Here is a 60948-nt window from a genome sequence, read left to right as displayed (position 1 = left end):
GGACATATTTTGGTTTGAAAACAAATCAAGGCAGTTACGACTTCAAGAGTCATGTGGTCTGTAAATACTGCAAATCAAGTACTCGACAATACTACACATATATACTTGTTACTACAGTATCACAGTATATTGTATCGTTACATGTATCATATCGTCATATTCTTGACAACACACTCCTCCAATTGTAGACTAGGTTAAAAGGAGCTGGACAAACAAGTAGTAAGGCAAGTGATGGGAAAGAGGAGGCAGAGACTCCTGCATGAGAACAATGGGCAAAGACTTGGAAGTTTTTGAACCAAAGGGTTGAACTACCTTTTCCAAGATGGCGGCACACTGAAGCTCCAGGCTCAATGGCAAACGGCAGCATAATTATGGATTATTTGGCAATTTGACATGTATCACGATACGAGTGCCACTTAAAAGCTAATGGAGTCGAATGTATCCTCTCGTCCTCAGTCATCACAAGGATTTCATTGTTGGTTTAGCTGTGGAGGACGTAATGACTGTTGGCATCTAGTGTCTGAAAGTTGAATTGATTTAAAGTTATGATTATTCATTCAAAAATTCAAATGTTTTTTTTATTTTATACAAAATGTATGATATTAAAGCCAAAAAATAAAGGTTATTTTATTTATTAATACAGTAGGTGAATATTGACACAGTATTGTGAAAAAATATAGTGATATTTAAGTGTATTGACTTCTTTTTTAGGATCCTTTTTTTTTTTATTAAAAAAATATATATATTCTGCTATGTCACCACAAGAAAAATGTGTTTTATGTTTACAAAATTAGCAGCAAAAGTTGTAGGATTCTAAAGTACTTCTCACCTCAACTGACCCATTTAAAGAGTTTGTATCTGAACTCAATCTGTCACCGGCTCTGCTGAGGAAACCACGGTGCAGTTCAGCAACGGAGATTAAAGCCAAAGTCAAAGACACATTAAAGCCAAAAAGAAGTATTGCACGAACAGACAAAAGACAGTCTTGAGCCTGTTCTGTAAACGTGAACTTCTTCACAACAAACGCTGCGGTAAAAACAACTGTGGCGCCCTCTGGTGTCTCCTTCTTGTATTGCGAGGAGCAAGTATACCCGTGTTAGTAGTTATTGTCGAGAAGGTCATATATATATCGTTCCACCAGGACAGGAGGAGGTACATGCAGTATTATGAAAGTAAATTAAACACAAATGAATCCTGAAGACTTCATGTGTTTATTATACCGCGTGTGTTTCTAACATTGCGTGCGACAGTCTAAAGGTTCCACGGGACGACCCGGAACATATACCTGTATGGCATCAACTGAAGCGAGTAACATGATGGATGAGGTGCCAGAGGGGAGGTGCATCATGGGTATTTACAGAGAAGACTTCAGGTCATGTGACTAAAGAGGAGGCACTGAGACAGACGGCGAGGCACGGGGGGGACGGATTCACTCGTGGGGGGCTACAAATGTGTTTTAGCAGCGTCGCTTCCTTCAAACTCATGTCCGACTCTGTCAGAAGTCGTCAAAGATTTCATTGCACTTTTTTTTTCTTTAGTCCATTAAACAAGTGGTGAAGGATTCTACACCTTTGACGTGTTCTTGTCCTCGTAAGACACGGATTAGTTTAAAAAGAAAAGGAGGGGGACGCTCTGATCACGTGACCAAAAAAAAAAAAAATTGGCTTGAAAAATGGCTTTTCCCTTTTTTGTTGTACCCAGGAGATCAGCCTGGTCTGATTGGATCACCCTGAAAGACGAGTCGGTGAGGGGGGGCGGACTCAGATTACGGTGGTCCGGGGATGGATGAATCACGACGTGTCCTCGGGAAAGGCGACTCTTTGGCGTGCGGTCCTCGGCCGACTCCGCGTCTGGATGGAGGCGGGGCGCTCGGGCTTGGTCTCGGGCGGCGGCGGCGGCGAGGCTTGGGCGCGATGAGCGGACGTCGCTTCGCCCACGAGCTCGCGGAGGAACTTGAACCTGGACAGGAAGAGCTGCCAGACCACATACCACCCTACAAGAGGCCAGATAGAGAACCAGGTTACACCACTGTCGCTTTAAATCAATCTTTGAAAACATAATATGTCCAATCATCAGCTTTAGAAGCTGCATCCTCTCGTCCTCAGTCATCATTAGGATTTCGCAGTATTTTATTGTTACTTTAGCTGCAGAGAATGTAGTAACTGCTGCCATCTAGCAGCTGGAAGTTTAATTGCAACAAAAAAATAATAAATAGCATGAATTAGGGCTGCACGATATTGTTAATATGTACGATATTCATCTTGAAGTGCGATATCGGTATTAATGCGATATTTATACAAAAACAAGACATAGAAGTACAAATTGACAACTTTACAGAACGTGCATCGCACATGTTTTCGATATGATATCGCGATATCAATATTTTTCCGATATATCGTGCAGCCTTAGCATGAATATGTTAAGTTAAGTTAAATATAAATAAAAACAATGGATGGTTTTATTTTGGACCAGTTCACTGTAAATAAGTAAGTAAGTAAGTTGTATTTATATAGTGCTTTTCCAGACCAGGGTCACAAAGCGCTTAAACAATCAAAACAATATTCAATAAAGTATATACTTTAAAGATCAAGATAAAACTGATAACACAACAGGAGATCAAGGAAAAGCCTGAACAAATAAAAACATCTTAAGATGTTTCTTGAAAGAGTCAGTAGACTGTATCCTCTCATCCTCAGTCATCGCTGCAAACTCGCAGGATTTCCTTCTTCCTTCAGCTGCGTTGTAATTACTGCGGCCATCTAGAGTTACTTTTTAATTGAGGCACAAAAGCACTGTAAATATTTAGAGATAGATATTTAAACAAACTTTATTGAAGTATGAACTATTGTAGAACAATCAATACATAATGAAACGATAGCCCCCAAAAATGTATCGATATTTATTCAAATATCAATACGGAGACGCGAAGAAAGTGTTTTGATATTAAAGGGTATAGATATTTTCTTAAACCCCCTAGAAAACATCATTAATGTATCAAACAAATGACATTTTCACTGAAAGCGAAGTGAGGACAAGATGCATTCTTAACCTGATAAAAATATTTGAAACCAACCAAACAGTAACTTGTTTTTAACCATCTCGGTCCATTTGTGATTCTTACTTGCGTTGCGCAATGGCTCTTGTGTAACATAAAAGCCACATTTAGGTCATTTTCTACGCAGAAAGATCACAGATGAGCTTCTTGTAAGACCATGAAACGACACACTTGCAAAACCACCTGCTTTTCACCGACCTATATTATAATTATTGTCATTTTCTACATATATATATATATATATATATATTTGGTGTGGCCTCCGACATTAGAATAGTCCCACACATAACCTCACTTTTTCTCCTCTCAGACAGTATTTACAGTGACAAACTGATCATTTATTGTATCTTTTTAAATGTACTCATGGTTCCAACCAACCCATGATTGTGCTAGTTAAGTTAATTAAATAATATTACTAAAGTATTCTTTTAATTTAGTTGTACATTTATTTTAAGAGTGGGGACCTAAGGCTTCGTAATATGGCCAGTTTCCTTAATAATTCAATCTGTTCGGAAATTCTCCCCGTGTTGTGTGGGTTTACTCCGAGCACTCCGGTTTCCTCCCACAGTCCAAAAAACATACAGAGGTTGATTGGGAACTTGAGGGAATTGTCCATAGAAATAAGAGTGTTGCTCTCCAATAATGAAAGTAGCTCAATTGCATTACAATGTACTTTAATGTGTCTTTAGTTCTAGTTGATGCATAAGCTATAGACTGTTGCTATGGGTTACCTTCAGAGAAAACGTACAACATGTTCTCTGTTGCTGAAAAAACAATGTTAATACTCAATATGTATTGTTAGCATTTCAATAGCACTTTATCGCAATAACACGAAGCTGGACTCACTGGTGACAGTTGCAGGGAGGAGATCAATCGACAAACTACGGTGCTCGAATGCTCCTCCCATGATGCAACACTAATAGACTCAGGGACTCATTCATTCCTCGTGCTATTAGATTGTTTAATTCTGAGTTTAGGGGCAGGAGTGAAGTGAAAAGATGATTCTATTCCATGTTGATCTGTGTATCCTTTGCCTTTGTTGTTTTTCTTTGATCTATGTTCTTTACATTTAGATAGTTTCATCTTGTACTTTCTTTTTATTGAACTTTGTTCTTGTTTTATGAATCCATCATCTGTGTTGTGTGTGCTGGAAAAACAATAAAGTTGATCTAATCAAATGTAATAGACCTAAAAACTTAAGTCACATCCTGTGACTTTTGTTCTTGTGATTGTAGTTCAGATAAAGTCAAAGGGATTTCCATGTATCAAAGGTTATAGAGACTCTCGCTCTTTACTGACTGCGTCTTCATTAGATGTTTCACATGCTGTCATGAATCTGATCATTACATTAGATTAACTTTATTAATCCTTCGGGAAAATACATTTCCAGTTCACAGAAAGTAACAGAAGGTACAGCAAGTTTCATAAAAGCAGCTAGTTTTGTAAACACGACATTGGATTTTCTTTGTGGTGGCATAAAATAACATGTAAATAAAAATGAATACAAATATTATCACACCATATTATTATATCATATTTGTGCACTACTTTTATTGCTAACTGTACTCATACTGTTATACTGGTAGTATAGAGAATATTGTACTTTGTGTATACTTTTGTAAACTTAACTTGGCTTGAAGTGTATACCTAGTACATTGGTAGTATAGATAATAATGTAGTTTGAGTATTATTACATTTACTTTTGTAAACTTAAGTACACATTCAGGATGTATATCTAGTGCATTGGTAGTATAGGGAATACTGTACTTTATGAGTATACTTTAAGTTTACTATTGTGAACCAAACTTCAAAAAAGAAGAGTTTACTTTAAGGTTGCTTTCGTGTACTATGAAATGAGATCAGTACACCTAAAAGTATATTTCTGTGAACTTAAAATGTACAAAAAAAGAGCATCAAATTAGTATACGTTTGCTACACTGTAAGTACATACATTTAGGAGTACTCCCTACACTTAAAGTCAAGTATACTTGATAAAGTGAACTTCAAGTATAGTAGTTTTTGATAAAGAATTAAACAATTGATCATTTCATTTAAATAAATCTACCTTGAGCAACTGGATTTAGCAAATTAAAGCCAACATTTACCATAATACAGTACATTTTAATGCTTGTAAAGAAGCAACATTTGTAGTGTTTTCTTGGGAACATAAGGACTCACCCAACATCATGGACAACACCATCAGGACCAGCACACACGCCACCATGGCCACCAGCGCCAGCCCGGTCATCACCACGTTCTGCCACATGTCCCCCGGGAACAGCACGACACCGCCGGGCATCTACAGAAACACCGTTAGCTCGTTAGCTCGTTAGCCGCGGCGGAGGGAGCGCATCGCAAAGTTTCAAGCTAGCTTGTTGTGCTAGCTGGCTAACGAGTTAGCTTCTCGCGGGAGCGACAGAAACCCGGCGGTACTGGACTGTGGACTGTGGTCACGGCTCGGTCCAGTCCCTCTGGTCGGTGCCGCGAGTGTCCGTCACATGTACTTTCACGCACGGATACAGACGAAAGCGTCACAACAGTAACCACACCGAGGAGCGTTAGCAATAACAACTGAAGTGCGCATGCGCGTTGCTTTGAACTCTGGGAACACGTGAACTGGACGTGAACTCCTATGACCCTGGATTCACGTTGTTTTTTTTTTATGGAAAATGTTTAATTAAAAAAATAAATAAACTGTGCCAATAAAATATTGATAAGTTAAGCCAAAATATTGTGGAAACATTTTTGAAAAATCAAGTTTTAAAATTATTTAAAATCATGTCTTTATTTATCTTTTTTCTTGTTCTTATTTTATTTTTATTTTTTATTTTTTATGAAAAATTGCTGTATTGCTGTGGCTAATTGGAAAAAACAATTTCCTGAAGGTGACCTCCTGAGGGATCAATAAAGTTCTAGCTTACCTTACCTTACCTTAAATAAACATAACTATGCAAATGACATATTTATAAACATTTCAAATTGAAGAAAACCATATATTTATATGTACAGAACTAAAGAAAATAGAATAATAAATAAAACATGAAATAAACCCAACTATGCCTATTCAATATTAATACAGTTTCCAATACAGTTTTTAAAAGAAGGGTGTAAAATAAGTATTTTTAATATGATCTCGATATTTACTCAAATTATTTTGAGGATTAAATAGTCACCAAAAAGACAATAAAACAGGTAAAAGTTACTTAACACAGAATTTAGTGAATTTTTACTTATTGTAATTCATACAATAATATATATAAAAAAGAGCCATATTATATACTCAGACAGTTTTGAGAGGCCGTCAAGCCAAGAGACGTAAAAGGAAACAAGATGAATAAATACATCAATTAAAAACAACAACTAACTATGCCAATTACATAGGAATACACCTTTCAGTACAGTTTCAAGTAAAAAAAATAATATTTTTTTCTAAATATGATCTCAATGTTTACTCAAATTAATTAATTAATCCTATGCAATATTTAAAACGTTATTTATTTATTCTGTTTATACTATATTACACTTTTTTAACTCATTAATATTTATATTTATACTTGTATAAATAAATTCACTCTGCTGTGTTTTTTAATGGTTGCCAAGCAACGAAATTTCGTTGCCAGTTTCACTGCTGTGTGTTCTGTGTAATGACATTAAAAGAAAGTCTAAAGTCTAAAGTCGAATTATTTTTTGGACCAGTAAATCTTTTTTTTAAAAAGACGAAAATGGGCAATGGTTCCTAAATTTAAGCAACTTCTGTTAATTGTCTTTCGTACAAAATAAAAACGAAAAGGCGTGAACTATCCGAATAAAATATTTGGAACCTTTAATTTCAGTTACAAGCAAAAAAATGACTTTGGGAAAAAAAGTAGGTAAAAGTTCATAATGTAGAATTTAAGCAAATGGTATTCATGTATTTAATAAAAATAATAAATGCAAAATAAAAAGGGGAGCACATTATATATTTTTGGGCTGTTGTGAAAGTGATCAACAAATTTAATTAGAAGTTATGATATAGAGAAGATTGTATTCTGGTAAAAAAAAAAAAACGTGAAAAATAAATTGGATATCCATATTTCCTTAGTTATATGAAATATTCAGAGCCCCTTAGCCATATAAATGAATACATTCATATCCATTCAAACACACACATATATATATATACAATATATATACACACAGTATATACTTTTTTGTCTATCTCAAGCTGGAATTTCTTTTATATTACGTCATTCTGACACTCTTAGCATTCCATAGAACTGAGGTATTCAAAATGGAATGCAGTTCTAATCTACTCATCGACAGGGGGCGACATTTCAAAAAAGAATCCTCACAAAAACAAGGTAAACAAGGTAAAAGACAAATGACTTGTTGACCTTCTTTCTTCCTCCACATGACTGCGTTGCTCCAAATATCTTCCTGAAATCAAACAACAAGTGATTGACAGCTGCCACGTTCTACAAACACGATTAAAAACCATCCAAATGTAAAGCAAACGCTGAGACGTTGGTGTCATTATTTGCACTTCGTCAGGTGATGCAAGAAACCCTGGAGCTATGAAGCTTCTCTTTAGTAAAACCAGACCTTCAGAGGCGTCACAGCCAGACCTCAGAAAAACAGTCAAACTCCGACCATCCTCCTGAGGTGGAAGAGATCTGTTGGGCATGTTCAACAAGACAGCACATGATTCACTCTCTGAGGTGTGTGTGTGTGTGTGTGTGTGTGTCTCAAGAACAATGCCAAGAGCTGCTTTGAATATTGAGTCCTGACACCTTTGCATAGAACGAGTGAAGTCGAGCGTGTCGTCTTTCTCGCTCTTTTCTTTTTTTCTTCGGTGTGAAAGTATCGCTTCACTTAGAGCACAATATTTGTTCAGATCTATGGGAAATGAAAGCAATACTGATGAATACTTTTGAAGTTACAAATGCAGTCGAGCGAAAACTTCTTTATGAATTCAAACCGCAATTTGTTTAAATATATGAATTAAAAAATAACTATATATTTCAACTATAGAAAAGGTTTGAGAATATATCTTTAAACATGAACATTAAAATTGATATTTAATATAATTTACTTCGTTGTCGTAAATACCAATACACGTTCTGTAAAATCGTGTTCACACCGAGAACCCAATGGTCGTAGCTTTGGTTTTTAAAAGTGTGAAAACATCGACGCACAACTCAAAACTATGGGAAATTAATTCAATAATGATGAATACTTTTGAAGTTACAAATGCAGTCAAGCTTCCTATGTTGTCATAAGAGGCCACCTGACAATGCTAGATGTTGGTACTAAGTTTTGGGTAAGACCTATAGAAGGAACTATATATTTTAATCATCCATATTCTGACTAAAAGAAACAATATTTTCAACTATAGAAAAGGTATGAGAATATATCTTTAAACAAGGCCTAATATCGTAAGGCATGAATTGACTTCCAGAGTTCCAATAAGAGTCGTGAAAAAAAACGTCCAATACGTCGGTTAAAGCGTCTTCACACCAACAACCCAATGGTCATAGCTTTGGTTTTTAAAAGTGTGAAAACATCGACGCACAACTCAAAACACTATCTTCGTTTGCCCTTCATACCTTCGACTTCCACTTCAGCCCCCACTACCCAAGGTTCATGACCACAGGTCAAAGAAGGATGGGTCGGTTTAGGAAAAAGTAGTTTGGCTCGACTTCTTCTTCTTCTTGCCAGTCTGTCTAACTGAGCCTGAGAAACCTGGGTGTTGTATTTGACCAAAACATGTCTCTAGTGCAACACTGCAGAAAAAGGGACTAAAACATGTTTCCTTCAACTGAGAAAAATCTCTTAATTGAGGAAAATGGTGTCACAACACGATCTGGAGCTTATAATCCATGTGTTTGTGTCTTTATGTGTAGACTATTGTTTAAACAAATATGAGCCTCAAGAACCAGAAAAACCAACACAGGGGAAAATCCCGAATGTACGAAAACCAGGAAGGAAGTCAATTTACCAACTTTATTGTCTTCATCCAGGGGAACGTTGACGGGGGAGAACACAGGAAGTTAACGGGCAAAATAAAACTAAATATAAAAGGTGGTAAATGCCAAAACTTATGACGTCATACGTACATCTTGTCATACGACATAATGTAAGATTCATTTACGTGGCCATCCAGCCATTAGCGGAAGTTTATAAAAAATAACCATAAAACAAACTTTCAAAGGATTCCCAATGAAATACAATTCTAATCTTAATTCAATCATTTCTTTGGGTGGTAAACGGAAGAACTATATAACCAGTGTTGTCTTGTATCAAACACAATGTTGAACTTTGAAGTTGGGATTCCCTGGTCAGAAGCAGAAAATTGAAAGATATATTTAGTTTATTTCACCTCCTTCATTCAGCAGCTCACTAGAAAAAATAAACCAAACAAATGGTCTTGAAACAAACGTTATTAATAACACGAAATCAACAGGAATTTATATATTTTATTTATTATGCTGTGAACATATAATTTAATACATTTATTTTCATTTCATCACTTACGCTAGTAAAATGGATTTTCAATTTTTTTGCAGAAAAAGAAAAAGGATCTAGTCGACACAGCTGGTCCAGTTCAAAACCACAGGAAATTAAGAGATTTCAAGTCAGTGAATTATGGATTAAATTAAACTGTTTCGTGGTCCAGAAAAATAATGATCTGTAACAGTTTTTAAACACCCCTTTCATTTGAGAGATTGTCCTGGACGGGGAGAACTTCGCCACCTTTTGTTTCGTAAAGGTTACCGACCGCCATGTCTTTGTAACAACAACAAACATGGCAAACATAATTTGGTTGGAATTTTGAACAATTTGGGCCGCCGCAAATATTAAAAAAAGTAAAAATAGCTGACAAAAAGGAACCAAAAAATCTCAAAATTGAAACTAAAAACGGGAAGAAAGAACCCGAGTGACATCCTGATGGTTACAGGACTAAACACCATTTAGGACGCGTAGAACTACCATGATGATCATTTAGAAATGAAAGCTCACAAAAAATATTTTGTAATTATTCTCCACTTTTATCTCCGAAAAAAAAGAAAGCTCTTTATTTTAGAGCATAATCCTCCCTTCTTTTTTTTTACGTTTATTTCCTGAAACACTGAAAAAACGGAAATAAATCTAAACAAGTGACTTTAGTACAAGTTATTTTATGATTTATGATTAAATAAACTAAACAATTAAATACAAAATATAGCTTATTCGTCAATACATATTTGCACTTACACAGCCTTACTTACAGCATTAAATCCATTTTTAGTTCTCACATGAAGGTCATCTTTTTTCAAGTTTTCTTAGTGATTTTTTCCCCTTTTTTTTCCAACTTTTGACAATAATTAAAATGGCCCCTTAGGAGATACAGTTACCCTGATTGAAATGATTTCATTGTTGCACAAACCGTGGCCGGTTAATAAAGAGTAAGAATCTTAAGAAGTTCGTAACATCCCAAATATGATGCATCGACATTATTGACCTGACAGTCCCAACGTGTCACCTGACAGTAAAAGGTGACCCATATGTGGGTCAGACGTTTCTTAAAAAGGTTGCGCATTGCATCATCTGCATACAACCTTTTTATCCGGTCTGCTGAGGAACGTATGAAGATCCGAAAAGCATCTTCTTTGATCGACGGGTGGATACCACAATACACAAACACACGAAACCCGTGTGAAGAACGCAGAGTAGGTCAGAAAAGCCCTCTCATCGGGGGCGGTTCTGATTCTGCAGGTTGACGATCTCTGCTGCCAACTTCTGAGGGTCGTTCATCTGGGGGAACATGTCCATGGCGGCGTCCACCAGGTGAGCGCTGAAGATCGCCAGGAGGTTCTTCCTGACGACCGTTCGATTGTCTGCGCCGGGGCCGGACGGCGCTACCTGCGGAGGGTCCCAGGGGGAACGTTCGTGCGGGACCGCCAGGACCGGACGGACGGCGTAAGGATCCGAATGGTACGCGGGTTGGTGGTAGTGGTGATGGCTGTGCGGGAAGCTTGCCGGGTGGCTGTAAGGAGGCATGTTAATCTGATAGGCGTCGTAGGGTGGGTATCGAGGCATCATATCCGACCCATAGCCGGCGCTGTGGTGCTGTGGGTGGGCGGGTGACGGCATGTGGCTCGAACAGCAGTTGCATGGCCCGCTTCTCATCTGGTAATACTGGTGCTGTAAAGCCGGATGGCGGCAGCCCGGCGGCCCCCCGTACTGCTGCTCGCAGTGACCCCAGGAGGAATCCACGGACAGCCCGTCTATCGAACCCAAACCGGAGTCCAGAGGCTCGTGCGACCTGCTGGGCTGAGGCGTCGCACCGTCGTGATGAGGCTTCTCTTTTCTAGACGACGCCCTTTTGCTCGGGAAGTGTTTGGACTTCTCGTTCTTATGCTCCTTCTTCGACGGCTCGTGGCCCAGTGTCAGCTTCTTCGCCATGTCCTCCACCAGGGACAGGCTTTGTCCCGGGGCCAGACTACCCTGAGACAGGGAGGAGAACTTGGCGTTTTCCCGGAGAGCGTCGGCCAGCAGGCGGTTGGACTGTTTGCCTCTCTCGGGATGGGAGAATTTACACTTGATGCCGTAGGTGCATTTCTTACCTGCAAACCAAAAAAAGGGTGTCACGATGCAAAGAAGATTGAGGTGAACGGTTTATCTATCTCTTACCATAAGGACAGAGCTGTTTTTTGTGGGATTTTGGGAACCTTCGAAGGAAATTCTCCAGCGTGGGTCCGTGGCGACCCAGCGGATCATCTGGAGGCATGAACCTGCGTTCGGGAACATTTGTATGTTAGCGAAAGTCAATTTGAAGCGACTCCTCTTGAAGCTCACTTGTTGTTCACGAAAGAGTACATCAGCAGCCGCTCGTCGATGAACCTCTTCCACTCGGGCTTCTCCCGCTGAAGGTCGCGGTACATGTCGTTGGACACGACGATGCCGTCCAGCTCGTACGCCAGCTGCACGATGAAGCAGTCGTCGTTGCAGACCACGCGCTTGCCGGCGACGTGGCGCGACGGAGTGAACACCAGAAGCTTCTTGCTCTCCAGTTCCAGCAGGATGTGCTGATCTGTGAGGCGACAAGGTCGGTTAGATAGAAGTAGAAGCCACGACTCAGCTTCTTTTTCGAACACTGATTTGATGAAGCAGTGGTTGGGTTCGGTGCGACTTGTGAAAGTAGGCCACCACATACTCTCATCTTCTGGCTCTTTTTAGTATGTGACAAAACCAAGGAAAACCCCAACTTTTGGGTGTCACACTGTGGCTTGTAAGCAAGATCAAAAAAAGGGTTTTTCCAGATGCTGATAAAGTAGGTTAACATCCACATAACAATCTGCTTGTACCATTATGAGGAAACTATTTTTCATATTTTCCGCACTATAAGGCGCAATTAAAAGCATTTATATTCCTCAAAAAACCACAGTGCGCCTCATAATCCGGAGTGCCTTATAGACGAACATTATCTGGTGGGTGACTTATTTACAAACACTTTTATGAATCTGCGACGACTGAGCCGACATGCCGTGTGCGGAATTACGTCATTGCGTCATCACGGGGTGGGACAAATATGGAGTAAGATTGGTGGACAAATATGGAGTAAGATTACTGCCACCGTTTTGATCGAATGTGTCTTGGTTGTTTTACACACGCCAAATCACTCTGCTGTGCCTTCAACCAGTCATAGACGTGCGTTCAACATGTTATACATGCGCTCTCTAGCCGTCATACACGCGCTCAACTTCACTGCTGCGCACTCAACATCTGTCTGCTCACAACACCAGTCTCACGCGCTGCTGCTTGAAGCCTTTTAAACATAATTTGAACATCTTTACCATGGGAGTCAGGGTTGTCAGAACGCTTAATAAAGTTTTACTTAATCTGACAGTTTTGTTGACGTTCCCTTTAGCACAGCTTTATCTAGTGCATGCATAAAGCAACCCCAGTCAAACGTTTGACTGTATCTTTTATTCTATGCGCCTTTTAATCCGGTGCAACCTATTTATGAAAACACTTCTAAAATAGGCCATTCATTGAAGGTGAATCAGGAATATATCTTGCTCGGGAAAAGGTCTGTGACCCACAGAAAGAAGCTTCAACATCCACTTTTGGCTATAGACCCACTGCTGAAGATAATGTTCCCCATGATGTTTGGATTAATAAGAGGCAGAACCTGATTAAATCCAGCAGAGATTTTAATCCAGAAGGCAAAGGTAAGTTCTTGACCTAAGAGTTTCCTTCTTACCCGTGATGGGGACGTCAGGCCTCGGCTGCTCCTTCCTCCACGACGGCACGAACACAGTTATTTCCGTGTGCCCGCGGTCCAGGAAGAAGTTAACTGCCAACTGGATCCCCAAGCAAGAGAAAACCTGTTTGTTGCCATGGCTGAAAAAAATAAGGAAACGATCCGTTACACAAGTGTCTGATTAATGAGGTGTGAGTTTCTGTAGAACTGATTCTGAGAACATTTTAAAATGTGTTGCGATACGTTTATTAAAAACGCACCCTTTGAATTCCTTTCCATCCACGTCAGTTGCGGTACATCATATCTATTTCCCATCTTGTGCTTAAGACTGGGATCTTCATAGGTCAGAAAACACTAACCATCCAGGAAATCCGCATAAAAATGATGCCAGAGGCCAAATTAGGCCCCCGGGTTTCGTGTTTGTTGTGTCGTTTGAAGTGTCAGGGGCTTTTAGAATCTTTGATACATGTGCTCTGATTGTAGCTCGTACACTGATAAATATATATTTTTTAAAAACTACAAACCACAGAACCCTTTGTTGAATAAGACACTTTACTCAAAGTATAGAAGTATTTATACGAGGATACATAGTATCCGTGTCAGATATTGAATTGCTGAATATAACATTCGTCTTCTGGCACTATTATACCAACATTTTTATATTGAATTTAAAAGGCTAAGAAATGAGTAAAATAGCATTTTGAAAATATATTTTTAAATTATTGGAGTTAAAATATCCAACTATGTGTAAAAAAAAAAACAACCATTAATTCATTTTGAAATTGTTCGATTTTTTAAATTAAATTATTTAAAAACTTTAAGTGGTAATATTTTGATATTATCTGTTGTCACTATTATACCAACATTTTTACACTGAATTTAAAAGACTAAGAATTGAAGAATATCGAATTTTGAAAATTTTCTTTTCAATTACTAGAGTTATAATATCAAAAATAAAAATAAAACATTCATTCACTTTGAAAATGTTGGATTTTTTTTTACTAAATCATTTAAAAACTTTAAATGTAACTTTCAATTATTTTAAAAGATGAAGCAAGTATTATATTGATATTATCTGGTGTAACTATTATACTAACATTGTGTATTCAATTTAAAAGGCTATCATTTTAAAATATTTAATTTAAAAATATATCTTTAAATTCTCAGAATAAGAACATCAAACTTTATATGTAAAGATAGCATTAATTCTTAAGACTTTTAATTTTTTTTCTTCTTTTTAAGCAAATTTAACCTTAAATATAAACATGATTCAACTAAATTACCATGAAAAAATATTCTATAAAAGACGAATGTAGTGTTGTTCTGGATTAGCAAGCATATTTTGAACAAACTATTTGGCATTAGGTAGTCGTCTGATATATAGAATGATGCTAGAATAAAATTTGAACAAGAAAGCACTTCAAGAAACTATTTCTCGTCAGGCCAGTTCCTGTCATCGCTCCGGGCGACGGCCTTCCGGGGAACTCTGAGGCATTCAACTAGCTCCAGGATTTGCATACTAGAGTCGTGTGCTAGCAGTGGCGTGTCGGTCTGGGTGGAGCTGAAGTCATTACATGTTCTGAACGTACACAGATGACCTGCAGCATGTCAAGGGTTGGCAGGTGGGAGGAGGCGCGGACCACAGAGTGACGTTTCAGCAAAAATATTTGTTCAGACTTGACTTTACATGCAAATATTATGGATATGATTTTCAAATTTCCGAATATTCAGTTATGTTTTAATCAAAATTCACTTCAGGCGCCTTAAATTCATGATTTTGTTTGGTCTCAAGCAAACCTGACATTCAGCCCTTACTACGGGTGTTAAACTGTGGCCTTTGCAAAGGACCAAATTCAGGCAGTAAGTTAAACAAAAACAAAAAAGCAATAGGAAAGCAATGATGTCACCTGTTATTAGTGTCAACCTCAATCACACAAGGGGCCAAAAGCATTAAGCCCTACAGGTCAAAGGCCAAACAAACAAGTGTAAATATCTTGGATATTGTGTCTTTATTCCTGGTGGCTTGATATATTTTTTCTTTATATCTGTGTACAACGTATTGGAACTTGTATTGAAAGTCTCAGGTTCTGTAGACAAAGTTTGGGGGAAGATCCACACGAAATCAAAAGCAAAAAAAAAACAGAGTTGGGAGAGGGTGAGGCTGAAACAAGATCCTTTTTAATAAGGTTTTGGTCGTCCGGACTAAGATGCAAAACCAGTGGGTTCAAATCTGTGCACTGACGGAACAAAATTTCCAAAAGTTGCCCTTTTAAGTGGCTGAAAATGTTAAATTTGAAACAAACAAGGCCCATTTGTAATTCCCTTGTCCTGGTCCAGTCTGGGTTTTTTAGTTCTGTTGGTCTTAGTATTAACTCTTTCTTTTATTGATCATTCCCGTTTATGATCTCTTATGTTCATTAAAAAACCATAAACACTTTTCCACCCTCAACGGCTGCCATCTTAGTGACATAGATGACGCTAAACGGAAGTTACGTCACTGACGACACATCTTCGGAGCAGATACCGACGTAAATTTCTCGAGAAAACACTAATTTCACCACAAACCAACACAACAACAGTAATAACACAATGAAACACAACTTAATAATTCAATTCTATCGAAGAAAAGCGCTGTCGAGTGACGGTGATAGAGTACTAAAGGCTGGTTGCAATCGCCGTTATAAAGTAGTAGAAGAAGAAGCTGTCGAGTCATTTCCTGTAAGTGTGTAGCAACAATGCTTGTTTTGAGACAGTACTACCCTGTTGAAATTTGAGCAATGCACAAGTGTACTGTCTTACAGTGTACTGTAAATCTTCCATAATGATCACTTTTAAAATAGCAAGATAGACGTAGAATTTTAGTTTTGTAGCAAACAAGAAGCCGACACCAAACAGGACAGTTTGTAGAAAGGCATCATGGGAGTTCACTGTTGGGTGGCACAATAAGAAAGGTGGTCGTTGTCGCCTCCCAGAGTTTTGCGATTAGTTTATCGGGTGTTATTCTACTATTAAATATGTAGTATCTTGTGCAAAAAAAAAAAAAAGATCTAGTTGACGACTGATCTTCTTACCTCATGGCGACGTTGCTGCCGTCGATGACCACGGGCCTCAAGACATTTTCATCCTCACCGCCCTCCTCGCTGCTTTGGGAAGTGACCGGCACCCGGATCACGGGCTCCGCAGCAGGGGCCTCGCCCCTCGGCACCAGGATCGACAGCGTGGTGACGGGCCCCTGGTTGGCGTCCAGTCCGGCTCTGACCTTGACCAGCTCCCCCAGAAGTTTATCGGTGCTCGAATTGGGGCCGAACTTTTTCTGTACGGCGAAGACTTGAGCGGTGGAATAACCGAGCTTGTGGAAAAAGTCCATTTGAGCGTCGAGGAAGTTTCCCGCATCGTCCAGGCGAGGCAAGGCGGTACTTAGATCCATGTCAGTGGAGGAAGTTAAGAGATGGTTCTCGCAGCACGGCTCCAACACTGGACTTCACTCCACAGATCCACACTCGAAGAGAAAGTAGCACAAGCGTTCATTCTTTATTGGCCTGTAAAAATGAACATAACAATGGTTAGGGATGTGTATTGTAAAGAATATCACAATACAATATATATTACGATATTGTGGAAACTAGGGGGGGTCAACATTTACATTTTTTTCTAAATCTGTAGTAAAGGGTTTAGCACTAGTGTAACCATTTACACGCAGTTGGCTATATAACCACTATGGTTCTTCTGTCTCAATTCAAACACCTCCTAATCCCATTACAGCAAAGCCCTTCTAGTAGTTATCAGACGAAAAACTTTATTCTTGTAGACCTACTTTAAATAGCCGCTAAAATTATGAATAATAATCTTCTTTATTGCTGTGTCTAATTGGAAAACCAATTTCCCAGGAAAGAGACCTCCTGAGGGATCAATAAAGTTCTACCTTACCTTAAATTAGAGTCAACTAGAATACGAGACTCCATCACTTTGTTAACTGCAATTTTCGGACCATAAGGAGCATTTAAAATACTGCCTAACGTACATGGCATTAGTATTAATTCTTCTTTATAATAATTATTTCATAAAAGTTTATTAGTCGTAAACTGTCAAAATCTCCAAACATTATTGACACCATAGTCCACCGTCTAGGTCCAGTTCAGTTCAGTTCAGTTCTGCATCACATGACCCAAATGAACACGACTCATTGATCAAAAGCAGCTCTGTATACATTGTAGAATAATTAACGCGCAAACGGTTACTTATCTTTCGAAACTTTGATTATTTTATATCCCAGTTACCGTTTACTGTCATGTAAACGGTGACACCCCTAGTAGGAACAAGGATATATTTGTAGTATTTTCGAGTACTTGACTCTGGTGTTGCAGATTTTACAGACCACATGACTCTTGACGAAGTCATAACTGCTTTCATTCGTTTTGAAACCAAAATATGTCCAAACATCAGCTTTAAAAGCTGCTGGGGTCGACTGTATCCTCTCGTCCTCAGTCATCACTGGGATTTCATTGTTCGTACCTTACTAGGGAGGATAAGTGCTGTTATCTAGCGGTTGGAAATGTAGTGGCAAAACAAAAAAATGAACAAACACTGAATATTTGCATGTTCACGCTGAAAGTTGACTGAGGGCTGTTTTTAAAGTACAAATACAATGTTTAATTTACATTTGCATCAATATTCTGCTAACTTTCTACACATATGTCAACATTTATTTATAATAATCCTTGCAGTTCAGTTCAGTTAAGTTCTTTATTGTCATATTATACTTACTGATTTATCTTTGAAAATATACTTGAGTCACGATACTTAAGTTACCATAAGTAAAAAACACAAAATACAGTCTTATTATGTTTTTTTATTTGTTTTTATTTTTTTATTATGTTTTAAGTTTTCTTATTAAAGAATCTGGACGGAGACAGAGTGAAAAGATCATTTTCTCTAACTATTTTACTTTTATTGAAGCATTTGAAAATTAAAAATCCCTTTGCATTCGTTATCCGTAATACAGATACATTTGGTAGTATTTCTGTAGTTATAAGAAGAAAGATCTTTTAACAGTACATGAAAAAAAAAAAAAATCTTCTTGATATGATCTTTATTTTTTAGACAAAAAAATTGTATGAGAATGCAAACTAATCATATATGTCTAACATTTTTTCAAAAACATTTTTTGGTTTCAAAACGATATTTTTATGGCATTATATCCTGATCACAAAATGTAGTAAAAAAAAAAAAAAGACCAATAGAACCCTAAATGTAAAGTACTAGGATTTTGAGTATATTATTAAATATCCCTTGTGCATTATTAATAATAAAATAATAAAAGCACTTTTCTCGTTAAAACGTCAAGAGCTTCTCGTTAAATTACAATGAATTACAGTAAAATCCATGTGTATATCAGTATGTTAATGTTTCACGTTAAATCACAAGTTTTTTTTATCTAATTTTGTGTAAAAAATATTGTCAGATTTGCAACCTTTACTCCTCGCCACAGCCCATTTGAACGCGATTTCCATTCAATGAATATAATTGTATTCAATATTATCCCATTCATTTAATTTTTCATTGTATTTTCACAAGAACAGAAGAAGAAATTTACCATTTTTATTTGTTTACATTGTTGGCAATCGCGTTTTATATACCAAACATGTTTTATTAAAGTTTATATAAAATATTTTGTTGATTTATTTTTGTTTGAGTTTTATATGCAGACAAAACATAACAGGGTTTATATAAAAAGTCTTATTGTTACACGAAAAAAAGGACAGTTTAAAGTTACTTAAGCTAGCATCTGTCAAAGTGTAGTTTGTTCCGAAAAACTACAATACTATGACTTTTGTGCTGATTCAGCTGTTTTAAAAAAAACTTTTTTTTTTTTGCCTGACAAACGACTTAACAGCGAAATATATATAAAAAGTTTAAAGACTCACATGTTCTCTCGTCAGATCCCACCAGAGCGGAGAGACTTTCTAGCGAGTGTGTCTTCAAGGCAGTGACAGCAGCGCGTCTTGAAGAAGTTTCAAGGAAAAGTGGAGCCAGGGACACGGAAGTGAGCTGCGGTGACGTCATCGCGTACCGGAAACACGGGTAATAACAGGTAAGAATGCACCGAATTCGTTGGAATTGAATTAATTATTACATTTAAATTGTTTCTTCGTGATTTGAACAATGTAATAGTATTTATAAATAATCATTGCGATGATAATGATAACGCGGAAACACGTTTCAGGATTTATCGGGAAGCGTCATGTAAGTTTACAAAGTTTATTATTATTATTTTGACTATAATTTCTATAATTTTGAAAAGATAACATGACAGCTTCTTCGTAAAAAAAATTAATAAAATAAAGTCCCAAAAGTACAACGAATTCTATTTCAATTGTATGTTCTGATTAGGTTCAATCTAAAACTTTAAATAATAATACATTAGATTATTTACATGAAAATACAAATTAACCTCTTCCATTAATATGACATTCAATTACAATCTTTAAAATAAAATAAATAATTATATAAATTAGCAAAAAGATTTTTCTTTATTATTCCCACCGAAATTTGAGTGAAAAACATACAATACAATAAGAAAGTGCACAACAACAAAAATTGAATAAAACTCTACTTAAATAGGAATACAATAGAAATATAATTCCAAATTTAAAGACTTATTAAACACTCATTTGAAGAATTAATGATAAAAAGGTTAAACAAATGTTTAAAAAAAATCCAAAATGAATTACAACATTATCAACTATAGCAGGGATCACTAACATTTTTCAAGTTTAAATTACGCATTATTTGAATGGACATGCCTTAAAGTGTAGGCAGATAAAGATAAATAAATAAAATCTTATAAAGCTAACATTATGTGAATGAAAAATGCATCTCCCTGTGAATCAGCAGTAGGTGCAATGATTCTAGTTACTATGAAAAAAGATGGTCCGATATGGAGTTTATGTTTTACTCATTTTTACCAGTTGACATACTTTTTTAAGGAGTAAACTTGACAGAAACAAGTGTTCTGATTGGTCAAGAGTCACATTAGTAGTTCAGAGAATTTTTTATTTATTTGTGTTGGACAGTAATAATCAACAGAACAGACAATATATAAATTATTTAAAAAATCTGTGTAAATAAATGCTAAAGGATTCATTATTTTAAGAAATCATTTTTATTTTTGGTGTTTTTAAGTCATTATCCACTATGACAGCTGCTCACCTGCAATGTATTTTGAGAGAAACTACACTACTCTCCAAAGTATTATACAACTCTTTTTTCAAGATCAAGCAAGCTTTTGCCCTTCTGCTCCACGGGAGGAGAATTTGCATTTTACACCAGACTTCAACATTCATTTGCATAGATTACTTAAGAAAAATTGAGAACAATTTAATTAGCTTTATCCGTGTGGGAAAATCTGATTACATAAAGAAGGATATTTGCATACTAACTCTGAATGCTGTGTAAACATGTGACTGCAATATTGAACTGTTCAAAACCGCAGCGTGATCTTCAGGAATATGAGCTCAGGTGTGGAGCCAGAGAGCTACATTGTAATTTAAATGTGTGCGTGAAAGTGTATTCAAGATTGTATGTTTAGGTTTAGTGACACACAACTATGTTAAGCATCTCAGGGCACCTGTTTGGGACCATCAACATTTTGAATGAAATCTCTATCATTTGCAAACAAAGAGCGGCCCCTATTGAGCTATAAAACAAGGATGACCCATCACTATAGTTCACAATACTACCCATTTTGTAGTGATATTTTGATTTGGCTTCATGATACAGTGTCTTTATTTTGAAAGACCACTAGATGTCACTCTCTGATTTATTTTCTTTGGCTCTGATCTACTAATTCAATGAAAACTGGGATCATTTTCAAACAGAACCACATCTACTGGTCTTTTAAAATGAAGACACTGTATCATGATAGCTCATCAGCCGTTTCATGAAGCCTCACCAACACATCAATACATATATTTTCAGAGTAGGTTTTGTCCACTCAAAAAAAAAGAACCTCTTTGGCAGAAAAGGTAGTTTTTCCTGGTGTCATTTTGAGCAAGAAAAGAAAGACAAATTGATGGACAATGAGCAGTTTACTCACAACTTGACAGCTTCACAATTCAAAAATGAGATTTAAACTAAACATGTAAAAAGTAGCTAAAAGAAATGAATGCACCAAGGAAAATAAAACTCTGGGTAAAATAAAATGGTAGTAGAATGTGCATCGCTCAAAAGCGCATGGGCGACATGGTCGTGGATCCACATCCGGGGCTCAACACAGCGTTGCCAGACGACTCTGCAAACAAATGAAATGAATTATTACAAGATAAATAAACGGTTGCTATTGACTGGTTGTCAAAAAGGTTGGTACCTTGAGCGCTCGAATACTCCTCATAGCAGTTTCATCCAAACCTGAAAGGTCGCCCGACTGAATTTGACTGGCCAGCAACTGGATTCTCTAAAAAATACATTAAAAAGGTTAAACTCCAATAAACAAAGTGTTTTTTTTATAAATCTCTGTGACTTAACTGGTTCTCATTCAGATACTTGCCTAAAATACTCACTTCTAATCTTAACTTTTCAATCCCACCAAACAAAAACCTGAGCTATTTCAACCCCTCAATCTCTTAGTCTCCGTTTTGGGCCAATGAACAAAGAGATTCATTTTTAGAATTAACACGACTATTTTTGGAAAGATTCTGGCGATATGACACGTATCACAATACAAGGGCGACAATACGATATACGGTAGTAACAAGGATATATTTGTAGTATTGTCGAGTACTTGACTCAGAATTTACAGACCAAACGACTCTTGACGAAGTTGTAACTGCTTTCATTTGTTTTGAAACATCAGCTTTAAAAGAGATTCGACTGTATCCTCTTGTCCTCAGTCATCACCGGGCTTTCATAGTTCCTCAAGTTGCGGAGGGCGTAATGACTGCTCCGTTAACGGCAACACAAAAATGTACAAACGCTGTGAATATATGCCTGTCAATTGTAAAATGGCAATAAAGAAACCCAAATAAAAATCAACAATACAATACTGTATTTTATTTAATTGATATTTTGTCCCTACCCCCCAACTATGATGCGCAGATACAGTTCAAACACCTAGTTCCAGAGAACCTGATCTGATCCCGGACTAACCTCGCCGTTCCCTATCGGGACGTTGATGACGACGTCCTCGTTGGCCGACTCGATGGGAGAGCCGTTCACGGAGATGCTGTAGACTCTCTCCTTGTGGCGAGGGACGCGGAAACCAGGGGTTTTCATGAGCCTGATGAGGAGACCAGGTTAGAACTCAAGAGTCAGCCTTGTTGCGTTTGCATACGATGGGAGAAAAAAGGGAGTTTACCTGGAGTCAAAACGAGGTGTGAAAAGTGGGGTAGGGCCCATCATGGAGGAGTCCATCAGGTTAGAGGAGTGCGAAGACAGAAGATTACTTCTCGGGCTGAATCGAGAGAAATTATAAAAGATAAATGTTCAGATGGGGGGGAATTAAACAACATTCATCGACAGTTTAATTTGTGCAAATAGCAGGTTCAATCATAGGTAAATATTATTTTTAAACACAGTATAAACAATATAAACGAGGAACAACCCACAGCATAGACTGTACAGTGAAGACACTTAGAACATTATGTATACAATTTTTCCTCTTGACCACCTGAATACATCTTTAATCATCTTGAAGTAATAATCTTTAAAAAATAAAAGCCTCTATGTATACGTGGGATAGAGAAAAGCTCTTACGTGCGCAAGGAAGAATTCCTCTTGTTGGCACTCGAGGCTTTGGTCTTTCTTGAGGTCGGAGGTCGTCCTCGTTTTTTCTTTGGATTGATAAGAATAAAAAACGTCAGACTTCCCACTTTTTTTTGTTACGATTCTTGTTCGTACCTGAGTGGCCGGAGCGGTGTTCTCGTCAACACCTTTGGATTCCGTTTGCTTCTTTCTGGTTGCTGTTTGAAGAGAAAAGGGTTTTAAAAAAAATTAATAATAATTTATGAAATATGGTGTTAACGAAAAATCGTAAGTAACATAGCAGAGAAATACAGTTAAAGTGCGCACTTCTCTTGTTTGTCCTTAGTAGGTTGTGATCTTCTGCGACGACACTCTCGACGATGGCAGCCTTCTCTTCTTTGTCCTTCTGTTGTGCCAAAAAACCATGTTATCGATCATGAGGAAAAGAACAGACTCCTTGAATGATGGGAGAAACTTACCTTTGATTCGGGCTCATCTGGAATCTTCGGCAACGTCTGATCTGCAGAAAATAAGGTTTTAGTTTATGTTACAAATACACTGAATCAATTTGATCAGAAAAACTTTTTTAACACCTGTACAATTCTAACCTGGTCCCTTACTCTCCGGCCCCAGTCTCACTTTTCTATTAAACTCTGTCATACAGAGCCTGGTTCTGCTTTAGGTTTCTTCCCGTTAAAAGGAAGTTTTTCTCTCCATTGAACCACATTTTGATTAGCTAGGACCCGTTTTTTATTTTGAAAGCAGTTTCATTTAAACTGTAAAACATCGAGTTAAACTCCGTCATGATTTTTTTGAAATTATGTTCAAGCAATTCTGGAAAGTTACCATTGAAGAGCAAATAAGTAAGTAATTTGTATTTATAGAGCGCTTTTCTAGACCAGGGTCACAAAGCGCTTAAACAATCAAAAAGAATACTCGAAAAATATATACTAAAAAGGTCAAGATAACACAGAGAAAAACAAAGGTGTCCCAGAAAATCAGGGAAAAGCCTGCAAGAATAAGAAAGTCTTAAGATGTTTCTTGAAAGACCATGAAGTTAAGTAAGTAAGTGAAGATTCTTTGTAAAGCGCGTTTCTAGACCAGGGTCACAAAGCGCTTTAACAATCAAAAACAATACACAGTTAAAATATATACTTTAAAAGATCAAGACACATAAGACAAACGAAGCAGCAACAAGAAAATTAGGATAAGAATGTCTTAAGATGTTTCTTGAAGGAGTCAGTAGATCCATCAAACACAGAGGGAGATCGTACCAAAGTTGAGGAGCAACAGCCTGGAAGGATGAAGTTGAAACAAAACAGTTTGACAGGCCAGTGTCACTTACTCCACCACTGCAGCCAGTTCATCTCTCTGACGGCTTTGGGCAGCCTGAGCACCTCCATTTCAAAGGAGATGTCGATGTCCTTGAGCAGCTGCGTCAGACCTTCTTCCATCTGCTCGACACGCGTCGTGACTGGAACACAAGACGGAATCATGAACACGTGCATCCAGACGTTCATAAGAGATTTATTCAATATCTAGAAAAAACCCTCATGATTAACACAGGGTTCCTAAAGCTGACGGCAAGTTAAATTCAAGATTTTTTGAACAGCATTTCAAATTTAATTAAATTAAATAAACATAAGTGAAGTTTTAGTCAGACGAAAAAAACCTTCCAATTTTGAAAATGTCCTGCACAAATAACTATTGATGGTCTGATGAAGCAGGGTCATTATTTTCATAGAGTCCACTAGATGGCGGTCTCTGAACCATTTTCTTGTTTTGAACAACTGTTCTAATGAAACATCACATCATTATTAAACCGATGGCGCCACCTACTGACCTCGAGACAACATGACACTGCTTCATGAAGCTCCCTTTGTCGAGTTTCTCTTTCAATCATGAATATGTTGTATTGGTTGAATAATTTTCTTGGAATTAACACTTCCAATGTTGCCAACATCCGTTAACAAAGTAACAACAAGAAATATGCGATCTGCTCGGGTGTCCTGGGGGCAACCGCCTCACCATTTTACTTGTTTGTTTCACTAGTTCATCTAAAATGCCTTTTTTGTAATATAAATGAATAAACATTGACTAAAAATGTTGGATACCGGTAATGATATTGATAACTATACTTCTTGTGATATCAATTTTATGAGATCAATTCTACAAGAAAGAAAAAAATCATTACAGATAGTACAAATCTTTAGTCACATTTTTAAGCTTTGTTAAAATTCCTCTTCAAGCAGTTTTTGTTTGCAGAAAAAAAAAATAGTGTGCAAAAAGAACACATGCGAACAAGTGACAAATTAATCCGACGTTCACTGCTTTTTTCACTTATCAGTTTTTCTTCATAAGAATCCATCACATAATCAAGATTTAACGAAAAAGCTTATTATGATACCACCGATGATATGTGCCACTAAAGAACAAAAGGTCGATAAAACAACAGCATCTCCCTGTGAATCATCAGCAGGTGCAAGGATGAAAAATGGTCCCGTATGGAGTTTATGTTTTACTCATTTTGACCAGTTTACTTTTTTTAAGGAGTAAACTTGGCAGAAACAAGTGTTCTGATTTGTCAAGAGTCACATTACCGTAAGCTTTTTTTTTCCTCGGACAGTAATAAACAAGAGAACAGACATTATATATATATGATTTTCAAAATCTTTGTTAAGTAAATACATGCCAAAGACTTCATTACCTCAAGAAATAATTTGTATTTTTAGTGTTTGTCAGTCATTATCCAATATGACAGCTTCTCACCTGCAACTTATTTTGAGAGAAACTACACCACCTGCCAAAGTATTATGCAACTAATTTTTTTTTTTTAGATTCTTACATAATCGAATTTGAATTTTACACCAGACCAACATTAATTTGCATTGATAACTTATTGAGAAAAATTGAGAACATTTTAATTGGCTTTATCCGTGTAGGAAAATATAAAAAAGGATATTTGCATAATAACTCTGAATGCGGTGTAAACATGTGCCTGTAATAATTGAACTGTTAGAAACCGCAGCGTGATCTTCAGGAATATGATCTCAGGTGTGGAGCCAGAGAGCTACATTTTTATTTAAATGTGTGAGTGAAAGTGTATTAACGATTGTATGTTTAGGTTTAGTGACACACCACTATGTCAAGCATTTTAATTCTATCAGGTGCGTCTCTGGGCACCCGTTTAGGACCATCATGCGAACGAGTGACAAGTTAATCCGAGATGTTCACCGCTTTTGTAACTCATCAGTTTTTCTCCAGAAAAATCTAAACATAATCAAGATTTGACGAAAGAGCTTATTTTTGATACCATATGTGCCACTAAAGAACCATTTCAATTTCAGTTTATTTAAAAGGACAATGTGCAGTTACATTAAAAAGATGGCTGCACCAGATTTAGCACAATGCTACTTTCCATCTATAGTCCTTAACAAAGACGCAGGCAGTTTACATAATAAATCACATACAAATAAAGCAAAACACAGTACAATCTAATAATGTCAATGAGGGCCAAATACCCGTCTGATACTATTAGTGCGAGCAGGACTTGTGGTCTACAAAGGGTTGATACCCAGCCCATTCTTATTATTATCTTAAAGTTTACAATTTTAAGACTTTTGGGATTTTAAGAATTAAGATACAAGATATTTTAATGCTAATTAAAGCCTTCATCTTTAGCTGCTTGTATAAAATTCATTTTAAGACTTTTTAAACTGCAAATATTATCAAACTCCAACTTTCCATTCTCAAATGTTTCAGTAAGTCCCTCATCATGACCATTTTTGGAAGTTACCAATTTATAAAGTTCTCACCCTTCTGAAATCTGAGCGAATGAGAGGTTACGAGAGCGGAGTCCATGATGACGCAATAGTGGCTTCACTCCTCCTCCAGCCAGCTTTAATCACGCCCGCTTTGTTTAAACAAAGAGTAACTCGGAGGTAGACACTGCCAGGTTTGATTAGGCGCGGTGACAAACCTTGATGCCTGACCAATCACAGCAGAGTGGGTCTGTTTATGGTCATTTACTTAAGTCGATATTTCAACGAAAAGAGTTTTGTACAAACAAACACTGATACTGATGATACAATAGAGGCTCTAGATCAGTTTAAGAGACACTTAAATAACAAATCTGTACTCAGACATTGTGACATTTGACCCCGGACAAAGCGGAAGTAGTTGTTTTTTTTCTGACCTGAATATTTTTGGGTTGGATTATTCTCGCGAGATTTGTCAACATACGTTTAACAACTCAAGTCACTTACCTTCGCTGTCAAAATCCTCCAAAAAGGCGTCAAGTTTATCCTTCTTACTTAGATCTACTTTACGGTTCTTGGTGTTCCTCTTGGCCGGCGCCATGTCTGTAAACAAACAACACGTTTTTAAATCTGCTACATTAAGATTTACTTCAGCATAAATAAACTATATATGACATTTGCTCATTCATTTAACGGTTACCGTTAAATAAAACAGATCATGTTGCGGATTGTTGATCGGTAAAAAAAAAGAAGCTAGCACACGTTGCTAACATTAGAAAAACGACGTTAATAGCTCTAAAACAAGTAGCAAGGTCACCTACAATCCGCTTTATAGTAGCACGAATGCAAGAACTACAAAGTCATTGAATGCGTTTATTATTTCTTACCTTCTTAAATCTTTTTTTTGTCCTGCAGCAAAAAAAAACAGCTCGACTTTCTTTTCTTCCGGTGGTACGTTTTTCAAATCTAAGCGCGTGGGTGGAGCCTCTGTAAAGATTAACCAATGAGATTAAAGCCTTTGGGACACGTCATCAGAAACCACATCTCGACCAATTAAACGCCTTCAGTAAGCGGAAATGGTTTAGTGGCGTCACGACACGTCAAGTCTTTTTTATTTACGTTATTCTTATTTTGGTACATTTCAGCACTAAAAATTACGAAGCCTTTTTGATTCAATATAAAAAAGACGAAGCCTTTTTAATTCAATATAAAAAAGACGAAGCCTTTTTAATTCAATATAAAAAATTACGAAGCCTTTTAAATTCAATATAAAAGAATACAAAGCCTTTTTAATTCCATATAAAAAAAATATGAAGCCTTTTTAATTCAATATAAAAATACAAAGCCTTTTAAATTCAATATAAAAAAATACGAAGCCTTTTTAATTCAATTAAAAAAAAGAAATAAGAAGCCTTTTTAATTCAATATAAAAAAAATACAAAGCCTTTCTATTCAATATAAAAAAAGAAGCCTTTTTACTTCAATATAAAAAAAATATGAAGCCTTTTTAATTCAATATAAAAGAATACAAAGCCTTTTTAATTCAATATAAAAAAAAATACAAAGCCTTTTTAATTCAATATAAAAATTACGAAGCCTTTTTGATTCAATATAAAAAAGACGAAGCCTTTTTAATTAAATTTTAAAAAAAAAATAAGAAGCCTTTTTAATTCAATATAAAAAAATACAAAGGGTTTCTATTCAATATAAAAAAAGAAGCCTTTTTACTTCAATATAAAAAAAATATGAAGCCTTTTTAATTCAATATAAAATAATACAAAGCCTTTTTAATTCAATATAAAATAATACAAAGCCTTTTTAATTCAATATAAAAAAAATACAAAGCCTTTTTGATTCAATATAAAAAAGACAAAGCCTTTTTAATTAAATTTTTTTTAAAAAATAAGAAGCCTTTTTAATTCAATATAAAAAAATACAAAGGGTTTCTATTCAATATAAAAAAGACGAAGCCTTTTTAATTCAATATAAAAAAATACGAAGCCTTTTAAATTCAATATAAAAGAATACAAAGCCTTTTTTATTCAATATAAAACAATAAGAGGCCTTTTTACTTCAATATAAAAAAATACAAAGCCTTTTTTAATTCAATATAAAAAAAATACAAAGCCTTTTTAATTCAATATAAAACAATACAAGGCCTTTTTACTTCAATATAAGAAAATACAGAGCCTTTTTAATTCAATATAAAAAAATATAAAGCCTTTTTTATTCAAACAAGGTTGACATCAGAATCTACTGATTAATCATAAGATTTAGTTGAACATGTTTAAACTGCAGACGTTAAAACAAAGTTGATACTTTGTCATGAAAATATCTAAACTGATGAAGCAGTGATGACGTCGCCTGATCGTTTATACAAGTATGATCCAGTAACTCGGTACTCGTTTGGTTTTGTCTGGTGGCACTGTTATGCTGAATTTAAAAGGCTTTGAATTGTTTTATATTGAATTTAAAATGCTAGGAATTAAACAATATTGAATCATTGAAATCAAGATATAACAAATATTGAATAATTGAAATAATTTCAACCTTTCAATACTTAAAAAAATTAATTGAACCATTGAATGTTCTGCTGGCATTGATTTACTTCCATACCTCTGCACCAAAGTGTTTTTTTTATAGCCACTTTTTACTGATGTTTACTGACACAGCAGAACTTGATTTTGGAGAGAATAAACAACATTAGAAAAAAGGTAAAAATGTTACAAATAACACATTAAAGAACCACTTTTGCCTCCTTATCAAGCATCGACACTGGATTCTCTGGAACATCTTTGTCTCTTTCTCACCTCATGTTGCCAAGTGGGCATTTCTGGTCGTAAATATAACCCCCTTTTCTGCCTTTTGACACTCGCGCGATAAGCAACAACTTCCGGTTAAAGGTTTTCAAAATAACAGAACACGTGACAAAATAAAATAATTCAAAATAATAATAATAATAACTTTACAAGTGTAGAAAGGTTTTTTTGCTTTTGCTCAGCAAGATGGGAGACATTTAGAAACATCCACTGTGTTCTCTTGTCAAATAGGATACATTATTATTGAATTAAAGCGGTTGGTGATGTGATCAGAAAGGAGATTAATAAGGAGGTTATGGACCACCTTGTTTTCTGGAGAAAATATTTGAAAAAGGCATGAAGAGACATCATTCAGATACATGTAGAGAACCAGACTGAAGAGCAGAAAGAAGGAAAACGGTAAGAAAGAAGGCAGAATAATATCTGACGTACACTCATCGACTTCATCTCTACAGAAAAAAAAACTGGAGTCTTTTATTGGAGGTCAATGGTTAAACTTTATTAATACTGAAGAGGAGACAAGAGTCACAATGATTACAAACAGTCAAAGAAAGATTCATCCAAACACACGAGGATCATGTTGACGCCTCAGAGAGTCTCTGGCTGCACATCCGCTGACGCTGGAGACAGATCCGACATCTCCACTTCCTCCATAGGTACCGGGTGCTGATCTCTACTCCTGCTCCTCCAGAACACAACAACAACAATAACAACAACAACAACATACATCATGAAGATCACAACGCTGAGCAGCACAGACCTCACAAGATGGTGTTCCACCTCTGGCTCTCCGAACATTACAAGGGTCCTAGATGTGAACACACAACGTCTGCCTTTCATAATCACACACCAGAACTCTCCGTTGTCTTCCAGAGAGATGTTAGTGATCACCAGGCTCGTGTCGGAGTGGAAGATTCTGTCTTTTTGTCCTTGATATAAAACATGCGATTGTCTTCCTTCAGTTCTGTTTGTCTTCATGAACCAGAGAATGTCTTCACGCTGTTTGCGGTCGCCGCATTGCAGAGTCACGTTCTCTCCTCCGGTGAAGAACGCGTCAGCATGCGGGTCGGACTCAGGACACACAATCAGGTAGTAATAGGTATCCTGACCAATGCGATCACAGATGTATGTACCTGTTTGGTTCAAGGTCAGTGATGGAAACATCAGCGTGAAGTTGTGACTCTCGTCAATCTTCCTCCCTGATTTAAAGATACTCCACACATGGGGTTTGCCTTCACTGACGTCAGAGCAGTTCAGATCCAGACTCTCTCCCACCCAGCCGTGAATGTATTTCGATTTTATAGAAACGTAAAACTCTTTCAGTACGTCACAGCGCTGATGGTTCTTCTCCAGACAGTAATAATAGAACCGATCGGAACTTACGTCAATCGTTACCAGAAGAGATGATTCGTTCTTCCCTCGCTCTAGTTTGTACATTGAAGATGTTTCGTCATCGATTAAAGCTAATTCAACATTTTCTGTGCTGTGGTTGTCATAAAGTAAAGCCCACTGGACAATCTGGTTTGGTCCCACACCGTCACAGGTCAGCTCCAGTGTCTGTCCAACATAAGGGTTCAAGTACTGAAGTATCGTCATTCGTGTGTCACAAACCAGGAGAGTGGAGTTCCTCTCGTGCGTCACGTTGTTCTGGGTCCAGCACTGTTCTTGGTACTGACCCGAGTCTGAAACTTTCAAAGGGTAAATTTCATAAGAAGCTTCTCTCTGCAGGATGGAGTCATGATGCCGTGAAGAGTTCCACAGGAGTTTCTTCTCCTCACCACTCCATCTTGAGATCAAGCAGAAGTCATCAGCTGTTTGGTTCAGAAAGAAGTCATGAGAGTCTCCTTCGAACTTGAGGATTTCAGCGAGGATTTTGTCGGAGAAGAGCGCCACCAGCAGCAGGATCAGTGCAGCCATGTCTTCGTCTGTGAGTGCGAGTCGACTCTGCTGCTGCTTTATAATATAATATCTTTAGGACGATGCTCTGCATGCTACTTCCTGTCGGCTTTATCAGGTGTGAAGCATCAACAGAACTGTTCACATGGTTCAAAATATTTTAATGCAGTTCAGCTAAAAACATAATTATTGCTTCATTCAATTTACTTTTTCACTTTTATCAGTTAATTTTGCAAAACCTGGCACTTTTAAAAAATATTAACATCACATTGTCATAGTTTAAAGGCATATAATAGCATTAAAGTTCCGATGTTTTTTTTAAACTTATTTTCAAAATGACCGGCAAGTCGTCTTCGAAACAAACCAAAGTGAATCAAGTCAATTTCACAAAAGTGACCTCACCTTTAGCTGGTGTTTTGCTTAGCAATCTATTCGCTCCATGCTAAAGTGGAGTCTATTGGAAACTACATTAACCTTTTTAATTATATGTCAGTGTTCATGCCATTTGCTTCACTTTTGCTTCCTTGTCCACCGTCAATGCTTGATGTCGGCAACACTCCGATGGTGAGCTCCACAGCTTCACTCCGATGATGAGCTCCACAGCTTCTCTGACTTGATTCCATTTCTAGCCAAAGCACAAGTCAATAACCAGACAGACAAAAGCCAATTAACCTTGTGACTGTAAACGCTGACGTCCATTTTCTCCGACACTACAAATGTGTTCAGGGCGGCGACCCCCGACCCCTACTGATTAATGGGGACTGTGGATAGAGTTTCAGATTTCTTGGTACAGACATCTCAGAGGATTTCTCCTGAACTACAAACACCACTACAATAGTCAAGAAGGCCCAGCAGCGACTTTACTTTCTGAGGATCCTCAGGAACAACAACCTGGAGGAGAAGCTGCTGCTGTCCTTCTACTGCTGCTCCATCCAGAGTGTGTTGTCCTACTGTATAACCATAGGGTATGTTACTGCAGTACAGTGGACAGGACAGTACTACGGAGGGTCATCAACACCAGCCTCTGCACGCCCTGAATGACATCTTTACCTCCAACATCCTGAACCCTTGCTAACCTGTTTCTAACCTGTTCACCTGCCGCCCTCTGGTAGACGGTGAACAGGTCCATCAAAACTCGCACAAACAGACTCAAGAACAGTTTCTACCCCTCAGCTATACCTGAACTGAATAAACACAAACAAGGATCAATAAAGACATTTGTTCACACCACATGTCAGAGCACCTTGAAAAAAAAACATTGCACTTTTGATAAAGAGACAATATTATAAAACCTCTTACCTCTGCTGCTTCTCTATTTATCTTTCTTTCTTACTTTTTTATGCATCTTTTTAACCCGTCTTTGATATTTTAACTTGAAACATGTCGTAATTTGCACCGTCTGGATGATGCACTTTAATTTGGTTGTACTATGTGCAATGACAATAAATTCTGATTCTGATTCATTCAGTGCAGAAGGAAGAAGAAATGTTAAAACATAATTATGGTTCAAATCATTTATTTTCACACACAGACAACACAAGATGTGTTTGTTATATGAAAAATAGATTCAAACATATTCATAAATTCAGCTTTAACTTGGCAGATGAACATCGAGGTTTTTAGATTCAATCAACGACTATAAGTCAGAATAAGACAGATCTATAAGAATCACGCTTACAAAGAGTAAATCAGCGAAAGTGATTAAAAATTGTGGCACTTTATCAGTGGAAAGATGTACAACTTCCAGGATATTTAGTATTAAGATAACACCCTCTTGAAAAACAGTTGAGGAAAATGATTCCAGCCAACAGCGTGTAAACAACTTGAGGCAACAAAACTATTGGTGTCTGACACTAAAATATGTTTGTGTTCATAAAAACCAGAAGTATAAAAAAGCTACATATCTCTGGGGGATCAAAATAACGAGGAAACAGTCACATGAATGCACGTAGGCTTCACATGAATCTGATAAGAACGCACGCCATCATGCTTTTAGGTGCGAAGAAGTTGATGAAATATAAAATAAATATAAACATTTACACCGGAGCTCGTCTGAACTCCTTTACAACAGTGTGATCCATTTAAAAAATATATTTAAAAAGAACAATTATAAACTGTTGATACAGTCGGAATTTATGTTTTTTTATTGCATTTGTTTTCTGATCAAGAAAAGGGAAAACATTAGGATTTATTAAGAAGAAATTGCATCAACATCTTGCAATCTCTTTACCATCAGCAGCTTCTCGCCTACGATTGGTGGAACTGGACGAAGAGTCAACGTTCAGCTAAATACATAATTATTGCTTCATTCAATTTACTTTTTCACTTTTATCAGTTAATTTTCGCAAAACCTGGCACTTTTAAAAATATTAACAACACATTGTCATAGTTTAAAGGCATATAATAGCATCAAAGTCTTCCGATGTTTTTTTTAACTTGTTTTCAAAATAACCGCCAAGTCATCAGTGAAACAAACCAAAGTGAATCAAGTCAATTTCACAAAAGTGACCTCACCTTTAGCTGGTGTTTTGCTTGGCAATCTATTCACTCCAAGCTAAAGTGGAGTCTAGTGGAAACTACATTAACCTTTTTATTTATATGTCAGTGTTCACGCCATTTGCTTCACTTTTGCTTCCTTGTCCACCGCCAACACTTGATGTCGGCAACACTCCGATGGTGAGCTCCACAGCTTCACTCCGATGGTGAGCTCCACAGCTTCACTCCGACGGTGAGCTCCACAGCTTCTCTGACTACAGTAGTCAAGAAGGCCCAGCAGCGACTTTACTTTCTGAGGATCCTCAGGAACAACAACCTGGAGGAGAAGCTGCTGCTGTCCTTCTACTGCTGCTCCATCCAGAGTGTGTTGTCCTACTGTATAACCATAGGGTATGTTACTGCAGTACACTGGACAGGACAGTACTACGGAGGGTCATCAACACCAGCCTCTGCCCGCCCTGAATGACATCTTTACCTCCAACATCCTGAACCCTTGCTAACCTGTTTCTAACCTGTTCACCTGCCGCCCTCTGGTAGACGGTGAACAGGTCCATCAAAACTCGCACAAACAGACTCAAGAACAGTTTCTACCCCTCAGCTATACCTGAACTGAATAAACACAAACAAGGATCAATACAAATTTGTTCGGACCACATGTCAGAGCGCCTTGAAAACAAAACATTGCACTTTTAATAACGAGACAATATTATAAAACCTCTTACCTCTGCTGCTTCTCTATTTATCTTTCTTTCTTACTTTTTTATGCATCTTTTTAACCCTTCTTTGATATTTTAACTTGGAACCTGTGTCGTAATATGCACCATCTGGATGATGCACTTTAATTTGGTTGTACTATGTGCAATGACAATAAATTCTGATTCTGATTTATTCAGTGCAGAAGGAAGAAGAAATGTTAAAACATAATTATGGTTCAAATCATTTATTTTCACACACAGACAACACAAGATGTGTTTGTTATATGAAAAAAGATTCAAACATATTCATAAACAAGAAGAAGAACAACAAGAACACAGCCAGATAATATTTAACAGCACCTCTTCTTGTTATTTTTGTAAATATTTTGTATATATAATATGGTGCAGAATTCTATTTTATTCTATTTCGATTTTTTTCATTTTATTATTTTATTTCTGGGTGTTTTTATTTGTTTGTATATTGCTCTGCTGTTTAAACCGAATTTCTCCTTGCGGGACAAATAAAGGATTCTGATTCTGATAAATTCAGCTTTAACTTGGCAGATGAACATCGAGGTTTTTAGATTTAACCAACGACTATCAGTCAGAATAAGACAGATCTATAAGAAAAATGCTTACAAAGGGTAAATATGTGAAAGTGATTAAAAATTGTGGCACTTTATCATTAGAAAGATGTACAACTTCCAGGATATTTAGTATTAAGAGTTTGTGTTCATAAAAACCAGAAGTATAAAAAAGCTAAATATTATCTGGGGGATCAAAATAACGAGGAAACAGTCACATGAATGCACGTAGGCTTCACATGAATCCGATAAGAACGCACGCCATCATGCTTTTAGGTGCGAAGAAGTTGATGAAGAGCACGTGTCTTTGTTGGGCCTCTTGAAACTTTATTCATCTCATCTCTAACTGATATAAAGAGGTAGAAAAACTCCAAAAACACGGTTATCAACGCATCAGTGATGTGGACGATGATGAACATGGCGGCAGGAAAAACTCTCACGTTTCGTTTCTTTCTTTGAAATGTTTCGCAATAATGGCTTTAAAATATACCTGATTTTTGGTATCATCCAGAACTTCTTATATGGGATTGCTTTGTCATTTGTCAAATCATGTATTATTATTTTATTTTTTTGTTTGTTTATGTTATTGTCTTTCATCACGTAATCATTTTTTTCAGACCTGGTGAGTGAACATCTAATTTTATATGGCACCAGTGTATTTATGATTTCAATTTTGTTTAAAATAAATAAATAATAATAAGATATATATTTATTTTTTAATAATGTTAATACACGTATTCGTTAAATGACACAGCTATTTGTTAAACAATACTAAATCTAACTCTTCCTTATATTTTACTCCCGTTTATTTAATATTTGTACATTTCTTAGTGATTTAAAATTATATAACATTTTTTTTACCTCAAATTAAATAATCCTAAATTCAATTTTTAGGCCACATTTAAATGCTGAGTAATTTAATTTTTTTGTACTATAATGGATAAATAGTTGTATTAATTGTAGTCGTAGTGGTAACATTTCCCCAACAAATACCGTACAGTAACAGTTTAACTCAACGTCATTCTCATCCCAGCCAATCGGCTTCAATCCTGTTACAGCTGATCCTCTTCCTGACCACCTGTCACCTCTTAGTTAGAACAGCTTTGAACAAGCCTTGCATTGCAATTGACCATGTCGATGCAAACACAACAACCGGAAGACAAAATGCACTTTTATTCCTAAATACTTTCATTTGCACTTTAATTGGTTTCGTTCACTTGAGCTTCAAGATGTCTATGAGGACTGTACCTCTGGTCGTCATCAACCTAGGAGGGGAGATGCTGTACGTCCTGGACCAACGTCTTAAGGCTCATTGTGCTCCAGAAGACAATGCAGACAAAGGTATGCGACTAGATTGTCGGTAGAATTTAGACATTCTTTGTATGCAAAGACAACATGCTGCTTGCAACAAACTCCTCTGTCTTGCACCGATAGCAGCGGGAATGTGGTCGGAAAAAGACAGGAAAAGAGGTATGTATTTTATTATTTAAAAAAACATCATGGAAGTTGTTAAATAATATACAATATACAGTATGCTTGTTGTATGTCAAACTTCCAGTATATAAAGACTTGAATGTAATACTGCTGGTTGTGATTAGCATTAGCACACACAAGAGAGGTCATTGAGTACAGTATGAAATTTTATTAATAAGAACAATAAAGTCACAAATTAAATGTTTCCGTCTTTCCCCACAGTCATGAACGACATCGTTGCGACCATGTTCAGTAAATCGTTCGTGGATCAACTCTTTGGACCTCAGCAGATTTATTCTCACAGAACTCTGAAAACTATTTTAAGTCGACTGGCACATTCATCAATTTTAAGACTCAGCGTCGTTAGCATGGACAAGGTAAGTTGCTTACATGACAATGGATAGATGGATGGATGGATGGGTAGGTAGGTAGGTAGGTAGGTAGGGAGTTAGGTAGGTAGGTAGGTAGGTAGGTGGGTAGGTAGGTAGGTAGGTAGGTAGGTAGGTAGGTAGGTAGGTAGGTAGGTAGGTAAGTAGGTAGGTAGGTAGGTAGGTAGGTGGGTAGGTACATAGGTAGGTGGGTCAGCGGGAGGGTGGTTGGTTGTTTAGGTTGGTAGGTAGGTAGGTTGGTAGGATGGTAGGTATGTAGGTAGGTAGGTAGTTGGGTAGGTAGGTAGCTAGGTAGGTAGGCAGGTAGGTAGGTAGGTAGGTAGATAGGTAGGTAGGTAGGTAGATTGGTAGGTAGGTAGGTAGGTAGGTAGGTAGGTAGGTAGGTAGGTAGGTAGGTAGGTAGGTAGGTAGGTAGGTAGGTAGGTAGGTAGGTAGGTAGGTAGGTAGGTAGGTAGGTAGGTAGGTAGGTAGGTAGGTAGGTAGGTAGGTAGGTAGGTAGGTAGGTAGGTAGGTAGGTAGGTAGGTAGGTAGGTAGGTAGGTAGGTAGGTAGGTAGGTAGGTAGGATGGTAGGATGGTGGGTAGGTAGGTAGGTAGGTAGGTAGGTAGGTAGGTAGGTAGGTAGGTAGGTAGGTAGGTAGGTAGGTAGGTAGGTAGGTAGGTAGGTAGGTAGGTAGGTAGGTAGGTAGGTATGTATGTATGTATGTAGGTAGGTAGGTACGTAGGTAGGTAGGTAGGTAGGTAGGTAGGTAGGTGGGTAGGTACATAGGTAGGTGGGTAGTTGGGTGGGTGGTTAGGTTGGTAGGTGGGTAGGTAGGTGGGTAAGTAGGAAGGTAGGCAGGTAGGCAGGTAGGTAGGTAGGTAGGTAGGTAGGTAAGTAGGTAGGTAGGTAGGTAGGTAGGTAGGTAGGTAGGTAGGTAGGTAGGTAGGTAGGTAGGTAGGTAGGTAGGTAGGTAGGTAGGTAGGTAGGTAGGTAGGTAGGTAGGTAGGTAGGTAGGTAGGTAGGTAGGTAGGTAGGTAGGTAGGTAGGTAGGTAGGTAGGTGGGTGGGTGGGTGGGTGATTAGGTGGGTAGGTAGGTGGGTAGGTAGGTAGGTAGGTAGGTAGGTAGGTAGGTAGGTAGGTAGGTAGGTAGGTAGGTAGGTAGGTAGGTAGGTAGGTAGGTAGGTAGGTAGGTAGGTAGGTAAAACAAACTAAATCCGTTGCATACCAACCCTTATATTCCTTCACAGCTGTTTGAGTTGATGATCATGGCCTTCAAGTACCAAGTGTTTCAGTGTCCACGCCCTAAAGATCTGCTGCTCATCACGTACAACCACATGGACGCCATCAAGCAGCTGGTCAAGGACACGCCCGCGGTGCTCAATCAAGTGCAGGGGACTCAAAGGAAGTTGATGGAGGTGATACTTTCTCATGTTTCCGAAAACACAGTGAGCAAACGTACGTCTGTCTCCGTGCAGGAATACTCGTCGCTGACAGAAGGTGAATTTCAACTTCTACGACAGACGATGCTCACATTTCTTCAAGACAGTCACATCCGCGTGAGTCCATGTCTTCTTCACGTCTCTGTGGTTTTGATGATCAAACTTGTCTGTGGGTGTCTTTCAGGTGTCGGTGTTCCTAAAAAACAAAGTTCAGAATCCCAACGGACGCTTTATTGTGTCGACTGGAGGACCTGTACCTCATAGGGTGGACGTTCCAGGGATAATAAGGTATGAGAACATACCGACTGTACTATGGAAGTACGTCAGTGTCCTCGGAATTTAGAATGGTTGAATTCAACATTTAAATTCTTTAATTGAAATGTTGTTTTTTAAGCATTTAATATTGATTTAATACTTCGATTCCATCATTTTTACATTTACACAAAATTAATAAGTTGTTTTTTAAGTAGTCCTCTGGGCCAGAAGCGTGTTCAGGAACCATCAGTAGATTCTGATCCACGGACCTCAGAGCCCGAGCTGGGATGTAAGGCTGGATCAGATCACTGATGGAAGGTCTGACCATGAATAGATCTGAAAGTAAGAACCAGAATTTTAAAATTGATCCTGAAAGAAACTGGCAGTCGGTGAATAGTTTTAAGGATTGGGGAATTGTGAGTTCTTCTACTAGAGCAGGTCAGAATTCTCGCTGCAGAGTTTTGTATCAACTGCAGGAGAGACAACTCCAGATTGAGCCGATCTTGTGACTGAATACATTTTGAACTTTCAAACTGGTTTAACCAGAAACCAGTTTTAAGATTATTTGAGCTTTTTTCTTTGTGCAGTTTTTTGTCAAACAAATGAAAACGTATGGCCCTTGGGCCAAATCTGGCCCGCAAAGTCATTTTATGTGGCCCACAAAGATCCCAAACAACATATTTTATTCTTGGTCTTATTATGTCAAATTTTGGCTTAAAACTTGGGTGTAAAAAACTTGTTTTTAATTCTGCCAAAGCGGTAAATGACACCAGAGGTGAATTAATCTTAATTCATTTTGTTGATGATCTGGATTTCTTGATCACCGATATCTGTTCCAGGACGTTCCACAGCAACGGAAGAGAAAAGCGACGAAGCGAGTTTCCCTGCGGAGGAAGTTACGGCCGAGCGCTCAAGGAGGGTTCGCTGGAGCTGCACGGGGACAGAGTCACGACACTGGGGTTGAATATGTACGGATTGAATCCTGGACAAGAGGCTCCAAATAATCTCTAACAATCCGTTCATTCGAAGGTTCTCGGACGTTCCCGTCGAGGAGACGAAAACATGCTCCTCCGGCAAGGTCTTCTGGTTTTCATCTGGAAGTTGGTTTCAACCAAACTAGCTTTGAGGTGGTTTTCAACCGTGTGTCGACAGGAGACAGACGACACTCCGAACCTTCTGGCCAAAGAGGAGCTGAACCTGCTGGCTCGCCTGATGGGCGGATTGAAGGAGGGGCCCGGTGACCCCGACTTTCAGATCGATCTTTTCGCTTCATTGCTGCAGGAGGACGAGACGTGAGTTTCGACTTGTACTTTCCTCAGACGTGAAGATGACTTGTGTTCCTCCTCCTCCTGTGTAGGGGGCGCCCCGACTCGCCCGACGGGTCCAAGGTGGTGAACATTCAGGCCACTCAGGTAACTCGGGGAGAGTAAGTGGCGACATTTTTAGTTTGATGCCTTTTTTTTTTTTCTCTCGTAGGATGAACAGACCGCAAATGAACTCGCAACCATCGCCAGCCAGTTCGCTTCACTACATCAACCCGGAGTTATGAGCGACAACAAGGGAGATGACCTTTTAGCCATGATGGACGACCTCTGACGGGGAGCATCCTGACCACCCCCAATCCCCCAGTAAATAAAGACATGTCTAATTTAATTATTTCCATCTTATTAACAAAGCAACATCAACACATTCCCGAAAATATTTTTTGGACAAATTATTATTTGTAGAGTTTCAAATACTAACTGAATACAAATTAATAATGTTCATTTTTAATTTTAATTAATAATTTCCTCAATTGACAATTAAGTTATCACACTGTTTTTTTTGTTTGTTTTTTTTTACAAAAAAAAAAGAATTGAAAGAATAAAAAATGCGATTATAACAGAGTAAATTGAACGTATAGAAGATAACGAGAATATTCCAAAATGTTAATTAAATCAATTATAATTTTTCAAAACCAATAATCTGTCTAGTATATGCTAAAAGACAAGTCAGGAACCTACATGTGTAATATGTTGAAACATCATATTGCGATACACGATTACAAAAAAACATATATGTTTGAAATGATCAATCAGTTGAAGAATTGACAACGCGATAAAAACGACTAATATAATCTTTGCCAAACTGAATTTATTAATTTTAAATAATATATTTGTGGCGCAATTAAAGTCCAAGCGCGTCATTTTTTTTGTAGTTTAAACGGTTAAGAGAAATAGCCGTGATGTGTAGGGCAAAATAGCAACCAGCAGGGGGCGGTAGCACTATATAATTTGAACCTACCGATGACGTCATTTCCCAGTACTTCCTGGTTGTGTTCTCGCGCGGGAACTGATGTCAACAAAACCACGCGTCAAGAAACCAACTCTGGTAAAATATGTTTTATTTGTATTTTAAATACGTTTTAAAAGGTTTTTTATCTTCAATATGGTTCGTCTGCACGTGACTTGGCACTTCCTGCTTCCTATGAGCACGTGACCTTTCTGTCTGAGTGTTTTTAAACAAGCTTTGATATAATATGTTTTATTTTACTTAAACTTCGTTTAAGCTGTTGATGAATCACCCTGTGCTACTTGAACAATTTATCTGTTGTTATTTGTCTTTTATAATCCAAAGAATTTAGGGTCATTTTATTGGGCTATTATTGTTATTACAAATGTGTCAATATAAACTGTATATATATGTATGTATCTGTACTAGAGTTGGGCGATATTGTCGTTAACGATTTTCTCGTATAGTTTAAAATAAATTATTCTTGATTTTTGTATTAAAAACGCCAGTATTTGAAGAGAATTTTAACATTTTATTGAGGTAAAACAAACGACAAAGCAAGAACGTGAGAGCAATTTACAAATAAATACATATAATAATAATAATAATAATATTAAAACAAATTCTCTGAACACGTTTTTAAAAAACAAACTTCCATTTAATAACAAAACAATTTGAATAAAAATATTATTAATAATAATAATATGATTTTCTACAATGCTGGAGACCTTGATTTTTAGTTGTATACATTACTGGTAGTTTGGAAATAAATAAGCAACATTTTCAAAACATAGACCTGGTCTGGCGGATTTACAGACAAATCCTGTTGCATGAACACCAATTAGTTCGATTGTATCATCTTGTTCTTTCTCTTTATTTCTCTTTGTTCTTGTTCTTATTTTATTTTGATTTATTTTTTATTAAAAGATTCTGTATTTGCTGTGGCTAGTTGTAAAAAAGGGATCAATACAGTGCTACCTACCTACTGTCAAGTGTGTAAATGGGGTCGAATTGTGTGTTTTGGCAGTTTTACTTGATAGTGGACTTTGTGCACATTTATAAAAAAAATTACTTTACAGTGTTAAATTACAGTGTTGTTTACACTGTACAGATACACCTTTTGAGTCAGTACATCAGAATATAACATGTATTTTAATATAATTTAATTCCATAATTTAAAACTACATTAAAAGAGTGAAGTTGTTGTTGTATTTTAATGAATTTAATTAGAAACTAATATATCCAAATTTATTGATTTTTCTACCTAGAATGTGATGTTATTTCCCCTAATAATTAAAAAAGAAACGTTATAAATTCCAATACTTTTTAATTAGTAGTGAGCGATTCTTGAATTATTGGAATTGGACTATTAAACTCTGTGTAAAAAAAACAATAACAACTGAAACGAGTTGTTTAAAAACCGAAATAAGTTTAAAAATCTTCTTTTTTTTAAATAGTAATTCAAAAAACTTCAAATTCAAACTTTTACTATAAAATACAAAAAACAACGATTGAATTCAATTGTTAGAATATGATTCAATGCTTAAAAAAATCTACAATATTTCCATTAAAAAATGAAATTTTAAATATATATAAATGTACTTCTATGTCGATGTTGATATTGTCCTAAAAACAAACACTGTTGTCGTTGTCACCAGCATCCATGGAGTCTCCGGACGCTTCCGATTACAGCAACGCCTGCGTCCTGAACTCCATCCAGGAGCGCGCCATCACCGAGAACAGCATGGTGGTTCTGCTGCAGGGCCTGGCGGGTCACGTCACCACCGTGGACCTGAGGAACGAGAGCACGGCCCGGGGCCGCCTCGTCAACGTGGACGCCTACATGAACGTGCGCCTGAAGGAGGTTCTGTACCGGGACCGGCACGGGCGCCTGGTCAAGCTGGCGGACATGTTCGTCACCGGCAGGAACGTGCGCTACGTCCACATCCCCGACAACGTGGACATCATCAAGACGATCGAGGCTCAGCTCGCCAAGATCCACCGCGTTCGGAACTTCACGAAAGGGAGGAAGGAGTACCCCAAGAAGTAGCTCAAGATCATCTTTACCGAAGCTTGAAGTTGCAATTTTTTATTTGGCAAAGATACGTTTTATTTTGAAGGAATACATTTTTATTTATAATTGGAAGAATCCCTGAGGATTTTTGCCTCTAAAACAGTCAAATATTCCATCTTTGTCGTCTCTTTTACAGCTTTTTGTTAGGATGTGTAAATAATGTCTTCATGATTTTGTGTTTTGTTTCAGTTACTTGACAATAAATGTATATAACTTTGGTTCATCAGTGAGTGTTACTTCTCTACTACTACTACTTGTAAATAATATCTTTATGATTTTGTGTTTTGTTTCAGTTACTTAACAATAAATGTATATAACTTTGGTTCATTAGTGAGTGTTACTTCTCTAGATACCTCTGGATAAACTGTATAGAAGTATTTTGTTGCTTCCCTGGTCAACCTAACCTGAAGCATCTAATCCTACCTCCTGTATTAAAAAATACTGCCAAAAACGAATAATCTATCTCTTAAAATAGATGTTGGACTCTATTGTATCATCAATGTCTGTTTGGACAAAACTCTCTTTTCATTAAAAATGTGCTTAAGCCCCGCCCACTGAAAACACTGTTTGTCTGGAGATGAAATCTTTTTTTTTACAAAGTACTGCACAACACACTTGGAATTGACAGTATAATAAATATAAACATCACACAAACTAGTGAAGGATTCCAAATAAAATTAACATCCTTTTTTATACAAGCAAAAAGATAGAGGTGTGTATCGGCAACAATCTGGCAATTACAGGTAACAATCTGTAGTAACAAGGATTTATTTGTAGTATTGTTGAGTACTTGACTCTGGTATTGCAGCATTTACAGACCACAGATGTGATGACTGCGGCCATCTAGTGGCTGGAAGATTAATTGCAACTCAAACATGAACCAGTGCTGTGAATATTTTTAATTGTAAATAAAAGTGTTTATCGGCAAGAATTCGTCGATAAAATATGTATCAGGATACTGGGTCAATGATACGATATACTGTGATACTGTATGACCACAGATATATGTGTAGTATTGTCGAGTACTTGACTCTGGTTTAACAGTATTCACAGACCACATGACTCTTGAAGAAGTCGTAACTGCTTTCATTTGTTTTTTAAAACCAAAATATGTCCAAACATAATTGCTTTTAAAATCTGCTGGAGTCGACTGTATCCTCTCGTCCTCAGTTATCAACGGGAATGTCACCATTTTTTAAATGTTCACTTGGCTGCAGAGGATGTAAGGACTGCTGCCATCTAGCGGACGGAAGTTTAATCGCAACGCAAAAAAGTAAGTAAGTAAGTTGTATTTATAGAGCGCTTTTCCAGACCAGGGTCACAAAGCGCTTAAACAATCAAAACAATACTCAATAAAATATATACTTAAAAGGTCAAGATAAGACTGAGACAAACACGGGAGTTCCAGAAAATCAAGGAAAAGCCTGCAAAAAAAGGAACAAATGTGTTAATATTTGCATGTTTAATGTAAATAAAAAATAGTATTTTTTATTTTAAAAACACTTTGTTGAAATATAAACCACGTAAAAAACTAGGCTACAAATAAAGGTATAATTTGAAGGCAAAATAAATAAATAAAACCAAAAAGAAAACAAAAAACTATACAGTGAAGTAAAACTACGATAAAAGTCGTAACTGCTTTTTTGAAACCGAAATACGTCCAAAAATCAGCTTTAAAATTGAGGAGTCGACTGTATCCTCTTGTCCTCAGTCATCGCTGGGATCTTATACTGTGAAAAAAAATGTATCTTTGTTTCTATCGCCACCTACTGTTGAGTCTTCAAGTTTTTCTTTTTTTTTTTTGTAAATTCACAATTGAATTCTATTAAACAGTGACGATGATTTGAAAAACCTTTTTTTTTTTCTTCAAGCCCTCATTCATCAAATCCATGAGCCTGAAAATACTAAAACACACCAAAACACCCACATCCTTGAGGTTAAAAATCCTACTTCAGGATTTTCCCGACCGAGACAAATCCCCCCCCCACCCCATGACACGTCTCCTCGCTGCCTCCCATGACAATGAGAGGTCCTTCAGAGGACAAACGTCTCTCTGACGCATGACTTTTGGTTCTTCCTGTTGAAAAGTTCAACCCGACCATCAGTCAGGCCGACCGTGAGAGCAGGATAGAACCACTGGAACCAGGAGCTAGTTCTCCAGGAACAACAAATATGATTTGGGAATTTGAGGAATTTAGTTTTTCGTGGAGTGTTATTCCAGAACGGTGTCAAGAAAAAGGATCAAGCCTGACTCAACATCCGGCTCAGATGTTCTTCCAGAATCCGGTGAAATATCCCGAGGCTGCTGGGTAATTGTTTTGTGTCCTCGTGTTGCTTTTCAAAGCAACATATTTTCCTCTGGACGGGTGTTTGCTTTAGAGCGACATGGTGCCACATAATGAAGGTCCACTGTTGGACCGCAAGAGTGCCACATCAACACCGAGGCGGGCTCGGAATAGCACTTAACCAGAACACAAACAGGTCCAGAACAATAACAGACAAAAGCAAGAGCAGTACCAGAGTAGGAATCACGGCTGAGGGTTTGACAAAAACAGCGTGACGACCAGGATCCACTTGTGGCCTGACGATGAGAGACGTGTTATTGTGGCTCTGGTTCTCCAAGTAGTTCCGCCGTGTCTCCATTTTCAGCTACATTTCAACACAAGACGTCCTGGAGTCGGACTGGAAACTTATTTCAAAATTTACTTCAGCTACATTTACTTTATTTTTAAAATAGAAAATTGACTGAAATAATAATCTATTAGGATATATATACAAAGGTGGATCTGTCTGTGTGTGTGTCCAATTGTAAGGGGGCGGAAAGGGGGCAGAAGACCCCCATGAAAATTCAAATATGTCCCAATTTGGTGAAGACAAAATTGCTTGAAAATGTATATTACTGACCGATTGTGATATAGGGGGGAGAGCAACCCTGATTGGGTCGAGGGACAGGGGGCAAAAGGGGGGCAGAAGACCCCTATGAAAGAGTTATGATTTCATTTAAAATATATGCATTACCTACTAGGTAAAGAAAAGGTAGCGAATTTCACATCCTTTTGTTATTTGTAAGGGGCGGGTAAAGGGGGCAGAAGACCCCCATGAAAATTAAAATGTGTCCAATTTGATGAAGACAACATTGTTTGAAAATAATAATGTAGATTACTGACCTCTAGGTGAAGGTTTAAGAGGGTAACCTAATCGGGTCAAGGGACAGGGGGCACAAGGGGGGCAGAAGACCCCCATGTAAATTTCAAACAAGTCCAATTACAATTAAAACCATATGTAGTACATACTAAGTAAAACAAATGTAGATTCAGTTCAGATCCTTTTGTTGTTTGTAAGGGGGCGGGAAAAGGGGGCAGAAGACCCCCATGAAAATTCAAATATGTCCAAATTTGATGAAGACAACATTGCTTGAAAATGATAATGTAGGCTACTGACCTCTGGGTGAAGGTTTAAGAGGGTAACCTAATCGGGTCAAGGGACAGGGGGCACAAGGGGGGCAGAAGACTCCCATGTAAATTTCAAACAAGTCCAATTACGATTCAAACCATATTAAATACTAAGTAAAAGAAATGTATATAAGTTCAGATCCTTTTGTTATTTGTAAGGGGGCGGGGAAAGGGGGGCAGAAGATTCAAATACACACAATTTTGACATAAACAAAATTGCATTAAAATAGACGACCTATTAACCCTTAGTGAAAGTTTTAGAGCTAGGGGTAACCTAGTCAGGTCAAGTGGGAAGGAAGACCTCCCCGCGCCCCCCAATAAAACAGGTCCAATTCCTTTATTTTAATTTGCAATGTTACGTCTAAACTACTAGAAGTACCTTAAGGTCTTAAAGTCCTCGAAAACAAACCCACCTGCTCGCCCGAGTCTCTTGTCGACTCCATGAACCCTCACTGTACACTTCAGGACACAAAGAGCTCAATTAATTCACGAGCCCCCGCCGCCGCAAAGCAGCTATTTCCTGTCCCACCCCAGCCGTGAACAGACCTCAGTGTGGCCGCCGGGGCGGGGGGGCGGGCGAGGGGGCGGGGGGCCCGGGACACTCGGCCCTCCTTGCACTGTAAAATAGCTGCAGTTTTTATTTGGAAGAATCCATGTGGCGGATGATTGGGTTACACCTCAGGAAAGAGGAAGCACCTCCTTCTGGTCACTGCTGGTCGTCCTTCCTTCAGGGGGTGAGAGAGAGAGGGAGGAGGAGGGAGTGGACACTTTAGGACCTTCTGAATCACCAGCGTCTCCCTCTGACAACATCTCAGTTGTGAGCGATGGGATCTTACTGGAGGACGTTACTCAGGACCGGCTGAAGTCAGGTGAGTTTTTATTTTTATTTTTGTAAGGGGTTTAATGGCGACTCAAGTAGTTTTATGGTGGATAAATATTGTAGATATCAGTAGAAAAACTAGTCGACTAGTTTTATCTGGAGTCTTGCTGAGGAATCCAAGTGTTAAAGCTTAAAGTTTCTCTTTAAGAAAAGAGTCGAGAGCTCAGTCATTCACCAGAGATTCAGAGTAGAGTCAGAATATCTCAGCAAAGAAGGCTGAAGCAAGTCTCTGGTCTTTTCACTCGTCCGATCTTAAAAGCTACTGGAGTCGACTGTATCCTCTCGTCCTCAGTCAATCGCCAGGATCCCGTGGTGTTAAGGAAATAGCTGCTTTGTTAAGAGTTTGGGAAAATTGGGAAACTTTTTTTTAAGGTTTTTAGGTTATTCAACAGCAATGATCGATATTAAAAATAACAAGTAAATAAGTTATAAGTTAAAGCCTTGACATTTATTACCATATTTCTTGTTTGGTTTATATTTCAATAAAGTGTGTATAAAATAAAGTATGTATATTTTTTCTTTTACAATTAAAATCTTAATATTCACAGCGTTTGTTTATTTCCGTGACGCAATTAATCATCCGGCCACTAGATGGCAGCAGGTATTATGTCCTCCCGCAGCTAAAGCGACAATGAAATCCCGGCAATGACTCAGGACGAGAGGATACAGTGGACTCGGTGATGTTTGGACATATTAAAAGAACAGCTTAATGAAAAGGGAAATCACATGAGATCCCGGCGATGACTGAGGACGAGAGGATACAGCGACTCCCGCTGATTTTAAAACTGGTGTTTGGACATATTTTAGTTTCAAAACAAGTGAAAGCAGTTACGTCTTCGTCAAGAGTCATGTGGTCTGTAAATTCTACAACACCAGAGTCAAGTACTCGACAATACTACACATACAGTATATGCTTGTTATTGCGATGTATTGTATCCTAGCTCCTGTATCATGATATGTATCGTATCGCTAGATTATTGCAAATAAACACAGCTAGTCAAGAGGAGATCACAGGGCAGACCTCGCCGACATCTGCACCCATATGTCGACTCGGAGAAAGAAGGAAATCTGTAAATCCCCAATGAAACCTGGGAGTTCCCCGTCAGATACCAGAGTACTAAAAATCCCTATTAAAGTCAAAATGAACGTCTTTCATTGGCAGTAATTAAAGTCGGGAATTGCTAAAAAGCCGCTTTAAGCTCTAAACGTCATAGACGTACAACTTGTGGTTTACGTTTGTGAGTCACGTTGTAAATGTCGATGCCTCCCAAGATAAAGCGAGTAATAGTTGTTCCCGCCAGTGTGTAATTATTGAGCTAAAGAGCAGGTCAGCGACTTAAAAATGTGTTCCGTCAGGGTTGATCAAACACATCGCTGTTTACGATCTTATCCGAGTGTCTGACAGATTCCCGGGGGGAAGATGTTGAAGAAGACAAGACCATATGTTAGCATTAGCTATAGACGTTCACCTCTTTGGTTTTAGCTAGCTCACGGAGAACAGATTTAGCTTTTAGATAGTTTAAATTAATGGTAATCCATAGCATTTGAGTATTGTTAGCTAAAGTGTTATGATGCTAGCATCGCAAAAGATATTAAAAGAAAAATACACAAACTCTTATTATATATTAAAAAAATAAAATGAATTAAAAGGAGAAGTTAAACCCTCAAAATTATAACTATAACATTTATATTTACACATTTTTACACATTTATGCAAATCCATAGCATTTGTGCATTGTTAGCTAAAGTGTTATGATAGAAAAACTTTAGCTGAAATTAAATGTGTGTTACTTTCCCTACAAAAACGTAACCAAAAAAAAAGATTTGGGGGCAGGTTGTATTCATGACACGCTAGTGCTACTTGGTTAGCTTGTTGCTCCTGGGTAGTAAAACTAAACCAATAAGTTTATAAGTAGCATTTAGCATCTAAAAACAGGTGCCGTTGTGGTAGCTTTCTCCTGCCAAGTGAAATAAATAGTTAGGTTAAAAGAACCGACAACAAAAAATAATAATAATAATAATAATGATAAATAAAAAAAGTCACCAGAAAAATGGTTGCTTTCAGTATCTATTAAGGTGTAGAGAAAATTAGTAAAACGCCCCAAAAAACGATTTACTATAAAGTTTGCATTCACTGACTGTTCCCAAAATTAATCAAAGGATTCGTATATATATTATATACTGTATATAGTATTATAGTATTATAGTATTTTTGCGGGTGTTTTCTTGACGCATTATACAGGATTACATGTTATTTTTCTCGTTGAGGTCATCACTTTTTTTGTATTTGTTCTGTTAGCATCGCACAAGATACTAGAAGACAAATACACAATATTTAAAAAAATATATAAAATATATTGAACAGAGAAGTTAAACTCTCGTAGTTATAACTAATACACATTTTCTATTTTTTTTAAATCTGAAAAATTACAATACATTCAATTTCAATTAGACATTGAATTTATATATATGTATAAATTAAAAAAATGAAGATGTATTAAAAAAAAATAGATATAAAGATATAAAAAAAAAAAAGGTCAATCATAGATTAAAATAATAATCATTTAAAAAGTAAAAATCTATCATTTTATTTAAATCCAAAATAATTATCTATTTAAATGTCAAAAATGTTAATCATCAATGTCAAAAATACATAAAGATTTTCAGGTCAATCTAGTCAACATATACCCTATAATAATTATATAATTATAAATAAAGGTTTGAAAACAGTTATAAGGAATCAAGATTGTCAAATAATGTTGTTTTCTAAATCAAAATATGGTAAATATAATATATATATTCAATATTTAAAAACAAATGATTCAAAACAAGAAGTCAATCATATATTTAATATTGCTGTACTGACAAAAAGGACAATTCTGTTGTCACTATATCTGGAATCGTCAGATCCATGTTGTCGACAAAACAGATGTTTTTTATATCGACTGGTTTACATCCTTTTTAAAGGGAAGTTCAAGTTGAAAACAGAATATATCAGTATAATTATCCTCCTTCACTACACACTTGTAAAAGTACAAACCGTCTTAAAAACACAAACTCACATCCGTCCACATCAAACGCTCGACCAAACGTGGCCCCCGGGCCTTGAGTTTAAAAACATGATCAAAAGAATCTAGATCTACTTGATGTTCCTTTTAAAGAGCCGAATAGTGCAGCGGTTTGTTGTTACGTAAGATTTCTTGTTCACAGGTTCCATCTTCAGACTCATCAAAGCAGGAAGTGGGAGTTGTCTTTTAATGGGGTGGGGTGTGTGTGTGTGTGTGTGTCTGTGTTGGGGGGGGGGGGGGGGGGTCACATAAACAACTACAGCTGCCTTGCATTCGTACCAGTTATTGGACTCGTCTGGAAGCGGCGGGTGTTAAATTTGTCTGCACATGACTGTGGTCTGCGTTAAACGCACATTTGTCTGCGTCTGGAAAGCGGCGGCGTCCGCAGACCGCCTGATCCGAGAGCGTCGTGAATGAGAGCGTTGTTGTCGGAGAAAACATACGAGACGCGCGAGGAGACGGACGACGATGACGCATTCGTGGCGGGTTTAGCTTCGAGATGCTAACGTAGCCGACGTCGCTTCGTTTGTCAGGGAGTTTCAACCCATGAGCCTGGCGGGAATAGAACCTACGGTTTTATTGCTCGTGAATCTAATCCTGGCAACAGTTCAACAAAAAGACGTGTCGTAAGAAATGTTGTAAAAGTACAGTTTAAAAGAAGCTTTAGCAACTACGTGTAGTTACTTATTTACTTCAAAATTCAATAGATAAACATATATGATACGAAGAATTTAACCATACGGAAACGCGCAAATATGGAATGAACTAAAGCTCATATTCTGAGCTGATATTCAGGAAATGTCCCCTTTTTTAGTTAAAATAAATCAAAATGAGTCATGTTTGTATTTTCATGGGGGTCGCCCCCTGTTCTGCTCTTTATTCCCTTGACTTTGTCGAGTTTCCTGCCCCGTAATTACTTCACAGAGGTCAGAAGTCTACCTGCTAATTTTTTTTAATTTGTCTTCATCAAAATTTTTGATTTTCATGGGGGTCTTGTGCCTCCCTTTCCCGCCCCCTTACAATTAACAAAAAAAGAGCTTAATTTGTAGTAGTAACACATTTGCGCAAATTTGGACATATTTCAGCAGCGTACATAAACGCTTTTAATTTTCTTAAGTTTTCGATGGATGGATGGATGGATGGATGGATGGATGGATGGATGGATGGGTGGATGGGTGGATGGATGGATGGATGGATGGAAGGATGGATGGATGGATGGATGGATGGATGGATGGATGGATGGATGGATGGATGGATGGATGGATGGATGGATGGATGGATGGATGGATGGATGGATGGATGGATGGATGGGTGGATGGGTGGAAGGATGGGTGGATGGGTGGATGGGTGGATGGATGGATGGAAGGATGGATGGATGGATGGATGGATGGGTGGGTGGATGGATGGATGGGTGGATGGGTGGATGGATGGATGGAAGGATGGATGGATGGATGGATGGATGGATGGATGGATGGATGGATGGATGGATGGATGGATGGATGGATGGATGGATGGATGGATGGATGGATGGATGGATGGATGGATGGATGGATGGATACTAGCTGAAGTACCCGGGGATTTTTCTTGTATAAAAAACCTTTAAAAATGTTTTAAATAAAAAATTCAAAGGTCATTCCAATTTAGTTTTATATATAATATTGTATTGTCCTTTAACATGTTTGCATGGACTTAACATAGCGCTAGTGTCATTTTTAAGACGATTACAACAGCTTCCGGGAAAATGAAAAGAAGGGTAAAAACATTTTAGTGATTTGTCCGCCTTGCGACCGCTAGATGGCAGCAGTCCTACACAGCGGCTAAATGAGATCCCGGCGATGACTGAGGACGAGAGGATACAGGTGACTCCAGCAGCTTCAAAAGCGGTTGTTTGGACAAATTTTGGTTTCAAAACAAATAAAAGCAGTTACAACTTCGTCAAGAGTCATGTGGTCTGTAAATTCTGCAACACCAGAGTCAAGTACTCGACAATACTACCAATATATACTTGATACTACAGTATCACTATGTATCCTATCAATGACCCTGTATCATGATACGTATTGTATCGAAGGATTCTTGCAAATAAACACTTCTACCATCAAGTTTTATATTTACAATTAAAATATTCAAAGTACTGGTTCATGTTGCAATTAAACCTTCGGCCACTAGATGGCAGCAGTCATTACGTCTAATTAGTCATTATCGTAATTTGTTTTTAACTATGTATATATATATCAGCCAAAAAATGTTGTTTGTAGATTGAGACGTTAAACTTCCAAAAATGACCTGAAGTCAATTTTAACTACTAATTATGACACATTTTTAAAGCACTATCACAACTAAACACTCTTAGTAACCCTTGCAGCAATAACTGTAGCACACACACCTTTATCAATTCTTGCAGACACACACTAACAATCATTGAGTGGAAATTCATAGACAAAACTAGAGGTGTTAGCGTTTATATTCAGGGACCAGTTTGACATTTTTGTGTGATTGAGTTTTCTCTAGACCCGAGTTAGGTGTGGCCCGGGAGCCACATGTGGCCCTTTAACTGTATTTATGTGGCCCCCGTGAAAACAAAGATCATGTAGAGACTAACAATATTTTTTTTCTCTCCATTCCTATCTTTCATTACTGGTCTGTAAATACGACTTTAAGGTTTTTCGGACTCTTGGTTTTTTATTGCGCCTCAAAAAGAAGATGTGAATTAAAAAAAAATATTTAGAAAAAAATCTTTTATTTGAGATTTACCATATTTCTTGTTAGGTTTATATTTTAAAAAGTGTGTATAAAATAAAGTATCAGTACCTTTACAATTAAAATGTAAATATTCACAGCGTTTGTTTATTTTCCGTGTTGCAATTGAACTTCCAGCCGCTAGATGGCAGCAGGTATTGCGTCCTCCCTAGCCAAAGCAAAAATGAAGATCCTGGCAATGACTGAGGACGAGGGGATACAGTGCACATTTTAAAACTGATGTTTGGACATAATTAGAAAAAAGAGCTTTTATTTAAGATATAAATTCAATACAATTATAATAGTATTGATTTTATTATTTGATTTTACATTTTTTCTTACTATATTTTTTCTTGATGGTCCCTCACAACATCCACTGTACAAAATGTGCCCCTGAGGAAACGCAAATTGGCCGCCACTGACCCAGGACAACAAGAGGTCAAAGGTGACCAGGGTCCCGGGGCAGCAGCTGGACTCGTTCTCCTCCAGCGGTTCACACGAGAAGGGTCAGGACTTGAGCAGTGTAGCTGCTGCTTGAAACAACAGCGGGGTCTGCCAGCGGTCAGATAAGGATCAGGGTGGAGAACAGAGACCCCGGTGGCAGCAGCTGGAATTAGAGCCGGAGCTTAATTTTCCCTCCAGAGGGAAAGAAAAAAAAACATTCAGCTCCCACGCATGTTGATGTTTAGGACTAATCGGGTCATTGAGAATGTGGATGGGAACTTTGGACAACTAGGGGGCCGGTACTGGTCCCACGTCAAGAAAAAAATCAATAAAATAACTCCTCTTGTTTATGATTATTATTAGGGTGTATTGGCAATAATCTGGTGATACGTATCACGATACAGTGGCAACATTACGATACATTGTGATACTGTAGGAACAAGGATATATTTGTAGTATTGTCGAGTACTTTACTTTGGTGTTCCAGAATTTACAGACCACATGACTCCTGATGAAGTCGTAACTGCTTTTATTAGTTTTGAAACCAAAATATGTCCAAACATCAGCTTTAAAAGCTGCAGGAGTCGACTGTATCCTCTTGTTCTCAGTCATCGTGGGGATCTCTGAGGTTTTTTATTGTTTCTTTAGCTGCAGAGGATGTAATGACTGCTGCCATCTAGTGGCTGGAAAGTTAATTGCAACACAAACATGAACCAATGCTGTGAATATTTTAATTGTAAAAATAAAACTTAATAAGTGTTTATCAGTAAGAATCCGTCGATACAAGAGTTATATAGGGTTAATGATACGACATATTGTGATAATGTAGTAACAAGGACATATTTGTAGTATTGTCGAGTACTTGACTCTGGTGTTGCAGTATTTACAGACCACATGACTCTTGACGTAGTTGCTTTCATTTGTTTTGAAACCAAAATATGTCCAAACATCAACTTTAAAAACTGCTGGAGTCGGCTGTATCCTCTCGTCCTCAGTCCTTGTTGGGATTTCAATGTTCCTTTGGTTGCGTAGGAGGTAATAACTGCTGCCATCTGGTGGCTGGAAGATTAATTGACAACATGAAAATGAACAAAAGCTGTGATTATTCACATGTTAATTGTAAATGAAAAGATATTCAATTCAAGGCTTAAAAAATAAATTCAATAATATTATTACTTTTTGTTTTGTTTTGATATCGATCATTGCATTTATCTGTGTAGGTTGTAATGACTGCTGCCATCTAGTGGTGGCAAGTTAAATGGCAAAAAAAAGGCTGTAAATATTTGCATGTTTATTGTAATTGTAATTACAATAACAAATATGTTTTTACAGTATATATAAAATACACACTATTAAATTATAAACCTGAATCTTTTTTACTCTCTAAATAACTATAATAAAAATAGAATATGATTTGAAAGACGACATTTTCAAATAAGGTTTAGCCCAAAAAGATATTGTGATATATTTTTTGTATTAAAAATTTTCCTCACATCCTCAAATAAAAAGTGTTTTATTAGCCTGTGAGTCTCGACATGCCACGATGTTTGTTTCAGTCAAATTTACCCCAAAATAAACCTGTACTAGTGAAAATAAGATAATTTTAAACTCCATCTTTATTCTTTTTTTTGTTGCCACAGGTTTGTACCAAGTCGGGTTCTTGTGATCGAGGATGGAACCGGTGAGAAGAGACATGGAGCTGCTCAGCAACAGCATGGCCACCTACGCCCACATCACAGGTGAAGAAGCATCACCATGACACCAGTTGCAGCAGAACACCACACGTTGATCGTGGAACATAGAGAACCAGCACATGAATCAAGATCGTGACTTTGTGTCTTCAACAGCGAACCCGGAGAGCTTCGCCCTCTTCTTCATGATGGGCGTCTGCTTCGGCCTGTTGATGGCGCTCTGTCTCCTGGTGACCGGCATCGCCTGCAGGACTCGCCGTCGAGTCAAACCCACAGAGAAGAGGAAGAAGACGAAGGAGCCGAGTAAGAAGGAGGAGGAGGAGGACGAGGAGAGTGTGGTGGAGGAAGAGGAGGAGGACGTGGAGAACCCGAAGACGACGGTGCCGCCGGGCCCAGTGAGCGAACGCAGCAGTCACTCCAACGGGACCCTGAGGAGCGTCAACGTGTTTGCGTCGGCCGAGGAGCTGGAGAAGGCGCGACGCCTGGAGGAGCGAGAGAGGATCGTCCGGGAGATCTGGAGAAACGGGCAACCGGACATTCTGGTGACGGGCACCGGGACTATTGGGCGCGTGCATTACCACTGACGGACACTAGAGGCGCCCATCTGTGACTTGAAGAAACTGAGGTCCTCGAACTTTTCATTATTTTTGCAACACGGTCCAGTTAAATATCAGGCGCTATTTTCTCAGACAGATCTACAAATAAAATCCATCTCACTATGACGCTGAATCATCAGGAGCAACGCTCCGGTTTCTCTGCAACGAGTTCATGTATAGTTTGTGTTTAACTCTTTTTTTTATATACTTATTTATTTTGCAAACTTAACCAAAATATAGTCTTGGTGGGTCAAGAGTCACTTGCTTATATGTCGTTTTTCTTTCAAAATAAAACAAACTTTTCAGACAGTTATCTATACAAGAGAAATTAAATACATTCATTTTCTTTATAAATTAATTTTCTTTATAAATATAAGGGGCCACATTATATGCAGTGACTGTCAAAAGAAAAAAGAAACGTAACTTAAAAAAGATGATATATAATCGATGACAAAGTTAAATATATGATACAAAAGAAAAACTATTAAATATATATACATACACACATATTATATGCAATAAACATGTTTTTTCAAAACATTTCAATATACTTCATAATTACTTTGAGGAAAAAGAGGGCCTATTATATATATATATATATATATATATATATATATATATATAAAGTTTATAGTGTTGTTATATGTTGAAATAAATATTCAAAATACATACATAAAGTTTTTTCATTAAATATTTCTACACGATCATACTTTGACCTCCTAAGTCTTGTGTCTGATAAGTAAATATAATAAAGTCATCTTCTAGTTTCATCCTTACAAACCCTCAAGATCGCACGGTGTCATTCTACATGGTGACCATGAGGGGGCAGTAGACACAGGAGCTGAAAACACTGCAGCTTCTACTATTTTTTTTTTTTCCATCTCATCACTTCATTTCCCTCCACACAATTCCCCACCCGGGCTCTCTCTATAAAGGACTAGTCTGTGCGTGTGAATGAAAGAGTCCTTTACCTCCATCCTACTGTCGATGCCACCGGTGGATCTTGGGAGATCTCCCCCGGAGTTTTTCCACTGGTGTCCATGAAAAGGTTGCTTATGTGTGGATGCTCGGCTGGGATGTTGGTGGAAAAACGTTTTGGAGGAAACCCAGACACTAGTGACACGATGTTGCCTCGGATTCAATGACAAATGGTTCTAGTTAAAGACAATCCTGTGGTTATTGATCCCTGAACGTTTTTGTTTGAAGCCCCGGAGACACAAATATATATTTTTAAACTTAAAAAATATATCGTTTAGAGGAATATATGAAAATAACTTTTTCCTCCCTTACATGAAGGGGGTTTAAGGTCTCAAGTGGGCCATTTTATAAAAGAGAGAAATTAATCTTTTTGACTCAAATATCCTGCATTAAACTAAACCTGTATTTTGTTTTGACCCAAATGGAGATACATTCATTTCCTGTCATAAAGAAGTGCTATAATAGTCATAGAAGTTAAAGAAAATGTTCTTTGTAAACAGGGGCTAGCATTGTTAGCTAAGCTAGCCAGTATACTCAGGTAAACATGTCCATGAGTTGGGAAAAATGTAAGTGACCATCTGCTACAGGTTGGTTAGGTTACGTTTAACGAACCTGTTCTAACAAAAAGAATCATAAATCCCATGGGAGGTTGGATACTTGAGACCTTGACTCCTGTAAGGGTTTGAGTGTCGTCATAGGCAACCATGTCTTTGTAATGGAAATAAAAGAGAACATGGAAATATTGTCAAACTTCAAATGATTATAAATAATCAAGCATCTAATTTGATTATGGAAAAAAATGTGGTTCAAAATTGAGAAGTTTGAATTAATTAGTTTAGTTTAATTTGGTAATAGTTCTACGTGGATCTTTCCGGACACCAAAAAAATACTTAAAAGTGCAGGATTTATAACTAAAAAGACATTAAAACTATACATGTTGGTAGTCCAGACAATACAGTCATCATCGATGGTTGAGAAACCGTGACTAGTACTCCCCCTAGTGTCTGAACTAGCGATTGACAGGCTAATGCTTGAACGCTCCTCAACGGCCTCATTATTTTAACGTTTTACTCCAGACTTCACTTATTAATGGACAGTAAATAAAGAACATTTTTGATCGTGCAAACAAAAAGACGGGAAAAATAACTGACGCTGTTCAAAGTAAAGTTTTCATCTTCATTTTAATCAAAACAAACGGGTCGTTCTCTTCATGCAGTTTGTACAGTCGAGTGTGAGGTGAAGCGACTCAAAGTCGACTACACAAAAATGTTACACAAACAACCATTGATTTTTCTTCAACACATAAAACCTTTTTTTTTTTTTGAATGTTGCCACTAAACACAGACGTTCTCCAGCAGGTTTGAATGTAAAAACGAAAAAAGAAAAAAAGGGACTAACTCAACCGTCCCAGAAGAACCAGACTTGATGAACTCCATCAGACGGCAGTTTGGCCGCACGAGTGAAACCGAGGACTTAAAAAATAACTCCCGAGTGATGACAAATAAAAACAGTTACGAGGCCGGCGCCAACCACTGATTGGTCCCATGAAGACGAGTCAGAATCGGGGGTCATGCAGAATCTTCACACATTAATTGAAAAAAGGAGAAAAGAGTGAGAAGACAAAACTAAAATATTCCTCACTAAGGCACAAATGTCAATTTTAGTCTAGAATGTTTGGCCTCAGCAGCTAACGATGATCGGAAAACAAAGAGAGATTAAAAACGACCACGACTTTGCTACCACTTTTTATAAATCACATCTACTTGCTGAGGTCAGCGACGCCTTTAGTGTCCTTGTGCTCACCATCCATGCCGGCGTCCTTCAGACTGTCGTCTCCACGCTGGAACATGTCGTGGGACCACTTGGGGCTGGCGCCGCCGCCTCTGCGGAACACGCCGACGCCGCGGCGGGTCGGGAAGGAGCCTCGGGGCGGACGGTCCACCCAGAACTTCTTGCCCTCGCGGTCATCGTGCTGAAAGTATGGAACGTTATGAGATTGATTGATAGTATGTTCAGGTGATATAAATTGATAAGTGAGTCACGTGTGTCCAGAGGACAAATTTTACAAAGCCCACTAGAGGGTTAAGTCAAAGACCCAGTTCCGATTGTCGTCTAAGCCCTACCCCTACCCCATTGTGCACCTGCCAGTGAGAAGGAGGGGTGTCCAAATTCTCTTCCTATAAAGGGGGAGGGGTAAGATGAAGGGCCAGGTAGCCCTTGAAAACGAGTGAGATCGGAGGCACGATTGAAACGGAGGGGTACGATTCGTTTTACCAGAAACTATGCAAATTTGCAAACCATGGCGAAGCAAGTGAGCAACAAAGAGCATAAATGTGAGTATTTTAATAAATACTATTGTTATTTGTTTGTAATTGTGCACGGCTTGATGCTTATGATAGATTTGAGGCTAGTGACAAGTCACTAATGTAACACTAAAACGTTGCTTTTTGTCGATAGTTCTTGAGAATACACCATTTTATAATATACTATCCGACATTTTATAATATTATACAGTTGCCGAGTAAACACTGGAACTTCGCGTCATGGCTGCAAGTTGTACATCGTTGACAGGGAGTGTTATTATTGAATATGCTATTCTTACTTATTTAAAGTGTATCAATGATCCTCTCGATCCAGCCAATGAGGTGAAGTGTTTTCACACTTTGAACCTCGTTATCACTTCAAGGGGCTTCATAGTACAACCACACAGGGCGTGGTAGCCGTCAGTCACGGCCGACAGTCACTCAGTCCAACAAAATGAACCTCCTCATCATCACAAAGGGTGGCCTTGTAACCGACACCCCTTGCTCCAAAGTGGAACATTTACACTCACCAAGTAGTACTTCCTGCTCTTGGGAGTGTACTCGGGATCCCACTCCTCCTCCGGGGGCCGCACGGCAGGGTTCATGTTGGCAGGGTTTCCATTGCTGTTGTTGTTGTTGTTGCCGGGATAGTTGCCTCTGTTCCAGCCCCGGCCCCTCACTCTGGGGAACTGCAAGGACAAAAGATTTAACTCGTGTTGTTGTTGTTGAAGGAACCCGTGGACGCGGCGTCAACCGTTGCATCATCATCAGTCGACGCTGACGGGTCAGAGGGGGGAGGAGGAGGCGAGCCGACAGTCATTCATTCACAGACAAGGACTTACAAATCCACGGCCTCTCCCTCCTCGTTCCATGTGCGGGCCCTCGTGGTCCCGGGGCCCCTGGTAGTCTCGAGGGGGGTAGCGGGTCTGAAAGAATCCCTCCTCCGGACGTCCGGGACCCTCGCCCATGAACTCTTTTCCTTTGAAGGGTTGCGGGGAGGGGGAGGGCGAGGACGAGGAGGAGGAGGATGGCGAGCGATCGCGCTTCTTCTTACTCTTCCTGTGAATAACATTAAAAAATAAGACTTTAACAACGTACACACAATTATTTGATCATTTATAAACAGACGAGAGGAATTAAAAATACACAGACACACACATTTAGGACTCATTTTGAAAATGATGCCAAATTTCTTAGAATTAGTAGAGCCAAAGATTATACAAAAATTAGACTAACATCTAGTGGTCTTAAAATGAAGACACTGTATCATGATACCTCATCAGCCGTTTCATGAAGCCTCATCAACTAGCTTCTCAGCTAAATTAATTCAATCAATAATTTCAATGAATGTTAAATCTTAATGGTGTTTAAACAAAAAAAAACTACTGTAGTGCCATCAAAAGTGACTTAAAAATGTATCGCTACTTCACATTTATTCCTCAAATTATACAAGAAAATACAAAACTAAAGACATTTGAAGGAGTGAAAAATGTTTCTAAATGTTCTAAAATTGTAACCCATTAAACTTTAAAAAGAATAATTGAAAGAAATTAAATCTTCAATCAATAATTCATTTTCTGAAGCTGTTATCCCAACTTCTTGGGGCAAAATCCGATCCTCATTTTATCAAACATTGACCACCTGGAGTC

General features: G+C 37.8%; 7 protein-coding genes across 10 annotated transcripts in view; 3 read left to right on the top strand and 4 right to left on the bottom strand.

Annotated features, from left to right (window-relative positions):
- Positions 1-1197: 1197 nt before the first annotated feature.
- smim13 (small integral membrane protein 13) lies at positions 1198-5636 on the bottom strand. Its single transcript, XM_087785698.1, has 2 exons — positions 5234-5636; positions 1198-1993 (listed from the first exon to the last, which is right to left on the bottom strand). Exons 1-2 carry the CDS (start codon positions 5352-5354, stop codon positions 1791-1793), a joined length of 324 nt encoding a protein of 107 aa, XP_087641824.1. The 5' UTR covers positions 5355-5636; the 3' UTR covers positions 1198-1790.
- Positions 5637-9494: 3858 nt separating this feature from the next.
- On the bottom strand, positions 9495-19291 carry zc3h12ab (zinc finger CCCH-type containing 12Ab). Its single transcript, XM_087786452.1, has 6 exons — positions 19205-19291; positions 16352-16819; positions 13281-13420; positions 11873-12107; positions 11708-11808; positions 9495-11640 (listed from the first exon to the last, which is right to left on the bottom strand). Exons 2-6 carry the CDS (start codon positions 16705-16707, stop codon positions 10763-10765), a joined length of 1710 nt encoding a protein of 569 aa, XP_087642578.1. The 5' UTR covers positions 16708-16819; positions 19205-19291; the 3' UTR covers positions 9495-10762.
- A 2035-nt stretch (positions 19292-21326) lies between these two features.
- Positions 21327-27747, bottom strand: cdca8 (cell division cycle associated 8). Its single transcript, XM_087785697.1, has 11 exons — positions 27664-27747; positions 27284-27379; positions 24364-24492; positions 23498-23538; positions 23346-23424; positions 23175-23236; positions 23031-23107; positions 22633-22728; positions 22425-22554; positions 21646-21732; positions 21327-21570 (listed from the first exon to the last, which is right to left on the bottom strand). Exons 2-11 carry the CDS (start codon positions 27375-27377, stop codon positions 21547-21549), a joined length of 819 nt encoding a protein of 272 aa, XP_087641823.1. The 5' UTR covers positions 27378-27379; positions 27664-27747; the 3' UTR covers positions 21327-21546.
- Positions 27748-30097: 2350 nt separating this feature from the next.
- On the top strand, positions 30098-40399 carry oscp1a (organic solute carrier partner 1a). Its single transcript, XM_087785696.1, has 11 exons — positions 30098-31522; positions 36496-36607; positions 36701-36736; positions 36962-37116; positions 38357-38665; positions 38733-38836; positions 39643-39771; positions 39833-39881; positions 39956-40095; positions 40161-40215; positions 40280-40399. Exons 1-11 carry the CDS (start codon positions 31511-31513, stop codon positions 40397-40399), a joined length of 1221 nt encoding a protein of 406 aa, XP_087641822.1. The 5' UTR covers positions 30098-31510.
- Positions 40400-41107: 708 nt separating this feature from the next.
- On the top strand, positions 41108-43366 carry lsm10 (LSM10, U7 small nuclear RNA associated). Its single transcript, XM_087785695.1, has 2 exons — positions 41108-41173; positions 42733-43366. Exon 2 carries the CDS (start codon positions 42738-42740, stop codon positions 43122-43124), a length of 387 nt encoding a protein of 128 aa, XP_087641821.1. The 5' UTR covers positions 41108-41173; positions 42733-42737; the 3' UTR covers positions 43125-43366.
- Positions 43367-47263: 3897 nt separating this feature from the next.
- On the top strand, positions 47264-56594 carry eva1bb (eva-1 homolog Bb (C. elegans)). The gene is made up of 3 exons (XM_087785694.1): positions 47264-47469; positions 55372-55470; positions 55579-56594. Exons 2-3 carry the CDS (start codon positions 55404-55406, stop codon positions 56004-56006), a joined length of 495 nt encoding a protein of 164 aa, XP_087641820.1. The 5' UTR covers positions 47264-47469; positions 55372-55403; the 3' UTR covers positions 56007-56594.
- A 1564-nt stretch (positions 56595-58158) lies between these two features.
- thrap3b (thyroid hormone receptor associated protein 3b) overlaps positions 58159-60948 on the bottom strand; it is a 10905-nt gene continuing 8115 nt past the window's right edge. For 3 of the 4 annotated variants that reach the window (XM_087786448.1, XM_087786449.1, XM_087786450.1), the window contains exons 9-11: positions 60142-60358; positions 59830-59988; positions 58159-58968 (exon numbers count right to left, since the gene is read on the bottom strand). In XM_087786448.1, coding sequence (XP_087642574.1) covers positions 58756-58968; positions 59830-59988; positions 60142-60358 — 589 coding nt within the window. In that variant the 3' untranslated portion in view covers positions 58159-58755. The remainder of the gene's footprint in view (positions 58969-59829; positions 59989-60141; positions 60359-60948) is intronic. The other variant, XM_087786451.1, reaches the window with a different exon arrangement.

The sequence above is a fragment of the Callionymus lyra genome, chromosome 3 (genome assembly GCF_982586985.1).
Source record: "Callionymus lyra chromosome 3, fCalLyr1.hap1.1, whole genome shotgun sequence".
NCBI classification, from domain to species: domain Eukaryota; kingdom Metazoa; phylum Chordata; class Actinopteri; order Syngnathiformes; family Callionymidae; genus Callionymus; species Callionymus lyra.
This window is presented reverse-complemented; position numbering and strand designations above follow the sequence as displayed.

Coding starts and splice junctions, on each gene's coding strand:
- smim13 (XM_087785698.1), bottom strand. CDS start 5,354: ATGCCCGGCGGTGTCGTGCTGTTCCCGGGGGACATGTGGCAGAACGTG. Junction 1,994..5,233: donor GGTGTTGTCCATGATGTTGG/GTGAGTCCTTAT, acceptor GGCCTCTTGTAG/GGTGGTATGTGGTCTGGCAG.
- zc3h12ab (XM_087786452.1), bottom strand. CDS start 16,707: ATGGATCTAAGTACCGCCTTGCCTCGCCTGGACGATGCGGGAAACTTC. Junction 12,108..13,280: donor GCCTGACGTCCCCATCACGG/GTAAGAAGGAAA, acceptor GTCGCCTCACAG/ATCAGCACATCCTGCTGGAA. Junction 11,809..11,872: donor TACTCTTTCGTGAACAACAA/GTGAGCTTCAAG, acceptor TCCCGAACGCAG/GTTCATGCCTCCAGATGATC.
- cdca8 (XM_087785697.1), bottom strand. CDS start 27,377: ATGGCGCCGGCCAAGAGGAACACCAAGAACCGTAAAGTAGATCTAAGT. Junction 23,539..24,363: donor GAACTGGCTGCAGTGGTGGA/GTAAGTGACACT, acceptor TATTTTCTGCAG/ATCAGACGTTGCCGAAGATT. Junction 21,571..21,645: donor GGAGTATTCGAGCGCTCAAG/GTACCAACCTTT, acceptor ATTTGTTTGCAG/AGTCGTCTGGCAACGCTGTG.
- oscp1a (XM_087785696.1), top strand. Junction 39,772..39,832: donor ACGACACTGGGGTTGAATAT/GTACGGATTGAA, acceptor GTTCATTCGAAG/GTTCTCGGACGTTCCCGTCG. Junction 40,096..40,160: donor TTGCTGCAGGAGGACGAGAC/GTGAGTTTCGAC, acceptor CCTCCTGTGTAG/GGGGCGCCCCGACTCGCCCG.
- lsm10 (XM_087785695.1), top strand. CDS start 42,738: ATGGAGTCTCCGGACGCTTCCGATTACAGCAACGCCTGCGTCCTGAAC.
- eva1bb (XM_087785694.1), top strand. CDS start 55,404: ATGGAACCGGTGAGAAGAGACATGGAGCTGCTCAGCAACAGCATGGCC. Junction 55,471..55,578: donor CACCTACGCCCACATCACAG/GTGAAGAAGCAT, acceptor TGTCTTCAACAG/CGAACCCGGAGAGCTTCGCC.